Source organism: Camellia sinensis, chromosome 11, assembly GCF_055761805.1.
Source record: "Camellia sinensis isolate YWXY chromosome 11, ASM5576180v1, whole genome shotgun sequence".
NCBI classification, from domain to species: Eukaryota; Viridiplantae; Streptophyta; class Magnoliopsida; order Ericales; family Theaceae; genus Camellia; species Camellia sinensis.
In genome coordinates this window covers 7,789,237-7,859,904 of record NC_138971.1, presented here as the reverse complement: position 1 = coordinate 7,859,904, position 70,668 = coordinate 7,789,237, and the positions used below count along the sequence as shown (strand labels likewise).

Here is a 70,668-nt window from a genome sequence, read left to right as displayed (position 1 = left end):
CATGCTTATTTATTTGAAAGGTGGTTCGCTACTCGCAAGTAGGTTTAAAACATTTGATGATTTATTCCAATTTAAACAACCCAACCTTCACCCACAGGCATTCAGGCAGTTATATCACATAAGCGTATTGCCTCATGGTAAGCATGCTATCATGGCATTCACTCACACGCATGCAAGGATGCTAAAGCATAAAACTCACCGAGTACTCCAAGGCAAAACATAAACTACATTAGAAATCATGCATGACCCTAAATATGCAGAAATGCCTAATGAAACACATGCAAAAATGCAACTATAGCAGGCTCGGCTATTCTAAACATGGCATATGAAATGCTACAACTAACATGTATTCAATTTGGAATTGAAAGTACGATGCAGTTAGTATGATGCGCCGAGCCCGGTGCATGCAAAACAGATGAATGATGCAAACATGCTGTCATACTGTATGCTAATTGAAATATGCACTAATCTAACCATCATAAGCGGATAAATAAAAGGGAGAAAGACGTGGGGTTGGAAGACATGCAACACACACACGCACGCTTATTACAGTTGTGCCCTCGCGCAGAGGGTCCAAATAAATATACAGTCCCGAATAAAAGAATATTACAGTCCAAATAATATAGTCCAAATATTATACAAATTCCTAATTAATTAACAAATTAACTAAGAAAATAAATAAAATTGGCATGCAAGCCAGGGACTGCCTCGCTTCTGACGGATGATGCATGTCTGGGCTGCCTTGCGCGGAAATCCACTGGGATGCCCCAATTAGCCTCTGTTTACACCTTTTCTTGAAATGCGCGCCAAACTCCAAAAAGTTGCTGATTCTTCATTTTGCTGCAACAGAGAGCAGGAAAGGGGCATGGCAATGTATTTTCACAGATATATGCATGCCTCGATCCTCGTGCCATCAATTACGCATATCGATGCACGATGGCCGAGGAGTCGAATTGCACAACTCAATATAGAATGAATGCACGTGTAAACACAACAAGACCTAACTCCATCATGGATGATCCGGAGTGTCGGTGACTGGGGAATTGAGATACATTCCGTCACTCGGAGTACGAAACACACCTCGTTTCCCGTGCCTGGGCTAACTCCTATCCCGGACACGATGCAAACAGTATACAAACATGCTAGAAATGCAATGCAAAATGAGGCTCAAAAGAGGCTATAACATGAGGTATACAAAATATTCATCAAACAGCCAAAGACCCTTAATAAAACATGTTAAGAAGGTCAAAATAAGACTATTTCTAGGCCTGTAAAAAGACCAAAAACAGAAGCATGATAGGCTGCCAAAGCATGCAAAAATGGGGACCAAAGAGAGGATATAACATGAAGTGGCACATGGAGGTCCTAAACACTGATGATCCCTTCTTCAATGTTGAAGAGGGGCTCAAAATAATCATATTTTTAGTTCTGTAAAATGCCCAAAAATGGAAGCACACTAGGCTAATAAATCATGCAAGAAAATTGACATACAAGGGGATATTGAAGCAAGTGCAATATGGGGGCCTCAAACAGGGTTGAGCCCTTAATGAAACAAGAAAATGAGCTCAAAAAAATGACCTTTTCAGTTTTGGTCGGAGCTCAAATCAGTAAGCATGTTGGCTAAGAAATTGGTGCAAAAATGAGCTAGAAAAGAGGGAAAGTCTACTTACCCTTGGAGACCAACACTTTTGTTGCTTCTTGGACCAAATTTGATGACTCTAAGCTGCTGGAATTCCTCCCCTTGCTGTTGGAATGGAGTGGTGGTGGTAGAGCTTGGAGATGATGAAGAAAATGGAGCCAAAACTTGAAGGAAATGGGGTGATATGTATGTATATGCTCCAACCAATTCTTCTAACCCTTTTTCTTGAGTTGGGAGGCCAGCAATATATGCAAGAGAGGGAGAGAAGACTCTAGGCCAAAGTGGAGGGAATTGAGGCTCTTGTTCCCCCACAAAATATCCCCCGGATATAGATATTTTCTGGGGGAAACAGCTGTACAGCTGTAAAGTGTGCACTGCAAGGAATATGGCTGGCCACCTTTTGGGGCTGCAGGTGGCCGGCCGGCCACCTTTTGGGGCTGCAGGTGGCCGGCCAGCCACCCCCCCTAGCCGGCCGGCTAGGGGTCAAAAAGTTCAAGAATAATTAGTGGCCGGCCACCATAAAAAGGTGGTCTCCCAGGTCTCCTCATCACAATCCTGTGGTTCGAATTTGGAAACTCTAAAACAAGAGAGAGAACAAGCCATTTCTAGGAAGGGTTCAAAAGGGTCAAATGGAAATAATGGCCGGCCATGAACTTTTAGGATCCTCCCATGTGTGTGCATTACAAATATGTGGTTTGGGGTTGAAGAAAGTGGCCCCAAGGTGTTCAACATTGGCTCGGAAGTGCGAAAAACGGGTGTCGGAGGGCGAAAATGGAATATAACTGGTTGCCAAGATAAATGCTGGCCTCCCACCCTCCAGTGACCTTCCCGATGATGAAACAGAGGCACCTGCCAAAAATGAACGAAAACCGATGCAAAACGAATGCTCGGGGGCCAAAACACGCAGTTCGGGGTCCCGAAAATTACCTGTTAAGCACCGAAAGTGGCGTTCGGCCACGAAGTGGGTTTCTCAGACCCCAGTGTCCCTCAAAAGGGAGCAAATAAGAAGTATGCCAAATACCAGAGCGAATGGAGATGGTTGAGCGGTCCCGAACCGAGGCACACGGCCTGACGGCTCCGAAAATCGGGAACCGGGCTCCGAAATGGACAAAATGGCCTATAGCCACAAAATGTAGCCCACGACCACTGAGAGATGGTCTACAGGACCTCTCCCTCCCCTCAGGAAAAGAAACAGAGAAAACCGAGCCTGGTTCGCAAACCGAAGCAAAGCACAAAAGAGGGTTCGGAAGTCCGGAGGCAGGGCTCACGGCCGCGATTCTGAAACTTCTAAACGAGAACATTATGCAACATCACCAAGCGCTCAACTGGTGACGTCTAAGTCTTAGGGTCGGTCAAAAATGGGGTGTCTACAGTTGCCCCTCTTTGACAGAACTCGGAAGTCACAAGTGACGGGAGTGAATGTCAAAGCCCAGAGACGACCCATTTTTGACAAGGCCGAAGACTTAGACAAACATACAAGATAGACAGAGATATACCCGCAGGCGTGCCCGCAGGCAAAAGGGGGCAAAATGCAAAATGGTATGCAAGAAGATTTTGAAGATTGGACTTATACGCTACGCGAAGCCGGTTTTGAAAGTTGGACTTATACGCTACGCGAAGCCGGCTATCACTCATGATCATGCAAAAAAGCTATAATGAAGCAAGTATTCGCAAATAGATGTAATAGTTTTTAAGTATGAATGCAAAGCAACAACTACATTTCATGCAGTTAAGAATGCGGAGAATTGCTCAATTCTCGTCGCGTCTCACACGGAGAAGATACGATACCTGCGCGATTCGTCTGGTCGCACCAGCCTCAAATGAACCGTACATACAATATCGTGCCTGATGGTGCTGGGGATCTCTCGCTTCTTCTTGGTTGAACCACAGGTACTACTTTTCTCCCTGACTATGGTCGCAGCTTTCCCAATTCTCCAACAAGGTGACAGACTAGGTTGGTTCAGTATCCAGAATTGAGGTGCATACACGCTATCTCAACCTATGGGGCTTCCATACAGATTTCAAGCCGAGGACACGCCTCTGGGTATTTAAACCAGACTTTAGTCTCGGAAATCCCGAACCTTTGCGTTCTAGGCATCAGCCATTCGAACTCTAGTTTCCACCGTCTCAGTTGGTCTCCTAGGAACTCACCGCGAACACAGGCAGGTGGCTATACCAGACCACCGGAAGTCGTTCGGGCACGACAAACACCAAAGGAGTTGCACCTTTAGAGGATTTAAGGTCTCCTAGACCAGGGAGTGCACAAGACAGTGCGAAGAAATGCAAGTGCTATGCGCAGAATGGCGCGAATGATGATGCAGGATTTAAGGTCTCCTTAGACCGGAGGATTTAAGGTCTCCTGGACCAGGGAGTGCACAAGACAGTGCTAAACAGATGCACAAAATAGTGCGATGCTAAAGGTGTACAAAATAGTACGAGCAAGGTGAATGCACAAAACAGTGCGATACAGATAAGGTGCGCAAGATAGCGCGATACAATGCACTAACAAGTACAGGTGAGATGCGCAAGATAGCGCGAATGGAATGCATGCAAAATGCAAGTAAAGTGCACAAAACAGTGCAATGCGCAAGAAAGCGCGAGTGATTTTGAAATGCACTAAACAGTGCGAGTGATTCGAAATGCACAAGAAAGTGCGATTGAGGTGCGCAAAATAGCGCGAAATGTAAACTGCACAAAACAGTGCGATGCCCAAAATGGCGCGAGTGATTTTGAAATGCACTAAACAGTGCGATACGCTAAACAGCGCGATTGATTTGAAATGCACAAGACAGTGCGAGTGATTTGAAATGCACAAAAGAGTGCGATACGCTAAACAGCGCGATTGAAATGCACTAAACAGTGCGATACGCTAAACAGCGCGATTGATTTGAAATGCACTAAACAGTGCGATACGCTAAACAGCGCGATTGATTTGAAATGCACAAGACAGTGCGAGTGATTTGAAATGCACAAGAAAGTGCGATACGCTAAACAGCGCGATTGAATGTATGCTCTATGCAAATGAGGTGCATTTTCTATGCAAGAAACATGAGCATATTCTATGCAATATTGAAAGCAAATTCTATGCAGAATCGAAAGCAAGCATATTCTATGCATGAATCATAACGATGCGCGGCACGCATGCCACAGAAATGTATATGAAAGTGCACATTCTATGTAGTAGAGGAGCATCAAATATGTACTCTGGTGCCTCTGATTTACCTCTTAGAGGACTTTGCAACACACTCAGCTCAAAAAGGGCACACCCTGTTCATATTGGTGAGAGATAACATCTACTGCTGCTGCTTTAATTGCCGTTCTGACTTGAGGCATGCTTAAGCTTGGAGTAGAGGCACACTCATTCTTCAGGGCACTGGCAAGGCCTGAAGAGGTACATATGGAATGCAATCTCAGAATTTTCTGAAGGTGAAACACACTCAGATGCTCAAAATTTTCCCTATTTTCTTTTGCTTCGTAGTCCGGAACTTATATAGCTTCAGATAGGTCCTTGTTTTACCGTTCACATTTATCGGGGGTGGACCTGCAGTTTTATGAAAGAACAAACCCTGTTTTGCACAAATGTAGAGAATGGCACAGCACTCTGAGCGCAAAACGATTTTATTTTGGAATTGATAAATGAGTTCTTGACCGGGTATCGAGCCTACGACTGAACACAGCAAGACTACTCAACAAGGAAATAAAAGGTACACAACCTAGACACATCGAGTAACACTCGAAACGACTCAAAACAAGAACAAAAAGACACGACACTCAGACGTGCACAGGGAGCCTGTTTCACCGGGTAGTGTTTCCCACCCTTTCTCATTTGTGGTTCTCACATCGCTCGGCCCTCAAGCTCTGTTTTTCTGAAAAAGCCCTCTTCTCACTTTTCCTCTCGTCGCACATCTCTCTATTCTTCAATCTCTCATTTTTCATCCCTCCCCTGGGTGGTTGATGGATAAACAGCAAACTGTGGGCTCGTGCCCCTAGCATTCTGCTAGATTCTCTTTCTTCCGCTCACAGCTAGTGAATTCCTCCCACGGAAAGGTTGCGCTACAACTGGGTGTGTAGCAAATCTGCAGCTAACATCAGTTGATGATGCTTTGCTGGGGAGTTTGGACGTGATAAGATCTGTCCAGATGATGGAGTGGAATATCTTGCCCCATTCTAGTTCGTGCTTCGCACTTGGCTTGATACCTCGTTGCTTGGAGGGTGAGAGAGTTTTCAGTCATTTTGCTGTTAACTTCGGTTGTGCCCTATTCTGGCAAGTAGAGTGCCCTTCTTGGCAAGTATGTTGACAAAGGGAAAAAGACAGAACACCTGACTCAACTGCGCCCCTAGTTCATCATTTTGACCATTTTTTGTTTTAGTTTTCTCCTAAAAATTTTGACCAAAATGAGAGTTAGATTAACGCGCTTGTTCGATTTTCAGATTTAAAATCATGCAAGTTAGGCTGTGAGCACTGAAAATTTTCCTCTTTTGGGTCCAAGAAATGGTCCAGTTTTGAAGATGGAATACTTTTCGAAAAGGTTAGTCAAACTCAGTAAAAATTCTCAAAAACTATTTTTGCAAACGACCACTGCTCAACGAGCACGGAACTTACTCTAGAGATGCACAACCTCGGATCCATAGCAATGGAAAATTGCCCCTTGTCTGAAAGACATTCCATGGCAACGGAAAGTTGCCCCTTGTTTGAAATGACACTGCGGCGTTCTGAATGGCAACGGAAAGTTGCCCCTTGTTTGAACGGCGCCACGGCGCGTTGAACGACGACGGGAAGCTGCCCCTTGTCTGAATGACACCGCGGTACATTGGATGGCAACGGAAAGTTGCCCCTTGTTTGGATGGCACTGCAGCGTTTTGCGGGCAGTCCTCAGAGCGACGAACGTAACCAGACTCTCAGATACAGAGAAGACAAAGATGACAAAAACCATCGCATGGACATAATCGAATTTGAAGTGTTTTACGGCTGGACTTCAGAATGAAGTTGCCTACGTATCCCAAAGATGGGAATCAAGCCTCACGTAGTTCGGGGTTAAGGTACACTCGGGTATTAACCTCTCATTTTTAGGCTCTAACTTTTGCCAAGGCGCCCGTTGCGGGTTTTCGACCTTGCGAGCTTTGTTCTTCTTTTCTTTTCCTTTTCAATTCTTTTTCTTCTCTTTTTTTTTTGTTCTTTTCTTTGCATCTTTTCTTTTTTGTTCTCTTTTTCTTTTTGCATTTTTTGCTTCTTTTTTTTTATTTTCCTCTTGCTCTAACTTTTGCCTGGGTCGCCCTTCCGGGTTTTCGGCCCAGCGAGCCTCTCAAGGGTAAAAGTGTAGCTTTGTCCATGTCAAATGGTTTTGAGATCCTGAAGTCATCTGAATCCAGGAGAATGGCTACTGTCTTGCTTTGTAAGCTTCTTCTGATGAGATCTGATCTTCTTGACCTGACTTTGGTGCCTCTTGTTCGAGGGCTGCTTCAAATCTAGCCACACAGGCCTGACATCGTAGTTGACCGTCGAACCTTCTGAATTCAAGTTCAAGGTTTGGAAGTGAAGGGGTTGAGTCTCGAGGCTGAGAGCGATCCTAGGCTGCACAATCTCAAGAGCAATTCCACACAGGTTTTCACAGGACCGCGCAAAACATTTCGTTTTTTGAAAATTTTTAAGAAAGCGACAAATCGCTCGCGCTGAAGATAGTGTGAAACCAGTCTGGATCAAGCCAGGGTCCTTCTCAGTACTCACGCTAGCAAGCATGATTTCATTCATAAAGGGGCTTAGCACGCCTCTCTTTCTCTCAAATGATCAAAGTTTTGCAAAACCCGAGGAGTTCCTTCCTCTTCGTTTTCACCGCAGTGTTCAAAAGGTTTTGAAAAACTTAGGTCAATGCAATGATTTTGGGGTGCAGAAGAGTAGGCAAAAAGTACTGCCGTTTCATTCAAACTTTCTGGCACAATTGGCACATGGTCGAGGCAAACACAAGAGCATGAAAAACCACTGCTGTTTCATTCAAATCTGTTGGCATAGCTGGCTCCTTGACAGAAACAGACTCAAAACAAAACGAAAAGACAAACATAAAACAAAATGGTGACGCCCGAGGTAACACCCCCCTGGAATCACCCGACTCCTATACGACAGGACTGACTCGATACAACAAGACAAACCCGAAACAAAAGAGACTGACTCAAAACAAAAGACAAACTCAAAACAAAACAACAAGACTGACCCAATACCCAAGTCAGAAAGCACAAAAGCTAGCATTCGCAAATGCTCAAAACAGTGCATGCCATCCACCATATCTGGAGTAAACTTGAGCGCTGCCCGTAGGTGGTTTATCCCTCCAATCACATCACATTATCCCCCAAGTTCACTGATCAAGTGTCGATAGACTTTGCAGGACCCGGTGCGGGGATGACCCCATTGTCAAATAGATCCTGTACTTCATGGCGAAGACGGAAGCAGGCGTTGGTAGTATGGCCAGTTTGTTGATGGTACGCGCAGTATTGGGTAGTATCATGTGTAGCCGGAAGAGGGTTCGGGAGAGGCCGAGGCTCAAGGGGTTTGAGATGGCCTTGTCCAACAAGGATTTGGAGAGCTTTGGACAAAGGCATATAGAGGGCGTGGAAGACCCTCCGACCTCGGGGTTGGTACTTCAAGGCTTGTGGATTTTTACTGGGCGCACCAGCAAAGGGATTGGCAGGCACTGCCCTGGTTTGCCGATCTCTTCCGAGTGGAGGATTAGAGATAGCAGGATCGTCTCTGGTATGACAGTCCTTCTCCCGATGTTCCCTTTGATTCAGACTGCCCCCAACTTGAGCAGCGAAAGTGTCATCCACAGCTTTTGCAACAACTGCGAGCACTTGCTCTTTGTTCAGTCCCTCGGCTTTCAAAGCCTCAACAGCCAACAGAAGATGTTCATTGGGATCCATGTCCGCCCCTATCTTGTTCATTCCACTCGCCTCCACTCCGCCAAGGGATTGGCTTTCCTCAAATGCAGCCCGTCCCAACATCGGGGAGTCTTCTGACATGAAGTTCCCGGTATGTGGTGTGGTCGATGATGGAGCCAATGTCCCGGAGGCCAGATCTGTCACGATTTTTTGAAGATCTTTAATCATTCCCATCAACTCAGAAGTAGTGGGTTCACGGGTTTGAGATGGTTGAGGTTCGGGTGCACCCATCATGCATAAGTCCATGCTTTCTGGGATAAACACCTCAGGCTTGGGTAGATGGGCCGGGGTGATGTATATGCTGGGGTCAAAGGTGGATGGCAGTATGTGGATGTGATTGAGGTAGGCAGGAGATGTTTGGTCATTGGGGTCTGAAAGTGGAGCTATCGTCCGGTTGTCGATGAGATTTTGGACCTCATGACGAAGGCGGTAGCAACGGTCGGTGCCATGACCGCGCTGCTGATGGTACATACAGTATTTGGAGGGGTTATGTCTGGCTGGGAGTGGGTCAGGAAGAGGTTGAGGATCGAGGGGCTTGAGATGCCCTCTTTCCATCAAGGCTTTTAGTGTGCTAGTCAGGCTCATATAGAGGGGGGTGAAAGTTCTGCCCTGAGCTCGGGCTGGGCCAACTGTTTGTAGGCTTGGTTTGGCAAAAGGGTCGGCTGTGGCGACTCTATTGATTTTCGGTGGGTTTGGGAATAGCGCTACTACCAGCGTTGGTACTCCCTGAAATCACCTTCCTTGTCAGTTCCCTTGTCCTGTGAATGATCCCGCTGTTGAACGCATTCTCGACTTGAACCCCCAGTTCATGCAAACTTTTGAAAGTGAATAGTGGAGCGACTATCAACTTTTGCAACATATCATGCTCGAGGTTTCGTACTATCATCTGCACTTGATCCTTCTCAGAAGCGCGACGATCTGTCATTTGTGCTGCCTTTGCTCTCCACCTTGCAACAAATTCCACAAAAGGCTCTGTTGGGTTCTGGCGAGTTGCTTCAAGCTCTTGCATGGTCATTTCAACTTGGGTATTGTAGGAATACTGATCGACAAAGGCCTCGGCCAGTTCTTCCCAGTTTTGTTTCACCGTATCCTCCAATTTGACATACCAAGTGGCTGCTACACCCGACAGGGTTCTTCCATATAGAGAGAGTTTCTGTGACTTAGTCAGACCCATCGGCTTCAGGACATCTAAGAAAAGTCGGATATGTACCATTGGATCTCCAGACCCGTCGAAACGGTCGATATATGGCATTTTGAATCTGTCTGGGAGCCGGATGGCAGCCTCGGTGCGCCCATCCTCAATACCAGGAATGGAGTTAAGGCCCTGTGCCTTTTTGAATTGCTTCTCAAGGTTTGCAATTTTCACTGTAGTCAGATTGAACTCATCAACATGAAAGGGTTGAGTTCTCTCATTAGGCTGCATCAGGGGTCTAAGCACCTGAGCTTGAGTCAACCTTTCTCGAGGATTCGGATACTGCAAGTCCTCAACTGGCAGAATTGGGTCAAAGTTCGGCTGGGGTCCCACAGCTGGATGTGAGGCAGATGCCCCAGATGGGCGCTGCGTTTCAATACTGGTCTCAGCCTGCATGGCAGTCCCCTGATTTAGCGCTGCTGTCACGGCCGCAAATTCTTCCGAACCTTGTGCCATCACGGTCTGCTGAGTCTGAACAGAGGTGATATGACTGGCGACTGACGGATTAGATGAACCGATGAGCCCTGACCGGCTTTTCTTTACCTTGCCTCAGCGAAAGAACACTGGCTGTCCTTGAATTGAATTTCTGACCTAACAAAGTCTATCAGCACTAGTCCAATGTACTCGGGGGATATCGGAGCCTTCTGAAGCTATGGTTCCCAGACTACCTAGCAAAAGAGAAAATAGACAGCATCTCAGCCTGATTTCCTAGAACAGATTTGAGCATAGTCGAATGAGTGTGCCCTTTACTAAATTCTGCCCCAAAATTCGGCCTCAAAATCTGAGTCTGATACCCACAGGTAAAGCTGACTCCCAAATACTGATAGTAATGCCCGCAGGCCTGATGTCCAGACTTGCAAACTGATACATGCATTCCTGTAGAGACGCACTCTAAAAGCACATAGCAGACAAGTGAGAGCCAAAACACCCCTATGTTGGGGTAGGGTTTCCCTGTCCTATTTTGTCAGGAGCTAGGGTTTCACTACGCACACAGCGGTTTCAAACAACCTATAAACGGGTAAGCAACCTGTCCTAGTTTGGAATGGTCACTATGGATCCGAATATGCACTAGGTCGAATGGTCAAAAGGGTGCCCCGGTAAAACCGGGGTTTGTGTTCCCATACTGGCAGAGCCCACAACCGGTCAGCCTTATGGTCATGCCTTGACAAGACAAGCCTCCGGCAAACCGTTCAGGAATAGCAGATGGCAAACACGGTGTCCTAGGCGCACCAATGCAAATGCAATGCAAAGAAACACACAAGTGTAGTCAAAAACAGATATCACGAGTTCGAGTCAAGTTCTCTAACTCCCCAGCAGAGTCGCCAGAAACTGTAGACGTCCCCGAACGCTCCGGGAGGAACGAGCTCCCGTTCTGTTCATTTGGGGTCATTACAGCTCAGGACTCTCAAATTTGTCACGGTTCTAAGTCTGAACCAAAGAGTCCAAATCCGGCAAATCGTTTTGAGAAACAGATTTTTGAAAAGAAGTGCCAAACATGGACTGCTTTGCCAGATACAGAGTCGCCACCTAAATATTTTTTTAATGGGAAATTTAGGAAACCCTGACTCGGTGCCAAAGGCCACGTGTCCGTCATCACCAAAGTTGCCTCGGCTCGGGAACTTGGGTACGATTGGGGAAGGTCACTTCGTGAGCACCCCCGCTCGCCCGATCAAAGATCGGCCTCTACTAACCATGATATCTATTTTTGAAAACATTGTATGTTCTTATTCCGGTTATTAGCCTTGGTTACTATGTGATGCGCACAGCATATAAGTATAGACTGGGTCGCCCGAAATTGGAACAAAACATTTCATGCTTATTTATTTGAAAGGTGGTTCGCTACTCGCAAGTAGGTTTAAAACATTTGATGATTTATTCCAATTTAAACAACCCAACCTTCACCCACAGGCATTCAGGCAGTTATATCACATAAGCGTATTGCCTCATGGTAAGCATGCTATCATGGCATTCACTCACACGCATGCAAGGATGCTAAAGCATAAAACTCACCGAGTACTCCAAGGCAAAACATAAACTACATTAGAAATCATGCATGACCCTAAATATGCAGAAATGCCTAATGCAACACATGCAAAAATGCAACTATAGCAGGCTCGGCTATTCTAAACATGGCATATGAAATGCTACAACTAACATGTATTCAATTTGGAATTGAAAGTACGATGCAGTTAGTATGATGCGCCGAGCCCGGTGCATGCAAAACAGATGAATGATGCAAACATGCTGTCATACTGTATGCTAATTGAAATATGCACTAATCTAACCATCATAAGCGAATAAATAAAAGGGAGAAAGACGTGGGGTTGGAAGACATGCAACACACACACGCACACTTATTACAGTTGTGCCCTCGCGCAGAGGGTCCAAATAAATATACAATCCCGAATAAAAGAATATTACAGTCTAAATAATACAGTCCAAATATTATACAAATTCCTAATTAATTAAAAAATTAACTAAGAAAATAAATAAAACTGGCATGCAAGCCAGGGACTGCCTCGCTTCTGACGGATGATGCATGTCTGGGCTGCCTCGCGCGAAAATCCACTGGGATGCCCCAATTAGCCTCTGTTTACACCTTTTCTTGAAATGCGCGCCAAACTCCAAAAAGTTACTGATTCTTCATTTTGCTGCAACAGAGAGTAGGAAAGGGGCATGGCAATGTATTTTCACAGATATATGCATGCCTCGATCCTCGTGCCACCAATCACGCATATCGATGCACGATGGCCGAGGAGTCGAATTGCACAACTCAATATAGAATGAATGCACGTGTAAACACAACAAGACCTAAATCCATCATGGATGATCCGGAGTGTCGGTGACTGGGGAATTGAGATACGTTCCGTCACTCGGAGTACGAAACGCACCTCGTTTCCCGTGCCCGGGCTAACTTCTATCCCGGACATGATGCAATATGCATGATATGCATGAATGCAACTAAGATACAACCTAGCATGCACTATGCTGTGAAAATGAGATGCCTCGAAATGCGTGCACACGGGCACGCAAACCGAGAAAATAACGTATGCAATGCAAATGACATGAAAATATGATATGGGCTTACACTAACATGAGAGAGCCTCAGCCACACTCACATAAGAGGCCGATGGATGAAAATGAAGCGTCTCGAAATGCGTGCACACGGGCACGCAAACCGAGGCAATGGCATACGCAATGCAAATGACATGAAAATATGATATGGGCTTACACTAACATGAGAGAGCCTCAGCCACCCTCACATAAGAGGCCGATGGATGAAAATGAAGTGCCTCGAAATGCGTGCACACGGGCACGCAAACCGAGGCAATGGCATACGCAATGCAAATGACATGAAAATATGATATGGGCTTACACTAACATGAGAGAGCCTCAGCCACCCTCACATAAGAGGCCGATGGATGAAAATAAAGTGCCTCGAAATGCGTGCACACGGGCACGCAAACCAAGGCAATGGCATATGCAATGCGATGGCATGGAAATGATATGCAAGCATGCTAATGGGATTTAAGCACTGAAATGTGGGAGAAAACAGCCCCGAAATGAGGCGAAAACACACCCGATGCGTGGAATCTCTCTCGAAATGCAAATTAGGCGCATAGAAATGAACTACAGCTATACAAAGCATGCATAATTGGCACATGGAATGAAAATACAGAAGAAAGGAAGCCTCAAAATAAGCATTTTACTAGTACAAATCATGGCCAAACAGCAAGCAAAGATAGGGCAACAATGGCATGCAAAAATGGCCCTAAACATGAGATTATGAAGCAACTCACAGCTGCTGACTCCAAATGGGTTAGGGCCCTTCAACAACATTGAAGAGGGGCCCAAAATAAGCCACTTTACAGAACTGTAAAAACCCTAAAAACAAACATAGATATGGCTAAGCTCTTATGCAAGAAAAAGGGCCAAAAGGTGGCCAAAGAGGCAAGTGGTATATGCACAGCCCAAACTGAAAAATTCCCTTCTACAACATTGAAGAGGGACAAAAAATAAGCATATTTAAAGAACTATAAAAACCCCAAAACAGTATACAAACATGCTAGAAATGCAATGCAAAATGAGGCTCAAAAGAGGCTATAACATGAGGTATACAAAATATTCATCAAACATCCAAAGACCCTTAATAAAACATGTTAATAAGGTCAAAATAAGACTATTTCTAGGCCTGTAAAAAGACCAAAAACAGAAGCATGATAGGCTGCCAAATCATGCAAAAATGGGGACCAAAGAGAGGATATAACATAAAGTGGCACATGGAGGTCCTAAACACTGATGATCCCTTCTTCAATGTTTAAGAGGGGCTCAAAATAATCCTATTTTTAGTTCTGTAAAACGCCCAAAAATGGAAGCACACTTGGCTAATAAATCATGCAAGAAAATTGACATACAAGGGGATATTGAAGCAAGTGCAATATGGGGGCCTCAAACAGGGTTGAGCCCTTAATGAAACAAGAAAATGAGCTCAAAAAAATGACCTTTTCAGTTTTGGTCGGAGCTCAAATCAGTAAGCATGTTGGCTAAGAAATTGGTGCAAAAATGAGCTAGAAAAGAGGGAAAGTCTACTTACCCTTGGAGACCAACACTTTTGTTGCTTCTTGGACCAAATTTGATGACTCTAAGCTGCTGGAATTTCTCCCCTTGCTGTTGGAATGGAGTGGTGGTGGTAGAGCTTGCAGATGATGAAGAAAATGAAGCCAAAACTTGAAGGAAATGGGGTGATATGTATGTATATGCTCCAACCAATTCTTCTAACCCTTTTTCTTGAGTTGGGAGGCCAGCAATATATGCAAGAGAGGGAGAGAAGACTCTAGGCCAAAGTGGAGGGAATTGAGGCTCTTGTTTCCCCACAAAATATCCCCCGAATATAGATATTTTCTGGGGAAAACAGCTGTACAGCTGTAAAGTGTGCACTGCAAGGAATATGGCCAGCCACCTTTTGGGGCTGCAGGTGGCCGGCCGGCCACCCCCCCTAGCCGGCCGGCTAGGGGTCAAAAAGGTCAAGAATAATTAGTGGCCGGCCACCATAAAAAGGTGGCCTCCCAGGTCTCCTCATCACAATCCTGTGGTTCGAATTTGGAAACTCTAAAACAGGAGAGAGAACAAGCCATTTCTAGGAAGGGTTCAAAAGGGTCAAATGGAAATAGTGGCCGGCCATGAACTTTTAGGGTCCTCCCATGTGTGTGCATTACAAATATGTGGTTTGGGGTTGAAAAAAGTAGCCCCAAGGTGTTCAACATTGGCTCGGAAGTGCGAAAAACGGGTGTCGAAGGGCGAAAATGGAATATAACTGGTTGCCAAGATAAATGCTGGCCTCCCACCCTCCAGTGACCTTCCTGGTGATGAAACAGAGGCACCTGCCAAAAATGAACGAAAATCGATGCAGAACGAATGCTCGGGGGCCAAAACACGCAGTTCGGGGTCCCGAAAATTGCCTGTTAAGCACCGAAAGTGGCGTTAGGCCACGAAGTGTGTTTCTCAGACCCTAGTGTCCCTCAAAAGGGAGCAAATAAGAAGTATGCCAAATACCAGAGCGAATGGAGATGGTTGAGCGGTCCCGAACCGAGGCACACGGCCTGACGGCTTCGAAAACCGGGAACCGGGCTCCGAAATGGGCAAAATGGCCTATAGCCACAAAATGTAGCCCACGGCCACTGAGAGATGGTCTACAGGACCTCTCCCTCCCCTCAGGAAAAGAAACAGAGAAAATCGAGCCTGGTTCGCAAACCGAGGCAAAGCACAAAAGAGGGTTCGGAAGTCTGGAGGCAGGGCTCACGGCCGCGATTCTGAAACTTCTGAACGAGCACATTATGCAACATCACCAAGCGCTCAACTGGTGACGTCTAAGTCTTAGGGTCGGTCAAAAATGGGGTGTCTACAGGACCGAGCTGCCTGATCAGGGGATGGTTGAAGCCAGACAAGCTGAGTGACCGGCGCCCGGAAAGGCGTGGTCAACCGAGGAGACTGTTTGACCGGCAGGAAGGCCGACCAAAGGAGGTGCCTGGGCTAGGCTCTGCCGGGATGCCGCCTAGCCCGGTCCTCCATGTGTTTATCCAGTTAGGCGCTCGGGTATGAAGCATAGCATGGCCGTGGTAGAGCAGCTCAGCTGCCGAGCTCCAGCTGTGAAGTCAGGCAGTTGAGATTAGGTGATGAATGGCAAGGTTTATGCTGACAGATGGGATAGCAGAGCCACGTGTCAGGAGATGACTGGGAGTGGATATGGGGCTCAGAAGGTATATAAGCATGTCTGCGCCCCCCATACGGACACACGAACATCTCTGTAAGGAATTCTTACACTCAAACACTCTCTCCCTTCTCTCTATCCATCCTAAGGTGTGAGCTAACTTGACCGTCGGAGGGTTTTTCCGGCCACACACCGCCGGGTAGCTCATCGTTACTTGCTCGCAGGTGATCGGACATCGACGGAGCTCGGAAGAAAGGAGTACGGACTTGCCGGAATGTTTGCTTCCCGTACAGATCCATTTTTCAAACCAATTCTTATAAAATAAAATTTCAATAATTAAAGTAAACTGAAATAGACCCACTGACAAACATAACACCTTGTTGTTGTGCCTTTTAATTAAGGCACCCCATTGGGAAGGTTGAACATAACTATCCAAATCAAAGCTGAAAAAAACAGATTTGGGGTGTTGCCAGTACAACAGACATTGTTGTACGATTTTATGAGTTTATTTTGAGGTTTGTTTTTGATAATTTAAATTATTTATTTTTTAAAATATATTGAGTAAAATATATTTATAAAAAATTAAATTAATCGGATATCATTAATTCTCTTATCCACTTACATTTATATCTTCAAAAATAAATGATATTATGATTTAAAATATTAAAATAAATACAAATATAAGTGGATGAAAGGGTTAACGATATCTGATTAACTTAATATTTTATAAGTATATTTTACTCAATATATTTTAAAATATCAACAATTTAAATTATTAAAATAAATCCCAAAATAAATCCATAAAATCGCACAGATGTACTGGCCCTGTTTGGTACAGCTTAATTTCAGCTTATTTCAGCTTTCAGCTTAATTTAAGCTATTTTGATGTGTTTGGTTTAGCTTATAGCTTATAACTTATAGCTTTGTGGAAGTCAGAAAATAGCTTATTCTTTAAGTGGGGCAGGAGATGCTTTAAGAATAAGCTGAAAATCAGCTTAAGCTGAAAGTTATAAGCTATAAGCTATAAGCTGTTTAGGCATAAGCTATAAGCAATTTCCCACAACTCTACCAAACAGGGCCACTGTTATGTTAGGTGCACGAGAGGCAACCTCACTCGGAAAAAGACACCTTAACTAACACATGCCACTACTCTCTGGTAGGGTTGGTGTAACAGTTGTTATACCACTTTACTAACCAACACACATAACTATTAAAAGGGTAAATTACACTGACCCCCTTGAAGTTTATACTTATTATAGTTCTTCTTTCACTTTTTAAAAATTACATCTCTTCCTTGAGATTTAAAGTTTCATTACAGATTCTTCCCTTCAGTAATTTAATTTTTTTAAATACCAATTTTGCCCTTATTGGGTAAATTACATTGACACCCCTCACGTTTTAGAAATTACAATCTCCTCCCTAAGATTTAAAATAACATTACTAATTGCCCTCCCGATTAGTATTAGTTGGAAAAAAAATTTATTGAAAAAAAAATTATTTAAAAAAAAAATTAATTGAAAAAAAATTTTGTTAGTAAAGTTTTTAAATTTCTATTTGAAAACCAACGTAAGCTCATTTTTTAAATTTACGTTTTTTTCTCAAATTTACAAACTGAGACAACCTTTTATAAACCAAAAAAATTATCAAACAATTTTTTATGACAGTTTTTTTAAATTTTTGTAAATATAAATTGAAAACTAAAAACGAAATGGTTACCAAACAGACTTGATGGTAAAAATGTCGTAAACAAATAATTAAATAAGTTACCAACGTAAGAAATGACTTATCAAAAGATTTTTAGGCTACGTATGGTTTGATTTTTAAAAAACAAAATTTAAAAATTAAAAATTAATTTGATTAAGAAATAAGAAATAAAAAATAATTATCAAACCATACATAGCCCAAGAATATTAAATTCTTAGGCTATATACCACCAAACACATAATATTTTTTACTTTTTTATTTTTTATTTCTTAACCAAATTAATTTTTTATTTTTAAAAAAAAATTCTAAAAATCAAATCATGCATAGCCTAAGAATCTTTTGATAAGTCATTTCTTACGTTGATAACTTATTTAATTATTTGTTAATTTTACAACATTTTTACCATCAAGCCTGTTTGGTAATGTAGACACCTCATTTTTTACCGACCTTAAGACTCAGACGTCACCGATTGAGCGCTCGGTGATAATGCATATTGTGCTCGTTCTGAGATTTCAGAGTCTTGACCGCGAGCCTTGCCTCCGGACTTTGAGGCTCTTTCGTGCTTTGTCTCGGTTTGCGAATCAGGTCATGTTTTCTCTGTTTTCTCTTCCCGAAGGGAGGGAGAGGTCTCGTAGACCATCTCTCAGTGGCCATAGGCTACGTTTTGTGGTCGTAGGCCATTTTTCTCGTTTGGAGACCAGTTTCTAGTTTTCGGAGCCGTCGGCCGTGTGTCTCGGTTCGAGACCGCTTAACTACCTCCGTTTGCTCCAGTTTCTGGTACACACCTTGTTTCCTCTCTTTTGAGGGACACTGTGGCCTGAGAGGTCACCTTCGTGGTCGCGCGCCACTTCTGGTACCTAACAGCCTATTTTCGGGGCCCCAGGTCGCGTATTTTGGCCTCCGAACTCTCGTTTTACATCGGTTAGGGTTCATTTTTGATATGGACCCTATTTTCATTGTTTGGAAGGTGGTACTATAGTGGGAGACCAGCAATTCTTTTGGAAATCATTTTCTCTCTCCTCCAGCCGATTTTCTTGACAGAAAGCTTGTTTTCCTCACTTTGGGGCCATAATTTCTAGTTTCCCATACCACCATTGTGTTGTACTCACCTGGGAGGCCACCAATATGGGTAGGCCGACCAGCTTTTCTTCCTGACCCTTTTGAACCTTGCTAGAAAGCTGATTTTTCTCACTCCTAGGCCACAATTTCTGGTCTCCCACCACGCAGCTGTATTCTACTCATCTGGGAGGCCACCTTTTTGGTATGGCCGACCAGCTTTGCACCTTGACCCTTTTGAACCCTGGTCGGCCGACCACTTGAACTGGTCAGCCAACCATCTCCTTTTTGGCCCTCCTGAGTGCAACATAGCTGTGCCAGCTGTGAAGCACTTGACCTTTCCTCCGAGATTTTGAGCCTTTTGTTTGTCTTCTGAAGGAAGATTTGATCCTTTTGCTTAGCTTCAAGGAGAAGTTTGACCTTTTTAGTTAAGCTTCTTTGAGAAGCTTTGACCCTTTCTTGAGGCTTCTCCAAGAAGCCTTGGCTCTCTTCCTCTATAAAACAAACCTTTCATCTCCATTTGCAAGGGTTAGAAACATTTGGCTGAGATAGATACACCCCACCCTCCATAGCTCTCTTCTTCAATCTCCAAACCCTAATATTCTTGGCCATTTACACTACACTTCATAGCCTACCACCTCCACCATACATTCAATCACCCCGGAGTTGTTTTTCAGAGGTTGAAGGCTCACCTTCTTGGTCTAGAACTTGCTGCATTGCTGTACTACAACGGTAAGTCATCATTTCTCCCATTTTTGCATTATATTGCTTCATTCTTTAGCCTTATTTGCAAGCATTTTTGGGTTTTGTCTTAAACTAAAAAGTGTCTTATTTTGAGCTCCTCTTGAATTTTTATTAACGACACTTTTCTGTTTGAGGTCATCTACCTGCTTGTATGCCTCATCCCTCTTTGTAGGCTTATTTTGCTTCCTATCTTAGCCTTGCTTGCAAGCATTTTCGAGATTTGTCATAAACTAAAAAGAGTATTTTTTTGAGCCCCTCTTGAAGTTTGATTAAGGACTTTTTTCTGTTGGGGGTCATCTACCCCCTTGTATGCTTGTTTGCCTCTTGTTTTGAGCCTTGCATTTAGGCCTTTGTTTCATGCTTTGTTTGGCCTCCTAGCCACTGAAATCCAGTGGATTTTCAGTGGCTAGCACACTGTTTTGAGAGCCAAAATCAAAGGGGGGTGACCCCCTCTCTCCTTGTCTTGATTGTTGGCCCTTTTGGCCTTTCAAAGGGGCCCCTACTTGTATGTTGTGAAGTCACATTTCAGGTCCTACTTGGTGAGTTTTAAGGTCTACCTTATCTCTGTCCGGAGCCCTTTTGGCCATATTTTGTGTCCCTCATACATGTGTAGAGCAATCCTCCTCAAAGCCTTTCAAAGGGACCTTTCATTGCATGCTTCATTGACCCATTTCAGGCCCTTTTCAGTGAGTTTTAGGGTTATCATAACCTCTTTCTAGAGGTAGTTTTTCCACTTTGTATGTCCATCATGTATGTGTAGAGTAATCCACCTCATGGCCTTCCAAAGGAACACTTCATTTTTGCATGCATTGACTGAGTTTTAGTGGTTATTTGGACATATTTTGACATGGCATACTTCTGTTTTTGGCTAGTTCGCTGAGCCCTCATGTGCTTCACATACTTGTAGTGTAAATTATGGTTCACTAGCTTATTTCGTATGCTTTGTTAACCCTTGATTTTAGCTCTTTTTGGCCTTGCCACTGATTTTGTGCATATTTTGGACTGCCCTAGCTCTGTTTTTGGGTCTCATGGTCGAATGGTGTTTGTTTTGCATGCTTGTGGTTCAATACACTTGCTTAGCTTTGAGTTTCGGGGTCCATTACATGCATATACTGAGGTATTTCCTTGTTTTGGGGCCATTATACATCATATTTCAGAGCTTGTTTGAACGCCATATTGTCATGTTTTATATTCTTTAAATGTGTTTGAGAGTCGGGCTTGTATGTCTCATTTACCGACCATTGAATGAGCTCCATTTCATTGCATTCTGAGCCATCATTTTAGGCCATTTCCCCACTGTTTCAGACCTGCCTAGGGTCTGTTTGGGGTTGGTTTTGCCATTAGTGCATTGTTTTGGGTACTTCTAGAGTAACGCACTTCACTAGTTTCGGTACCCGGGCCCCCTAGCTTGCATTGTGCGCCATGTTTGCATGTTTCGGGACCATTTTGTATCATGTTTCAGAGCTGGAATTTGTGTGTTTGTATACCATATTGCATCATTTTCCATGCTTTGGTAGAGTGGCATTTGATGCCTTAGGATCGATCCCTTGCATTGTGCATGTTTGTATGTGTTTCGGTTGTCTCATTTCCATCATATGGCCACTGATGTGAGTGTGGCTGAGGTCCACTCATGTTGGTGTCAGTCCATCGTGCATTGTGTATGCCATTTCAGTCTATAGCATTGCGTATGCTAGGTTGCATGTTAGAGCATTGTCTATGTCATGTTACATCACGTGCATTGTGTATGCCATTTTTAGTCCATAGCATTGCGTATACTAGGTTACATGTTAGTCGCATTGTGTATGCCATCTCATTTGCATTATGTTTGGGATAGGAGTTAGCCCAAGCACAGGAAACGAGGGACGTTTCGTACTCAAAGTGACGAAACGTGTCTCAATTCCCGGTCGCCGACACTCCGAATTAACCATGATGGAGTCTAGGCCTTGTTGTGTTTATACGTGCATTCATTTCACATCGAGTCGTGCAATTTGACTCCTCGGCCATCGTGCATCAAGATGCGTGATTGGTGGCACGAGGATCGAGGTGTGCATACATATGTGAAAATACTTTGCCATGCCCCTTTCTTGCTCTCTGTTACAGCAAATCAGAAATCAGCAACTTCCTAAAGCCTTGCACAGCATTCTGGGATCAATTGCAAACAGAGGTGAATCGAGGCATCGCAATGGATTTCCACGCAAGGCAACTCGAGCATGCATCTTTCATCATTCGGAACAGAGCTGAGGCGGTCTATGAATTTGCATACTAGTTTATTGCTTTCCTAGTTAATTTGTTAATTAATTAGGGTTTTATAATATTTAATTATTCATTCGGACTGTAATTATTTATTTGGACTGTATTATTCATTCGGACCCTCCGAGCGAGGGCAGTGTTGTAATAAGTGTGTGTTGTGTGATGTATGTCTTCCAACCCCCACTTCTTTCTCCCTTTTATTTACCAGCTTATGATGGTTAGATTAGGGCATGTTTCAATTAGCATACTTATGCTCGCATGTTTGTATCCATTCATCTGTATTGCATGCACCAGGCTCGGCACATCATACTAACTGCATTGTATTTCAATTCCGAGTTGAATACATGTTATCTGTTGCATTTCATATGCCATTTTAGAAAATCCGAGTTTATCTTAAGTTGCATTTTTTGCATGTATTGCATTAGGCATTTTTAGCATAGTTAGGACTCATGCATGTTTTCTAATTAGTTTCTTTCTTTGGCTCGGAGTACTCAGTAAGTGTTTATACTTTAGCATCCTTACATGCGTGTGAGTGACTGCCATGATAGCATGTTTGCCATGAGGCTAACTGCTTATGTGATATAATTACCTGAATGCCTGTGGGTGAAGGTTGGATTATCTGAATTGGAATAATGCATTGACTGTGAGTTTTAAGCCCATTAGCTAGTGGCAAAACCATCTTTTCTAAGCCCACCCGAGGATGGCAAAATCTGCATTTTTAGCCTACTTGCGAGTAGTAAACCGCTTTAAAAAACAAACATGAAATGTTTTGTTCCAATTCAAGCGATCCAGTCTATACTTGTATGCTGTGCGCATCACATAGTAAATCTAGGCTAATAACCGAAATAAGAACGCATAATGTTTTCAAAACTAGATATCATGGTTAGTAGGGGCCGATCTTTGATCGAGCGAGTGGGGGTGCTCACAAAGTGACCTTCCCCAATCGTACCCAAGTTCCCGAGCCGAGACAACTTTGGTGATGACGGACATGTAGCCTTAGGCACGAGTCAGGGTTTCCTAAATTCTCCAAAAATAAAATATTTAGGTGATGACTCTTTATCTGGCAAAGCAGTCCATGTTTGACACTTCTTTCAAAAAAATCTGTTTTAAAAAACGATTTGCCGGATTTGGACTCTTTGATGATTTATCAATCTTACATTGCACATTGTGAGATCAGATTAAGAACCGTGACAATTTGGGTCCGAATTGTAGTGAGCCCATATGAACAAAACGGGGTTCCCCCCCGGGACATTCGGGGACGTCTACAAGTAACCATTTCGTTTTCAGTTTTCAATTTATATTTACAAAAATTTTAAAAACTGTCATAAAAAACTTGTTTGATAATTTTTTTGGTTTATAAATGGTTGTCTCAGTTTGTAAATTTGAGGAAAAAACATAAATTCAAAAAATGAGTTTATGTTGGTTTTTAAATAGAAATTTAAAAACTTTACTAACAATTTTTTTTTTTTTCAATTAATTTGTTTTTTCAATTAATTTTTTTTCAATTAATTTTTTTTTCATTGAATTTTTTTTCTAACTAATACTAACCGAGAGGGCAATTGATAATGCTACTTTAAACCTTAGGGAGGGGATTGTAATTTCTAAAACGTGAGGGGTGTCAATGTAATTTACTCAATGAGGGCAAAATTGGTATTTAAAAAAATTAAATTGCTGAAGGAGGAATCTGTAATGAAACTTTAAACCTCATGGATGAGATGTAATTTCCAAAATGTGAGGGGGGAACTGTAATAAATATAAACCTCAGGGGGTGTCAGTGTAATTTACCCTAACTAAAATATGGAATGAATTATGTGCCTTGTTTGGCAAACACTACAATTTAGCTTTTTAAGTTAAAATTTATAAAAAGATAAAATAGATTAAAATAATTAATAAGACAAAATATTATATTAAATTTATAATCATCTCATTTTTTTTTCTCACAAATATCACATTTAACTATAAAAAAATTCAATAATCTTTCTAAAAATAAAAATTTTAACATATTAAAATAATTTACTAAAATAGCCAACTTTCCAAATAGGCCATAGAAACAAATTGTAATAATTAGCTGAGAAATAATTTCAATTCAACATATAGAAAATAATTTCAACGGATAAAAAAAAATTAAGAGGTAAAATTAGAAATAGAATATTCTCAACAACTTCTCACCAAATAATAAAAAAAATAGAATAATTAGGACTTAATACCTTATACTCTTTAGATTGAATTTATGACTAATTAACCCACTTATATATTTATATTCCCATATTTGATGAAAGTGAAAAAATAGATTAATCATTTTTTTAAGGAAATCCCACCATCCAAACATAAGGTGTGTTTGTTTGGACGAACTGGATAAGGGGAGATTATAATCTATCGGACTGTTAGTCCCGAAATACATTATTCTCGAACTATTTGGTTAGATTGGATTTGTATCTTATGTTTGGTTAGACGAACTAGATAAGGATAAATATTCAAAAGACTATTTTACCCTTGTAATTTATAATTTTTATTTAATACATAATTTTAAATTTGTAATCTATAATTTATAATTTAACAACACTAAGAAAATTTAATTTATAAGGCCATAATTTTTAATTTATTATTTTCAATTAAATTAAATTTATAATTTATATTTTTTATTTAATATGTAATTTTAAATTAACGACAATAAAAAATTATTTTATTTAATATATAAATTAAATTTTCAACAACACTAAAAAAATTTAATTTATAAGGCCATAATTTATAATTTATTTTTTAAAAATAAATTTAATTTATAATTTATATTTTTTATTTAATATATAATTTTAAATTAACAATACTAAAAAAATAATTTTATTTAATATGTAAATTTAATTTTTTTTAAAAATTTAATTTATAAGGCCATAATTTTTAATTTATTATTTTTAATTAAATTAAATTTATAATTTATAATTTAAATTTTTTATTTAATATATAATTTTAAATTAACAACACTACAAAAATAATTCATAAATGTTCAAAAAACTATTTAACCTTTTTCTAATAGTTTGCTAAGTAATAACATGTGATAAAATGGACATTTCAAAGCCTAATCCCATGGGATACTAATTCCATGGAAATTCCCATCCTCCCATAGGATAGGATAGTCCCACAAATATGGGACTAAGACTCCATTTGTTTTCAGAAGTACAATGGAGGGAATTGATAGTGAGGGGATTAATAGTGAGGGAATTGATAGTGAGGGGATTAAGTAAAATTGTGTTTGTTTTGATGATAGTTGTTATTGTAGGAATTGTTAAATTATTTTTATATAAAATAATAAAACAAATAAAAAAAATACAAAAATATTAAACATTAATGTTTTTAAAAAAATGCCCAACATGTATAAAAAATTTAAAAAATAAAAATAAAATAAAAATTTCTAGAAAAAATAAAATAAATAAAATAATGATTTTTACTTAACAAAAAATATAAAATATAAAAAATTAAACATTAATGTTTCAAAAAAAATACCCAACATGTAAAAAATAAAATAAAAAATAAATAAAAATAAAAAATTTATAGTCAGCTGGACTATTTTTCTAATACCAAGTCCTAAAAGCCCATCCGAATCCCCTTAGGGAGACCCATCCTAATCCAGAACGCACTATCAATCCCTTCCTCATTTCTCAAAACAAACACAATATTAATAAGTCTCATCTTACCACCAATCTCAATCTCTCTCCAAACAAACGAAACCTAATAATCCAAAACAAAAAAATTAAAACAAACAATAAACTATTAGTTAAATCGAACTAATAGTCCAATCAAAGACGCTAATCATTCACAACAAACACACCCATAGCGTAAATGCTGGTTGGGTATATATTAGGACTCCACGTTGACACTAGCTCAACTCTATCAGCCATAGAAATTGAAGGAAGCATTGAGGAGCAGATTAGGGTTTCCGATCAAGCCCTAATCTTCTCTCTTCAATACATTTTCCAGCTTCGATCCAATCACAATTCTGATTATTAGAAACTTAGCTAGGGTTAGGGTTAGGGTTTCCTTACTCTGAAAAATGACTTCAATTTGCATAAACGAGGCCCTGAGAGACGACGAGCTCAGAGCAATACTGGCGAGGCTTGAGAGCGACAAAGACAAGGAAGTGTTCGGACTCGTCTGCAAGCGGTGGCTCCACTTGCAGAGCACCGAGCGGCGTAAGCTCGCCGCCCGCGCCGGACCCCTCATGCTCCGCAAGATGGCCGCTCGCTTCACTCGCCTCCATGAGCTCGATCTCTCTCAGTCTATCTCCAGGTCCTTCTACCCTGGCGTCACCGACTCTGACCTCTCTGTCATTGCTAATTCCTTCACTTGCCTTCGAGTCCTCAGCCTTCAGAATTGCAAAAGTAACTACTACCCATTTCCCTCAAGTTTCAATTTTTAATTTTTTTTGATGGGTTTCTGTTATTTTCTCTATTTTCTGATGAATTTTTACCAAATTACATATATTCCTTCAGGAATTGCAAAAGTAACTACACATTTCGCTCAAGTTTCAATTTTTTTATGGGTTTCTTTTATTTTCACTGTTTTCTGATGAATTTTTAGCAAAATTGCATATATATGTCTGTATTTGTGTATATTAATTCCTTATGCGATGATGATGTACTTGGCAAATTTATATACTAGTTCTTCATTATGCAATTATTCTGCTTTACTTTCTTGGTCAGCTGTGAGAACTCTTGTCAATAATTACTGATAGCTTGTGAAATTTGGGTGTTGGCATGATGTATTGTATTGATAATTTGATACTCTTTGTGTGGTTTTGTTAAGTTTTCAGTTTTGAATTGCTTGTAATTGAAAAAGACTTCAGTGTCTTCTGTCTGATAAATAGCTATAATTGACTTCTATGAGGTCAGGTTTCACTGTAAAGATTCCTAAGTTAGTGGCACTACGTTCTTCTTGGTCAATGGTTGGAAGCAGTATATTTCCTTGGAATTACTTTTCTTACTAATTTGTCCTTAAAATTTACTACAATTAGAAGGTGTTAATTCCGGGCATTTATTTATGAGATGTACTGTAGTTGATCAAAAATAACACGGCATGCTATGTTAGGAAATGCGAAGATTGCTTAAAGGGTGTTTTTTTCTTATTAATTAATTTGTTATACACAGGCTATTAGATGCTAAATCAGGAACAAGTTGTTTGATTCCTTACAGATACATGTAGATGTGCTTCTGGGTTGTTCAAGAGTTAGTTTAAATGAAAATGAAATCCATTTCTTAACTCAAAATTCTATTACTGTATGTACTGAAGGTTGAGAATTTTGCACATCTGTAAAGACTCTAATAATAGGAGCAATTGGTATTGGCTGGTGTTTGAAGAACTTCGGTATCTTCTTTGGTTGAGAAATGTTGTGGATCACAGGGAGAGAGATTCATGTTGACTTAGCATATCTCCTTTCTCTTTAGAAAATAAATAAATAAAAAAGAAAATTTGAAGAGAAAAGGAAAATGTTGGAAGTGAGTCATATTTTATCATATTTTATTAAAACAACGTAAGGGGCTACATGAATTTGGGGTTGCTGTGGTTAATAGAGCTTCTTCATCTAGCTGTTTTAGGCTTATAGTATTTGGGTCATGGTCTCTGGTTTGTAAATATTTAGTCGAAAGAAAATGATCTGAAATTTGGAGAAAGTAGGGTTCCCTTACAAACCATTCGAGCTAAAGTTGATTATTGTTTTTATAAGAGTTCCATTGTTGGACTGCCCTTTTGGGGTTATGGAGAACAAATGTGGAATACTGATAAATAAAATAATAATAAAGAAATGTGTTGCATGGGAACTCTTTTGTTTTGAGCATTATGTTTGTGTTATGTGACTCAATAGGTCTTTTTGTCCTTTGCATACCTGACCTCATTCCCAACTAAACTCCCTTATATGATAATGAAACAAAACTTCTACACTGTTGCTTATTTGGGTTGGTATACTATTCTTGTTCTGTAGGTATTTCAGATAATGGAATATCAGCAATTGGACGTGGTCTTTCTTCTCTACAGGACTTAGATGTATCTTACTGTAGAAAGCTAACAGACAAGGGGTTGTCCGCTGTTGCTGAGGGCTGTCGTGACCTGAGAAGCCTGCATCTTACTGGTTGCAGATTTGTTACAGATGCTGTGTTGCAAGCTCTTTCCAAGAACTGTCATAATCTAGAGGAGTTATGTTTGCAAGGATGCACCAACGTAACTGACTCTGGGCTCACTGTTCTTGTTGATGGTTGTCAAAATATGAAGCTTTTAGATATCAATAAATGCAGTAATGTTGGAGATGTTGGGATATCTAGTGTATCCAAAGCTTGTTCATTTTCTCTGAAGACGCTGAAGTTGTTAGATTGCTATAAGATTGGAGATGAGTCCATATTATCATTAGCCAAATTCTGTAAAAATCTAGAAACTCTTATAATTGGTGGTTGCCGAGACGTATCTGATGAGTCCATAAAGTCATTAGCTTCTGCATGTAGTCAGAGTCTCAAGAACCTTAGGATGGATTGGTGCCTAAATGTTTCTGATTCTTCATTGAATTGCATCCTCTCTCAGTGCAGAAATTTAGAAGCTCTTGACGTAGGGTGCTGTGAGGAGGTGACAGATTCTGCTTTTCAGGGATTAGGAAATGATGGATTGAAGTTGGTTTTGAAGGTTTTGAAGGTCAGTAACTGTCCAAAGATCACGGTGGCTGGGGTAGGCATGCTTTTGGAGTTATGTAACTCTCTAGAATACCTTGATGTGAGGTCATGCCCACATGTCACAAAGGCAGGTTGCGATGAGGCTGGATTGCAGTTTCCTAAGTGTTGTAAAGTAAATTTTACTGGGAGTTTAGGGGAGCCAGATGTTTTACTGTGAGGCTAAGTTTGGATGGTCTGACAATGCCAGAATTTTCTTCTGATAAAATGCCGCTTGTGTGGACATTTGCCTTTGGAAACTTAATGGATCAGTACAAGGCTGGGTGAGCTATTGCTACTCAAATCTTCTGCTCCTGCCCTTGTCCATGTTATGTATTGGCTTAAGAATTCTGTAACATTTGGCCTGTTTAATATTTATCACACAAAAAAGATTTGTTTATTTGTCTGTACGTTGTTGCTTGCTAGTTTTCTGTTCTTTGGAAATTGGGGTATGTTATTTTAATTTGATTGCAGATGTGGATTTGGATTGGGCATAATAATATGAACCTGTGTATTGGTAAATGCTTGGCTTGCTTACTTTACTTTGAGTATCTCAAATAGGATTCGAGCTCTTGGCAGCTTGGTTTGTTTTACAGCTCTACGGTGTCACTGCTAGCATGCTCCTAATTTTGCAAAGTGCTAGGGTTTTGGAGTTGGTAAACTTTTTTTCCAAGTTGGTTGGAACTCAACGGTTCCAAAATTTTCCCACTTACGTAGAAGTGGCTACTGTAGTTCTAATTTATGAGTTTGGGTATTATGTGGAAAGAGGGGGAAGCGGGACGGCGAAGAAGCTGTTCAAGGGTGGGAGGCGAGAAATGGGTGAATTACTAATTTGACCTTGAAAAATGGTCATGTGAGGCAAACTTTGACAATTATCCGTTCAAACTTCTAGTGCCTATCACTGATTGGACCAAATTGACACTAATTTTTACACAAGGCAATTTAGGTAGTGTAATTTTCTCTCGTCCATTTGGTACTTTTGATTTCATTGCCGTATGATAGTTTCAATTTAGAGTGCCAAAAGTCAAGCCTAATGGTTAATCAGCCAACTGCATGCACAGATGCTGAAAGACTTTGTTTTGCACCCTTGAGTGAAATGAAATTGCTAAGCTTTAAAACACACCATAAATTGGTCGTAAGCAGCGGGTTGCATGATGGCAGTCACAGCGCAAAATGGTCGATGCTTTGTTGATTACAAATTTTATGGTTCTCCCAAATGAATGAATGAAGCAGCAGCTTAGCAGTTTGGCATACACCGTTCCAGGAAAAGAGGCTATAGCTTACTAGGTATTATTCATTCGGTATTATGGAGATGATTCTATATCATAGCAAAGTACCATTGAATCATAATGATATCCATAATGTCAAATAGCTCAATGATATCATTTATCAATACATTCCTTTGCTTTGAAGCAAAGTAAGCCGAAGTAGCAAAATTTGTACAGAGTACTTGACTACAGAAGTGTATCATTGGGCTTGAGAGATTGCCTGCTGAAGATATTTCAATGTTTTTCGACAATTCAAGAATCCCATAAACCAGAAATCAAAATTATCCACAGTAACTATTTCTATGTACTTCCGTGATGGTCTCTTCACATTTTAGCTTTCATCGGCTCTCAATATCTTTCCTACCGGGATCAACACCTTGTAACGAATTCTAACAAACTCGCCAGTTGGAGAAGACAATCTGATGGATCTGTCGCTGCAAAAGGCAACTTTGTCAGTGGAGATGAAGAGGAGGCCTCCTATTGGACCAGCTGTTGTTGATAAATAGCATTGGGAAACCTTTAGCAGCTTCTCTCCTTCTCTAATGCTGAAGTGGTGCTTGAAAATGTTCTCCACACCGCCTACTCGAATAATTTTAGCTCCCAAACTCAGTTTCCCCTTCACAGTTTCAGTGATCTTGGGCCCTAATCTCACTGCAATTTTCATAAAATAATATAAGACTCGCACAGAGATGTATCATGATCATCCTATTCCTATGTTGGTTTGGTTGACATTAATATTGATACCAAAAAATTTTCTAGAAAAGAAGTAATTACATTACCATGCTCTCTGATGCCATTTGCAAGATTGTCTTGCTTTCCTCCAAGTTTGTTCTTCCAATCTACTTTTTCTGCACGTTAATCACAATCTATTTGTTAAATACTGTCTCTATTTTAATAATTTAAAACTAGTAATGCTAGTAAGTAAAATAGCTCTTTATTGTGAAGAGTAATGGAGAGACTTACTCTGTTTTAATTTTAGAGATCCAATTGAAGAAGAGGAAATTTGGTATCGGCTAGCAGTAGCAGTAGCAGTAGAAGGATCTTGTAAAATTCTTTTTGGCGTCCTCTCACCCAGATATGCCACATGTGAGCCGACCGGAGTTCCAAAAACATGTGTCAGCTTCTGTGTCTTCATATTTGATGAATTGCTATTGCTCCAATGTGATTCCGTTTTTGCTTTCTATTCCCAGAATGCTGTGTGATTGTCAGATGTTTAGAGTGATGATTCTAACCATGGATTCAGGAAATGTATTTATAGGAAGCGAAAGGTATTGGTGGATCTTAAAGTTCTTAGTGGAATGAGTCATGTCTGCCTCATCCACATGAATAAAAAGCACACGTCTTAAAAAGACTTTCTATAAAGATAGATTGCTGATGGGAAGGTGATGATGTGTCTGGTTTCTTTCATAAAAAGAGATTTGCAGACAGGTCCAAGTCTTCTTTTGTGATAAATTCACAAAATGAAATGATAGTGTTAGAAGTAATAAAAGCATGACCAAAGACATATTATGTGAGGCTAAGCATTAGACAATTTTTTTTTTTTAAAAAAAAAAATTAGAAGAAAGAAACTTCATAAATTCCACTAAAACCTGCGAAGCAAGCATTCAATCTTTTTCATTTCTAAAGTAACTTTCGAACCTTTAAAAATTTTTTAAAAATAAATAAATAAAAAACAGAAATCATACACTTTTGTGCAATGGGTCAATGAAAGTAAAATAATAGAACCAGTTGGGTCAGCATTTCAATAATTCAATCCTACAAAGCAGGACCATGTTGCCTGCTTAGCTCTGCTGACTGTATATGAAGGTGTGAATTAAGCTTTTTGAGCTGGAATTTTAGCTTTGTGACGCTGTTCCTCTTTAAAAATAGAGATTTTTATTGATAAATCCCATTTATAAGTGTTCTAACCTAAGAAGTTTATGAATGAATTTTTTAACCCACTTAGTCCCATGTATTAATAATTTTATTCTATAAAGTCATTTTTCTTGATTTACACTATTTTTTTAGACTCTTATGCCTTTATATTTAATATTGATATTTAATGTTAGGGAATGAGAGAGAAGGAAAATGATCAAGGCATAAAAAATTTCATACACAAATTAAATAACATTGATGTTATTATTTTATATTATTATATAATATGAATATATTTTTAATTAACAACACATTAAAAATAATGTGAACATTCTTTCTCATCTGATGTGAATATATTTTTAATTGATAACACATTAAAAATAATGTGAACATTCTCTCTCATCTGATGTGAATATATTTTTAATTGATAACACATTAAAAAAAATGTGAACATATTCTCTCTTATCTGATGTGAACCTTAGCATCACTTTTATCACAATGTCCTCTAATGTGAACATTCACATTCACATTCTCTAATGTAAACATTTACGTCATCCCATATAGTCATGTTTATATTCAAATGAAAGGTGAGGCTTGTGATTGTGTAATTTGATACACTGCTAATGTGAACCTTAACATCACATTTATCACACGTCATCTGATATGAACATTTACGTTCACATCATCTGATGTGAACATTCACATTCACGTCATCTAAATCATTCACGTCATCATGTACAGTCAATATTTGGATGCATGGAAACAATCAAAACATAATGACAATCAATAAAGATCATGTTTAATTTTTTGTGTATAATATATATCAACATTAAATAATGATGTGTAGTTAATGCATTTTTTTAGAGTAAAGATATGGAGAATATGAATGATCATGAGAACTACCAAAACATAATAATAATCAATATTAAATATCAACATTAATGGGACATGAGAGATTGAGAGTATTTTGGTCTTCGTTGAGACCTAATAGAATAGTCAAAAAAATATATGAAAAATGCTTCCTACCCCCACTGGGGGTCGACCCCCAGTGAGGTGTCACCTCGGGATTGGTCCAAAAAAAAAATTATTATTATTATTATTATTTTTTTTTAAGTTTTCAGCCAGTGGGGGCGCGCCACGTCACTGGGGGCGCGACCCCCACTGGGGGTATGCAGCGGGACTGAAAATATATATATATAGATATATATGTATATATATATATATATGGATTAGTTGGAATAAAATTTTAGGAAGGGGAATTATTAAAAGAAGCTCCCTTCAAAATATTATCAACCTTGTTAAGTAAACCAAACAGCGTTGATATCTTTATGATTGGAGGACAATAATATGTCATCTTGATGATTGCTTTCTATCCCCATTTTCCTACAAGAATCTAGTTCTCAAATTAGAATTACGAAATCTCATTCATCATTCTTAAAAACAAAAAATTGATACTTTAGATTGAAACCACAGAATTCAAGTTCTCAGTAAATTTCCATGGTGAGGGAAAACAGATTAAGTTAATTGAAAAGGACTCAGTAGTCTTGAAATCAATCGAGTGTTGCTTAATTTGGGAGGAAAGGTGACAGCTGACAACATCACAATCTGATAGGATCAAACCACCTAAACGCCTTATCTGGATTTGATTACAATCCTCAATTTCGGCATTCCTTTTTATCTTATCCTCATATTAAAGAAAGATGATTCAATGCTTTTCAATGGTCCGTCTCAACATGTTTCCATGTCCAAATCTAAAGCCGACCTTACACTCTACTACGTCTTGATAAGATATGTCTTTTATGTCATTGTTAGTGGGAAAGGGAATCTACACATCATAGCCCCATCAGCACACTTTTCGAACATGTGGAATGACTTTTTAGCTTTTGAACTTTCAAGGTTAGCAAGTGTTGCTGATTTTGTTCGAAATTTGTTTCCTAGTTCACTCGATTCAGTTAAAATAAAATTAAATGATAGTAAAATGAAAAGAAAACAATGTAATGTGTTGAATGCTATGGGTACATATGAGTGAGCACAATTTTATCACTCATGTTGTTGCGTATGAGAATAATAATAAATGTTCCAAGTTCATGGGGTTTCAGATTCTAGAAAGTTTTGCATGAATAGAAGGATGGTTTTAGCAATCTTTTGTTGTCATTGTCAAGAACTGGAAAGGTTCAGTGACCAAATCAGATGGCAATGGCAAACCCCTTGTCACTACTCTTGTAAAGTACCGATCGAAATTGCTCTGAGAGGAAGATCAGTGAAATCACAGTGCAAAACCATTGACCCGTTGTTGATTATCATGCATTTTGTAGTTCACTCAAATCATAAATTGCACCAAGCAACGTATTGGTTTTGTTTCCCCGCTCTTGGGAAGCAAAATTGCAGGAAACTAGGCAAACTACCATCAAGTCATAAAATGATATATAGCAAGCAGTGTCAGCGACCCTTTTACTGAGAAATTATTTCCATTGAAGCAAAGCCCAAGTAACAAATTTGTACAAAATTGTGATTATACAGCTTTGTTCTCCTAATGCATACACATCTAACGAAGCAACAGGGCCGGGGGAGTGGAATACATTTGTTTAGTCACTTGTGATCGAGTTGTAAGTATTGAAAGCCTGAGTGCCCGTTGAAGATATTTGAAAGTTCCGCAATAATTTATGAATCCCATGAATCAAAAATCAAAATTGTCCACAGTACCTATTTCTATGTACTTCTGTTGTGGTTTCTTTGTGTTTCGGCTTTCATTGGCTCTCTTTATCTTTACAAGTTGGATCAAAACCTGCATCTAATACACATTAGTTAGCTCATATATTTATTTAAGATGTTAGTAAGAATGGATATGAATTCAGACATTGATTTATATTGACTCACTCGAAGAAGACAATTTGATGGATCTCTCATTGAAAAGGCAACCTTGTCGGTTGAGATAAAAAGGAGGCCTGCTATAGGACCGGTTGTTGTTGACAAATAGCATTGCAAAGCCTTTAACAACTTCTCTCCTTCTCTAATGTTAAAATTCTGCTTGAAGATCTTCTCCATCCCCCCAACTTTAAGAATTTTCATGCCCAATCTCAATTTCCCCTTCACTGTTTCCAAGATATTGGACTCTAATCTCACTGCAATTTTGTAAAAAATAAATTAAATCAAGATAGAAGTCCAATTTTTATGTGTTCTTGGACATGATCAATTATTATCAGACTCAATTGAATTGAGAAATAGTTACTGTGATCTTGAATGCCATTGGCAAGATGGTCTGCTTTTTCTGCATCCATGAAAATCATTTATCAAGACTGGTCTTAATCTCAATCATCTAAAACTAGTAAGTAGCATAGACCTCTCTAATCCTGAGAGGAATGGAAAGACTTACTCTTTTTGAATTGGAGAGATCCATTTGGAAGGGGAATGTGGTATCGGCTATCAGGATTGCATAAAAGTCTTTTGGTGACTTCTGAACTGAATAATGTACTGAGCTCACTGGAATTCCAATAACATGTTCCATCAGGAGGTTCTTCATATATGCTAGCTTGATGAATCGCTTGAATTTAAAGCTGTCTGTTTCTCCCTCAGATTGTGCTCTTCCACTGTCAGAGGTGTATGAAGCCAAGGAGATGTGTAGAATGATGCGTGAAACCATGTATCTTGCAATATAGCGATCCCGGTTGTCCCTTTACTGTTCTGTTGTATTCCGGACTCGGTTTCGTGAAGTTGGTAGTTGTATCTATCTTGTTGTCGTCCTTTAATTCCGCTTGATAGAGTTTTAGGATGTATTGGGCAGAGTTGCTACAGGTTGGTTAGGCTTCGGTTTCAATTCTTTGTTGCCCAGTTTTTAGGAGGTCCGCTTGAGCGGGTCTTGTTGTGCTCGAGCGGAGATTGCGCACTCCCAGTTTCTCGTGTCCTTGCAAAACTTCTGCAGGTGTGATTTTTACGCTCGAGCAGGTTTCTTCACGCTCGAGCGGTGGCGTTCGAGCGGGTACTCTGGCGCTCGAGCGGGTAGTACTTTTTTGGTGTAAGTTCTGGGAGGGGGGAATCTACGCTCGAGCGGACTGGTTTTTGCGCTCGAGCGGATGTACTTTATTCTTGTGTCTTGGCGCTCGAGCGTACCTAGTTTTTGTTCTTGACGCTCGAGCGTTGTGTTCTCCGCTCGAGCGGGAATGTCGTATATCAGTTGGCAGCTGGGCATTTTAAAATCACTTTTTACATTCTCTCTCTCTCTCTCTCTTACTTTCTAAAAAGACATTTTGAGAGTTCCTCTCTCTAGAAACTCCCTTCTCTCTAGGGTTTGATCTAGTTAGAGTGTTTCCTTTTCCTTCGGCCTTTGTAAAAGTTGGGTTGATCGTCGAGGGCTACACTTTGATCCGAGAATATTGAGTTTTGGAGCACGTTGAGTTTCTTCACCTTCTTTCCTTGAGCTCCGAATTTGAGGTAGGGATTCCTACTCACTCTTATGGTCTTTGACATAGATTTTTGGTTGTTTTGATAAAGTGTTGAAGTTGGGTAAATTTTGGGGCTTAGGGTTTCAAAATGTTAAAAGAGGATTTGTTATTTTGAGTCTAAAATGTGTATTGTGGGTTCAAAATAATGATATCGTTGTTGGTTGATGATATTTAGACCATTGGGTCAATATTGGGAAATCGGGTGGAAAACCCTAATTTTGGAAAAATTGTGACTTTATGGAATTGAGTTGGAAATAATGAAATTGGTTCATTATATGGTTGAATAGTGGAGTTAGATTTATTAATCGCTCACTTTTGAAAACATTGATATTTTATCTGTTGGAGCTTTTATTATCTGTTTAGAAATAATTGCTTGGGCTACCGGTGGAGGGTAGTTTTGATTGTTGTAGACAATGCATGATGATTAGGCAAACTAGAACTAATCAATTGGATATGTCATAGAGTATGACGGTTGATAGAATACATTAACGTTATGTATTGATTGATTGTGTATATGACCTTTGTGTATATACGTTGTGTGTGTGTGGGAGGAGATAGGGGATGTACTCCACGGTTTAGGGGAAGATAGGGGATGAATCTCTAAACCCGATGTTGTTTGGGAGGAGATAGGGGATGGACTCCACTGATACAGCTCATATGCTTGTCAGACAATGTGTTGATATAGCTCATATGCTTATCTTTGGAAGTGTTGATATAGCTCATATTCTAATCTTTGGAAGTGTTGATATAGCTCATATGCTTATCTTTGGAAGTGTTGATACAGCTCATATGCTTATCTTTGGAAGTGCTGATATAGCTAATATGCATATCTGTTGAAATGTGGATACAGCTTGTATGCTTATCTATTAAGATGTTGCTACAATGAGTATGTTTATCTATTGTAAAAATGGGAAATGTTTAATATGAGTCACTGTCTCATATAAGTGGTTGGCCAGGTTCTGAGCCGTTGATGTAAATTGTGAAACTGAAGTGAAACATGAACATAGTGGTCATGAAATGGAAATGGGTTATGAATTGATTTATGGAAATTGAACATTTATCAATTGCTAATGTCTTAGTTAATGCTCATACTGTGCTTAGCATATTTCTAGTGGGCGTTGACTCACCCTATATGGGACATTATTTTCAGGTACAGGTAGTATGCCACCTCCAAGGACATAGCTTGGATGATGATGAGAGTTGAAGACTCTTTTTGTTTATTTTGTTAGTGTTACATGTATATCAAGCTAAGGGCTTATTTTGTATAGAGTTAGTACTCTTCTTTTGTGTAACCAGGTGTTGACTTGGAAAGCTGTAAGTCCATAGGGTATTTGCTTTTGTTGTTAACATGTAATACTATTGCAAGAACTACTCTGATGAATATAAATGGTTGGTTTCTTTCATATCAATGCATGTCTAGTGATGGGTTTTAATGTTATTATTTTGAGGGCGTTACATGCAATGTATTTATACATAGAAAAGTTAGATGGTGTTTGATGGATCTCAACTTTTAGTTGCATGAGTCACCTGTGCCGCATCAACATTAATAAAGGCACAGTTATGAACTCTTTAGAGAATTTTTTAAACAAAGATTGTTGGATAGATGATGTGTCTGGTAACTTTTAGCTTGTAGAAAGGTTGAAGTCATCCTAGTAAAGGTTATGCGGTGTGTATTTTTTGGAAAATTTTAAGTTTAGGTCATCCAACAAATTAAGAATATGGTTAGCTTGAAATTCCATGGAGTGAAAATTTATTCATCTTCCTTTTCTTAAGTTAGTTTTTAGTCTTCATTATTCGATTTCATCTGTAGTCATTTCAGTGGCTGGAGTTGACAAATACAGCCTTTTGCAGTTAGTTTAAATAATGCAGTTAGTTGGTGCTTTGCGTGTGGTGACTGTGTATGTGACCGTGTGGTGACTGTGTATGTGACCATGTGGTGAGTCAGTTAAGCCTTTTTAAAGCCACCTTTGATAAGAAAGAGAAACAGCCATATCCCAGTCTCACACCAAATATGTTAAGAGAAAGAAAGAAAAGGATAAAAATTATATGGTGATCTCATGATGACTAATAAATAAATAATATTTGATCTGATGGAGCATGTCAAGTTAATAAGCCATGTCATTGCTTCAAAGCCTTTGGTTTTTTTTTTTTTTTTTTGAACATTTAGCTATTATTTTTACTTTTCAGGGTATGGGAAATTGAAATTGAAATCATAAAATTTTTAAGAATTGCAGGATTCGGGTATGTGGTTTATTTTAATAACATTGAATTAGAATTATGTGGATTTAAATACACACACACACACGTATATAATGAGAAAACAGAGCTGAGCAATAGATTACACTGACAGCATTTTGGTGATAGTTTCATTCAAGTCTTAAATCATGGAAAGGAACTGAGCAATATAAAACAAACAGTAATGGAAGTCTTCTAACAAAAATCAATATTTAAACTGAGAGTCAGAGAACTATAACTTGTAGAAAAATTATAGTCAAGACGACGAAATACCCACTACACAAAATGCTCTTCTTTTTTTTCATTTTTTTTCTTCTTCTCAGGATTGTGATCATCAATTTGAACATTCTTTTTTATTATAATACCTTGAGGTTGAGGTGCAAGGGAGAAAACTGTAGGTCACGGAGATTTAAGGATGATTAAAGTACTCTTTTTTTGACCAAGTGAATCGGTGACTGAATCTAAAGCCAGACTTGTATGCTACTACATTTGTAGGTACGTGTTGATGTATGATAAGATTATCCAATTCCATGCTCAAATTTATAGCCAGTTGGGAAAGAGAATCTCAACATCAGTGCCCCATCTGCGCATCACAATTTTCCACATGTTGAATTTGAACTGGTGTGTGTGAGTGATTTAAAGCTTTTGATGTGGCATTTTAGCTTTTTTACACCACACCACCTCTTTTAATGCATAAAACAGAAGAAAGCGAAACAAACAGTCCATGTCTCAGTCTCACACCAAATGTGTTGTAAAGAAATATAGAAAGGATAAAAATTGTTTTCCATTGAACCAAAAGCCTAAGTACCAATTTTTTTACAATGTTGTGATTTTACAACTTTGTTCTCCTAATTCATATACACATCTAACGAAAAAGGGGGTGGTGGTGGGGGTGGAATACATCTGTTTAGTCACTTCTGATCGAGTTGTAAGTATTGAGCCTGAGAAAGTGCCTGTTGAAAATGTTTGAAAGTTCCACGATAATTTAGGAATCCCATGAACCAGAAATCAAAATTGTCCACGGTAACCATTTCTATGTACTTCTGTGATGGTCTCTTCATGTTTTGGCTTTCATTGGCTCTCTTTATCTTTACTAATGGGATCATGACCTGCAAGCAATACACATTACTTAGCTACTTTGATATCTAATTAACACACGAAATTCTGTAAATATTGATGCGTGTTGACTCACCTTGTAATGAATTCTAATAAACTCGCCAGTTGGAGAAGACAATTTGATGGATCTGTCGCTGAAGAAGGCAACCTTGTCAGTGGAGATGAAGAGGAGGCCTGCTATAGGACCAGCTGTTGTTGATAAATAGCATTGGGAAGCTTTTAGCAACTTCTCTCCTTCTCTAATGCTGAAATTGTGCTTGAAAATCTTCTCCACACCGCCTGCTCTAATAATTTTAGCCCCCAAACTCAGTTTCCCCTTCACAGTTTCAGTGATCTTGGGTCCCAATTTCACTGCAATTTTCACAAAATCAAATAAGACTCACATTCGCATAGAAGCGTATTGGTTGACAACTTGACACTAATACAGCTGTTTCAGAGTTTATTTCAAAATGTTTATTTTTCTGCCATCTTCTTGGCAGCTAAAGAATTGAGAGCTTAATATGATATATACCAGTAAATGCTAAATATCTATTTATTTATATTTTATTATTTGGTAATGGAGGTTTCCATACCTTTGAAGACGCTACATACTTTTTCTTGAAAATAAATAATATATTCTTGAATTTAGTTATTCTGAGACTCAGTTGAGGCAAATAAATAGTTACCGTGCTCTCGGATGCCACTTGCAAGATTGTCTTCTTTTCTTCCAATTTTCTTCATCCTATCTACTTTATATGCACTAGCACTAGCAGCAGAAGGGTCCTGTAAAATTCTTTTTGGTGCCCTCTCATCTAGATATGCTACCGGTGAGCTGATCAGGGTTTCAATAACATGTGCCAGACGCTGTTTCTTCATATTTGATGAATTGCTATTGCTCCAATGTGATTCTTCTTTGCTTTCTATTCCCAGAATGTTCTGAGATTATCGGATGCTTAGAGTGATTGTTCTAGCCATGGATTCAGAAAATGTATTTATAGGGGGAAGGAAGGTAAGTTGGTGAATCTTAAACTTCAGTTGGATGAGTCATTCATTCCTCACCCACATGAATAAAAAGCACACAATTCTATAAAGAAAGATTGGTGTTGGGAAGGTGATGGTGTGTCTGGTTTCTTTTAGAAAAGACAATTGCAGAAAGGTTCAAGTCTTCTTTTTTTAAGGTTTCACAAAACTATCAAGCTATTCAAGTATTCTATCTTTTACTTCTGAAGAAACTTTGGAACCTTTTACAAAAAAGGAAAAACGGAAAAAAAAAAAAAGAAAAGAAAAAGAGAAGAAAAAAATCATACTGTTTGTGCAATTGGTTAATGCAAGTAAAATAATAAAATCAGTTGGGTCAGCATTTCAATCATTCAATCTTGCATTGTCTACTTAGGTCTTGCTGACTGTGTGTGAGGGTGTGAATGCTTTTTGAGCAGGCAATTTAGCTTTGTGACAACACCATTCCTTTTTCTTAGACTGTTACGTGCAGAGCAAAGCAAAGGCTAAAGACTCCAAATTTGTTAAGTAAACCAAACTGCATTACGAAAGATATAAATTATGCAGTGGTATGTCATCTCAATGATTTGGTGGACAATAACATATCATCTGTGAGAGATTACATCATAACCGCTTAACTAACAACACTATAGAAAGTCTCCTGTTAAACCTTCAATTGGATCTCCCTTATTCATATATGCTTAATAATGGTGGGTAGTGCCTTAATCTGCCGAGCAGAAAAACAAAAAAAAAATAAAAATGAATAAAGTGCAATCCAGGACATTTTTGGAAAAGAATTTAGTTGTCAAATTAAAATTCCAAAGCATTTATTCATCATTCAGAGTATAAAATTTCATACTTGAGATTGAAACCACAGAATTCAATTTCTTTGTACAATTCCATTGTGAGGCTGAGGGAAAACAAAAGTAATTGAAATGAAATTTGTACTCTTGAAATCAATAAAGTGTTGCTTAATTTGGGAGGAAAAGTGACAGTTCAGAAAGTCAGAATCTGATAGGATCAAACCACTCAAATGCTTTATATCTGGATTGCAACCCTAAATTTCGGTATTCCTTTTCTTCTTATCCTGAGGTGGAAGTGATTGGATTGTAGGCCAGGGCAGGGCATGTAAATAATTTTATAGTGTTATGGATATAACAACCTTCACAATCCAAAATTGTGAACTATCATGATTTTCACAAATAATAACATAACGCAAAAAATAAATAACATACCCGGATCAATTATGCTAAACGTTCGAGTGACCCAAAATTGATTGAACATAAACTAATAATAATATTAGTGGAAAAAAGTTTCTCTCTCTTAACAATCTTTAGAATACATTATATTCAGAATAATTGATGGGTATCTAAATATACTTTTATAGGTAGAGAGAGGACAAGTTTCCTAATATAATTATAACTTCACTTGCCCATCAAAGTAGAAGATTTGGAAACTATTCCATCTATTGACCAATCAGATAATAACTTGTGATTCATGATATAGAACTATTATCTTTTTAAATCGATAATTCATATTGCAATATCATGTGGGTTACCATAATAACTAAATAATTAAATTGAGTCTTACAGAGCATATCAAAGAAAGATGCTTCAACACTTTTCAATGGTCCATCTCAACATATTTCCAAGAACAAATCTAAAGCCGACCTTGCAAACTACATGTTAATACTATATATATATATATATTATATTCATGCTTACTTTTATTGTTAGTGAGAAAGAGAATCTACACATGATATCCCCGTCGGCATGGATTTCCCACATGTTGAACAACATTTCAGCTCTTGAACTTTCATGGTTAATGAGTGTTGTTGATTTGGTTCAAAATTTGTTTCCTAGTTCACTCGATTCAATCAACATAAATTGAAAGATAGTCAAAATGAAAAGAAAACATGGTTCTAGGTGAAGATAGCTAGCAATGACACGTAATATGTCAAAATACAAAGAACCACAATCAAGGTTTAAGGATTTAGATGACACCGTATAGTGTCGTGTATCTTGGACAATATAGTTCAATGTAAAAATTATAGTAACACTTCATCAAGATTAAGATTTTGTCGATTTGAGCGCACTTCAAATATTGAGTAAGAATAAGAGGGATACTTGGAAGCATTCAATTAGTAATGTTTTGTTGGAAAGAACTGGAACGTTTTTGTAACCAAATGGGCTGGGCTGGACAATGGTAAAACTTCTCACAAACTCTTTGAGAGGAAGATCACTGAATAATAGGAGGGAAGATGAGTGACGAGGGGCAGAAATTGAAAGAGAGCTTCTGTCAATTTTAGTAGAACAATGTGAATGAAGAAAAAAAAAAAAAGGAATTTTTTTTTATCACATCCCCTTCCATATTTTTTCCATCCACAAATTCCTCCTCAAGTCCAAGATCCAAACAAAACCTAAGAAAATTCCTGCTCATGATAATTTAGGAATCCTGTAACCAGCCTCAAGATTATCCGCCGTAACTAAATATCACAGTGCAAAAGCACTGACCCTTTGTTGATTATGAATTTTGTACTTCTCAAATTATTGTTTACGGCAATTTACTGATTTCCTTTTCCACCTTGCATTCTTTACATATAATGCAAACGATTCTGAATTTATATATAGAAAACAACATCAATGACCCATTTACTGATAAGAATTATGTTTTTTTTGTTCCATTGAAGAAAAGCCTAAGTAACAAAGTTGTTACAATATTTATACAAGTTTGTTCTCCTAATTCATACACATCTAGTGAAGTGGGGGGGCCATGGGGCGGAACACATCTGTTTAATCATTTCTGATCAAGTTGTAAGTATTGAGCCTGAGAAAGTGCTTGCTGAAGATATTTCAAAGTTTTGTGATAATTCAAGAATCCCATGAACCAGAAATCAAAGTTGTCCATAGTAACTATTTCAATGTACTTCTTTGATGGTCTCTTCACGTTTTGGCTTTCATTGGCTCTCAATATCTTTTCTACAGGGATCAACACCTTGTAACGAATTCTAGCAAACTCGCCAGTTGGAGAAGACAATTTGATGGATCTGTCACTGCAGAAGGCAACCTTGTCGGTGGAGATGAAGAGGAGGCCTCCTATTGGACCAGCTGTTGTTGATAAATAGCATTGGGAAACCTTTAGCAGCTTCTCTCCTTCTTTAATGCTAAAGTGGTGCTTGAAAATCTTCTCCACACCGCCTGCTCTAATAATTTTAGCCCCCAAACTCAGTTTCCTCTTCACAGTTTCAGTGATCTTGGGCCCTAATCTCACTGCAATTTTTACAAAATAATATAAGACTCGCATAGAGGCATATCATGATCATCCTACTCCTATTATGTTGGTTTGGTTGAGAGGAAGAAAACAAATTTGTTTCAATGTTTGTTTCCTTTGGGTTTTCAAATCTTTTCAGTTTGTTTTTCTGCCATCCTGTTGGCAGAAAAAACAAATTGAGATGTTAATATGATACCAAATAATTTTGCTAGAAAATAAATAATTATATTACCGTGCTCTCGGATGACATTTGCAAGGTTATCTGCCTTTCCTCCAAGTTTGTTCATCCAATTTACTTCATCTGCACATTAATCACAATCAATTTGTTAAACAATGCCTCTATTTTAATCATTTAAAACTAGTAAGTAAAAAAATAGCTCTTGAGCTCTGTATTGGCAAGAGTAATAGAGAGACTTACTCTGTTTTAATTTCAGAGATCCAATCGAAGAAGAGGAAATTTGGTATCCTCTAGCATTAGCATTAGCACTAGAAGGGTCTTGTAAAATTCTTTTTGGTGTCCTCTCACCCAGATAGGCTACATGTGCCAGCCGCTGTGTTTTCATAGTCGATGAATTGCTATTGCTCCGATGTGATTCTGTTTCTGCTTTCTATTCCAAGAATGTTGTGGGATTGTCAGATGGTTAGAGTGAGGGTTCAAACCACAGATTCAGCAAATGTATTTATAGGAAGAGAAAAGGAAAGTTGGTGGCTCTTAAAAATCTTAGTGGAATGAGTCATGTGTGCCTCATCCACATGAATAAAAGCACACAACTCTTAAAAAACATTCTAGAAAGAAGGATTGCTGATGTGAAGGTGATCATGTGTGTGGTTTCATTTAGAAAAGAGATTTGCAGAATCCAAGTCTTCTTTTGTGATAAATTCCTGACCGAAGACATTATTTGAGGCTAAGCATTAGATAATTTTTTTTTAAAAAAAATTAGGAGAAAGTAACTTTTGAAATTTCATTAAAACCTGCGAAGCAAGCATTCGATCTTTTTTCATTTCTAAAGTCACTTTTGAACCATTAAACAATTTAATAATAAAACAGAAACCATACACTTTGTGCAATTGGTCAATGAAGGTAAAATAATAGAATCAGTTGGGTCAGCATTTCAATCATTCAATGTTCCAAAGCAGGACCATATTGCCTGCTTAGGTCTTGCTGACTGTGTGTGAAGGTGTGAATTAGGCTTTTTGAGCTGGCAATTTAGCTTTGTGGGGCCATTCCTTCTTAAAAATATTCATAACACACCAACCTTGTTAGGTAAACCAAACAACATTAATATCTTGACCATTGGAGGACAATAATATGTCATCTTGATTATTGCTGTCTATTTCCCATTTTCCTGCTAGAATCTAGTTTTCAAATTAGAATTCCGAAACATCATTCAGCATTCTCAAAAACAAAATGTTGATGCTCTAGATTGAAACCACAGAATTCAAGTTCTCTAAATCAATCTAGTGTTACTTAATTTGGGAGGAAAGGCGACTGCTGACAACTTCACAATCTGACAGGATCAAACCACCCAAATGCCTTATCTGAATTTGAGTACAATCCTCAATTTTGGCATTCCTTATTTATCTTATCCTCAGATTAAAGAAAGATGCTTTAACGCTTTTCAATGGTCCATCTCAACATGTTTCCATGTCCAAATCTAAAGCTGGAATTGAACAAAGATTTTAACTAAACAACCAAACAATATATCAGATAACTGTGTAAAGGTTCTAATAGTAAACACAGGAAAATAAAAGAGAGAAAGAAGAAGTAACTGAATTGAGAACAACTGCCCCAAAAGCAGAACCGTAATATCTTGAATAGAACACGATGATTACAATTTTGGAAAAGTATATTACCTTATGTTAGATTTGCATAAAAGAAAGAAAAGAATGAGAAGAAGAAAAGAGAGAGAATTGAGAATTGCTGCTGTGTTTATTTTTTCACTCCCAAACATATTAGGGTTACGCATAGGGCCCTCTATTTACACACCACCTTTCATCTCAAGGCACACTATTAATTAATTTATTTTTTATTACAATTTTAACCTTAGGTAAAATGATCATAAAGGACAAAGGGCTATGATGCACACCATGTCTATAATTACCATAAAGGACAATAATGAATATAATACACATTAAGACTGTCAAATGTTACTTACGTATATTGTCTCTCAAGAATCCAAAAACCCTAAAACAAAAATAAAAAATATATGTATTATTGAAGATTTTGATTGGATTCATTGATGGATGTGTCTAGCAATACTAAACAATGGAAAAGGTTATTTTCTCTTCTTTTTTTTTTCGTTTTCGTGAACTTGAGAAGTGGTAAACCGTTTGTATTAGTTCGATTATCTAGAGTCGAATAATATATCCATGTTCGACTACCTACAACCGAACAAATTGTATATGTTCAGTTTCATAGTGTCGAACATACTCCAATTATTCGGTTTGTAAGTATCGAACAAACACCAATTGTTCGGTTAAAAATAGTCGAACAATTCTACTTAGTTCGACTCTGTACTGCCGAACACTTATAAAACCCTAAAATCTAAGCCAAATGAGAATGCTCACCTACTATATCTACAATGTGGAGTCGTTTCCAACTGTGACGACAACGAGCACCACCAGCGTCTTGAGGAGTCTTCACCAATGATTTTGTTCACCAATGGATTTGAATGGAGGGGGAGATGGATTGTGGATGGGGGTGGGGTGTGTGAGTGAGTAAGTGAGGGTAAAGATTGAAGATTGTGGGTGGGGTGTGTGAGTAAGGGTAAAGGTGGAAAGTTGTGGTGTGTATTGAGCAAATTGTTTATTTATCAATTTATTAAAGTAATAGTGGTGTGCCTTGAGATGAAAAATGGTGTGTCAATAGAGGCACCCTTACACATACTTATAATAAAAGACTAAATGAGCAAATGATATAACTACCCGTACACACTAATACTTAATACTCTCCCTCAAGTTGGTGCAAAGATATCTCTCATGCCCAACTTGCAGCAAATGGGATGGAAAATCTTACTACTAAGACCCTTAGTAAAGACATTAGCCAATTGATCTCCAGACTTCACAAAAGGCATATATATTAAACCCTTATTTCATTTTTCCTTGATAAAATGTCTGTCGATCTCAATATGCTTTGTCCTATCATGCTGAACAAGATTGTGAACAATATTAATGGTAGCTTAGTTGTCACAATACAATGTTAATGGTTCACTGCAAACAAACCCAATATCATTCAACAAGGACTGGAGCCACATCAGTTCACATGTACCATGTGCCATAGCTCTTTATTCTGTCTCTGCACTAGATCTGGACACCATTGTTTGTTTCTTACTACGCCATGTGACTAAATTCCCCCCCACAAATGCACAGTAACCAGTGGTAGATCGCTTGTCATCTATAGAACCAACCCAATCAACATCTGTGAATGCCTCCAACCTCAAGTGACTATGATTGGAAAATAAAATCCCTTTTCTAGGAACAAATTTAAGATACCTCAAAATACGATACACTACATCCAAATGAGGGGCACGAGGCTCATGCATAAATTGACTCACTATCCCAACCGCATAAGCAATATCTGGATGAGTGTGGGATAAATATATAAGTCTTCCCACAAGTCGTTGGTACCTTTCCTTCTCCATAAGATCACCAACACCACTACAAAGATGGTGATTAGCCTCAATTGGCGAATCAGCAGATTGACAGCCTAACATGCCAGTTTCCTTAAAAAGATCTAGAATATACTTCCGCTAAGAAATAAAGATGCCTTTGTCAGATCTGATAACTTCAATCCCAAGAAAGTACCTCAACGGACCAAGGTCTTTGATCTCAAATTCCTTGGCCAACAGCATCTTAAGATGTGTCATTTCTTCCTTATCATTACCTATCACAACTATGTCATCCACATATACTATAAGCACAGTTACCTTATTTGCATGGCGTTTGATGAACATATTGTGTGATCTACATTGCTTTGCTTATACCCGAATCTCAACACAGCCTTCTGGATTCTGTCAAACCAAGCTCGAGGAGACTATTTCAAACTATATAACGCCTTTTTCAACCTACAAACTTTCCTAATTGTAGACTGAGATAAGAATTCTAACGGTACATCCATATATACCTCCTCCTCCAAATCACCATGGCGAAATGCATTCTTCACATTTTACTGCTGTAAAGGCCATCCCAAATTTGCTGCACATGAGAGAATAGCTCGAATGGAATTCATCTTTGCTACAAGAGCAAAGGTTTCTTGGTAATCAATTCCATATGTCTGAGTAAACCCTTTAGCCACAAATCGTGCTTTGTACCGTTCAGTTATTCCATTTGCTTTCTGCTTGATGGTGAACACCCACTTACACCCTGCAGGCTTTTTTCCACTAGGAAGAGGAAACAGCTCCAAAGTGTTATTATTGCTTAGAGCTTACATCTCTTCTATCATAGCTACTTTCCATTTAGGATCATTCATAGCTTTCTTCCAACCCTGGGGAATACATGCAGAAGACAAAGACGAAACAAAAGCACAATATGTAGAAGATAGTGAATCATATGACAAATTTAGACATGGAGTGTTGAGTACAAGCCCTAACCCCCTTTCTAAGAGCAATAAGAAGACTCGAATCATCGATAGTAGGACTATCAAATACTGGTAGAGAAATAGACTGAGGTGCATTACCTAGAATTGGCGTGAGAGATGATGATGGGTCTGGTGGCACAAGGAAGCTTTCTCTTTTGGACGCCGAGAATAAGTCTTAAGGTCAACCCTGTCCAAACGACCACCAATGTCAGGCTCCACATCAAAAGAACTACTAGGCTCCCCCTCACCACAAATAACAGTCCGTTGACTAGGAATCAACAAAAATTAGAAAAACACTCGAACACACATCAAAAAATAAAAATAAAAATCTAGGGAGAAAACCCATCAAATTTCGACCATGAAGGATTATTTATTTATTTATTTATTTATGTGTATAGGGAAGAACGAATGAAACAAGGAACAAGAGAAGAATCTTCAAGGAGGAAGATGAAGCTCTGATACCATGTTAGATTTGCATAAAAGAAAGACTAAAGGAACAAATGACATAACTACCCTTACACACTAATACTTAACACCTTACAACTACTCTTGCTCCTAAAATTGAAGTTGTTATCACAACTACAATTCATAACTACTTAGAAATACTACTCATAATGATAGAATATGCTCGATCTTGGTGTTTGTTGATGTCCTTATTTGTATCTGCCATAGCCAATTTATAGGCTCATGTACATGTTTCCTTCAATAACTGCTTCGGTAGTTTCTTCTTCCATGACATCAATGTACTGGTTTCGCTTCCCAATCTTGGGAAACAAATTTGTAGGAAACTAGGCAAATTACCATCAAGTCGTTAAATGATATATAGCAAACAACGTCAACAACCCATTTACTAAGAAATTGTTTTCCATTGAAGCAAAAGCCTTAAGTTACAATTTGTACAAAATTGTTGTTATACATCTTTGGTATCCTAATGCATACACATCTAACGAAGCCAGCGGGGTGGTCTGTTTAGTCACTTCTAATCGAGTTGTAAGTATTGTATTGAGCCTGAGAGAGTGCCTGTTGAAGACATTTGAAAGTTCCGTGATAATTCATGAATCCCAAGAACCAAAAATCAAAATTGTCCACAATATTTATTTCTATGTACTTCACGTGATGGTCTCTTTGTGTTGCGGCTTTCATTGGCTCCCTTTATATTTACAAGTGGGATCAAGACCTGCATGTAATACACATTAGTTAGCTCATATATTTATCTAATATGTTAGCAAGAGTGGATATGAATTCAGACATTGATTTATATTGACTCACTTTGTAATGGATTCTAACTGCCTGCCTATTCGGTGAAGACAATTTGATGGATCTCTCACTGTAAAAGGCAACTTTGTAGGTTGAGATAAAAAGGAGGCCTGCATAGGACCCAATGTTGTTGACAAACAACATTTACAAGCCTTTAGCAACTTTTCTCCTTCTGTAATGTTAAATTTCTGCTTGAAGATCCTCTCCATCCCCCCAACTTTAAGAATTTTTACGCCCAATCTCAATTTCCCCTTCACTGTTTCCGAGATATTGGAATCAAATCTCACTGAAATTTTGTAAAAAAACAAATTAAATCAAGATAGAAGTCCAATTTTTATACGTTTTTAGACTTGATTAATTTATTATTATCCGACTCAATTGAATTGAGAAGTAGTTACCGTGATCTTGAATGCCATTGGCAAGATGGTCTGCTTTTTCTCCAAGCTCGTTCATCTTATCAATCACTGTACCTACTTTATCTGCATCCATAAAACTAAATTATCAAAGACTGGTCTTAATTTCAATCATCTAAAAGTAGCAAGTAACATAGAACTCTCTAATCCTGAGAGAAATGGAGAGAGACTTACTCTTTTTGAATTTGAGAGATCCATTTGGAGGAGGGGGAATATGGTGTTGGCTATCGGGATTGCATAAAAGTCTTTTTGGTGACTTCTGAACTGAATATTTTACCGAGCTCACTGGAATTCCAATAATATGTTCCATTAGGAGGTTCTTCATATATACAAGCTTGATGAATTGCTTGAACTTCAAGCTGTCTATTTCTTCCTTGGATTGTTCTCTTCCACTGTCAGAGGTGTATGCAGCAAAGGAGATGTGTAGAATGATGTGTGAAACTGTGTATTTAGCAATGTATTTATACATGACCAAGTGAATCAGTGACGGAATCTAAAGCCAGACTTGTATGCTACTACGTTCGTAGGTACGTGCTGATGTGTTATAAGATTATCCAATTCCATGCTCAATTTTATAGTCAGTTGGAAAGATAATCTCAACATCATTGCCCCATCAGCGCATCACAATTTTTCACATGTTGAATTTGAACTAGTGTGTGTGTGAGTGATTTAAAAATTTTGACGTGGCATTTTAGCTTCTTGACACCACACCACCTCTTTTTAATGCTTAGAACAAAAGAATAGGAAACAAACAGCCATGTTTCAGTCTCACACCAAATGTGTTAAAAAGAAATAAAGAGATGGATAAAAATTGTTTTCCGTTGAACCAAAAGCCTAAGTAACAAGTTTTTTACAATGTTGTGATTGTACAACTTTGTTCTCCTAATTCATACACACATCTAATGAACCAGGAGGGGCGGAGGCGGAATACATCTGTTTAATCACTTCTGATCGAGTTATAAGTATTGAGCCTGAGAGAGTGCCTGTTGAAGATATTTGAAAGTTCCACGATAATTCAGGAATCCCATGAACCAGAAATCAAAATTGTCCACGGTAACTATTTGTATGTACTTCTGTGACGGTCTCTTCATATTTTGGCTTTTATTGGCTCTCTTTATTTTTACTAATGGGATCACGACCTGTATGCAATACACATTACTTAGCTACTTTGATATCTAATTAACAATATGGAAATGCTGTAAATATAGATGTGTGTTGACTCACCTTGTAACGAATTCTAATAAACTCGCCGGTTGGAGAAGACAATTTGATGGATCTGTCGCTGAAGAAGGCAACCTTGTCAGTGGAGATGAAGAGGAGGCCTGCTATAGGACCAGCTGTTGTTGATAAATAGCATTGGGAAGCTTTTAGCAACTTCTCTCCTTCTCTAATGCTGAAATTGTGCTTGAAAATCTTCTCCACGCCGCCTGCTCTAATAATTTTAGCCCCCAAACTCAGTTTCCCCTTCACAGTTTCAGTGATCTTGCGTCCCAATTTCACTGCAATTTTCACAAAATCAAATAAGACTCGCATTCGCATAGAGGTGTATTGGTTGACAACTTGACACTAATACAGCTGTTTCAGAGTTTATTTCAAAACTTCTTATTTTATTTTTGTGCCATCTTCATGGCAGCTAAAGAATTGAGAGCTTAATATGACATATACCAGTAAATGCTAAATATCTATTATTTATTTTTATTTTATTATTTGGTAATGGAGGTTTCCATAGCTTTGAAAACGCTATGTACTTTTTCTTGAAAATAAATAATATTCTTGAATTTAGTTATCCAAAGACTCAATTGAGGCAAGGAAATAGTTACCGTGCTCTCGGATGCTTGCAAGACTGTCTTCTTTTCTTTCAAGTTTCTCCATCCTATCTACTTTATATGCACTAGCACTAGCAGTAGAAGGGTCCTGTAAAATTCTTTTTGGTGCCCTCTCATCTGGATATGCTACCGGTGAGCTGACCAGGGTTCCAATAACATGTGCCAGCCGCTGTTTCTTCATATTTGATGAATTGCTATTGCTCCGATGTGATTCTGCTTTGCTTTCTATTCCCAGAATATTTTGAGATTGTTGGATGCTTAGAGTGATGGTTCTAGCCATGGATTCAGAAAATGTATTTATAAGGGGGAGAAAGGTAAGTTGGTGGATCTTAAACTTTAGTTGGATGAGTCAGGCATGCCTCATCCACACACACAATTCCATAACGAAAGATTGGTGTTGGGAAGGTGATGGTGTGACTGGTTTCTTTTAGAAAGAACAATTGCAGAGAGGTTCAAGTCTTCTGTTTTTAAGGTTTCACAAGACTATCAAGTTATTCAAGCATTCAATCTTTTTTCATTTTTGAAGTAACTTTGGAACCTTTTACAAAAGAGGAAAAAAACAAGAAATAAAAAGAAAAAGAAATCATACTGTTTGCAAAATTGGTTAATGCAAGTAAAATAGTAGAATCAGTTGGGTCAGCATTTCAATCATTCAACCTTGCATTTTCTGCTTGCTACTGTGTGTGAGGGTGTGAATTAAGCTTTTTGAGCTGGCAATTTGGCTTTGTGACGACACCATTCCTTTTTCTTAGACTGTTAGTGGTGAACAAAGCAAAGGCTATAGGCTCCAGACTTGTTAAGTAAACCAAACAGCATTACGAAAGATATAAATTATGCAGTGGTATGTCATCTTAATGATTTGATGGACAATAACATGTCATCTGTGAGAGATTACAAAAAATACTATAACCGCTTAGCTAACAACACTATCGAAAGTCTCTGATTAAACCCTTCAATTAGTTCTCCCTTCTTCATATATGCTTAATAATGGTGGGTGGTGCCTTGATCTGCTAAGCAAAAATAAAAAAACAAAAAACAGAAATAAGTGCAATCCAGGCCATTTTGGATAAGAATTTAGTTGTCAAATTATAATTCCAAGCAATTATTCATCATTCAAAGTAAATTTCATACTTTGAGATTGAAACCCCAGAATTCAAGTTTTTTGTACAATCGCATTGTGAGACTGAGGGAAAACAAAGGTAATTGAAATGAAATTAGTACTCTTGAAATCAATCATGTGTTACTTAATTTGGGAGGTAAAGTGACAGTTCAGAAAATCAGAATCTGATAGGATCAAACCACTCAAATGCATTATATCTGGATTGGAATCCTCAATTTTGGCATTCCTTTTTATCTTAGCCTGAGGTGGAATGGATTGGATTGTAGGCCGTCCTTGCACACTACTACGTCTTAATACTATATATATTATATATATTCATGCTTATATTGTTAGTGGGAAAGAGAATCTACACATCATATCCCTATCAGCATGAATTTCCCACAAGTTGAACAACTTTTCAGCTCTTGAACTTTCTAGGTTAACGAGTGTTGATTTGGTTCAAAATTTGTTTTCTAGTTCACTCGATTCAACTAACATAAATTGAAACATAGTCAAAATGGAAAGAAAACATGGTTCTAGGTGAAGATAGCTAGCAAAACATGTAATATGTTAAAAGAGAAGAACCACATTTAAGGTTTAAGGATTTAGATGACTCCTTATAGTGTTGTGTATCTTGGACAATATAGTTCAATGTAAAAATTATAGTAACACTTTATCAATATTAAGATTTTGTTGAATTGAGTGCACTTCAAATATTGAGTAAGAATAAGAGGGATACTAGAGGGATTCTATTAGCAATGTTCTGTTGGAAAGAACTGGAAAGTTTTTGTAACCAAATGGACTGGAAAATGGCGAAACTTCTCACAAACTCTTTGAAAGTATCAATCAGAATTGCTCTGAGAGGAAGATCACTGAATAATAGGAGAGAAGATGAGCGATGAGGGACTGAAATTGAAAGAGAGTTTCCGTCAATTTTAGTAGAATAATGTGAATGAAAAAAAAAGGGGAAATTTTTTTAAATTTTTATCACATTCTCTTCCATTTTTCCCCCTCCAGAAATTCCTCCTCAAATCCAAAATCCAAACAAAACCTAAGAAAATTGCTGGTCATGATAATTCAGGAATCCTGTAACCAGCAGTCAAGATTATCTGCAATAACTAAATGTCACAACGCAAAACCACTGATCCTTTGTTGATTATGAATTTTGTACTTCTCAAATTATTTTTAATGGCAATTTACCAGTTTCCTTTTCCACCTTGCATTCTTTATATATAATGCAAACGATTCTGAAATGATATATAGCAGACACAATCAATGATCCATTTACTGATGATAGAATTTTTTTCCATTGAAGAAAAGCCTAAGTAACAAAGTTGTTACAATATTTATACAAGTTTGTTCTCCTAATTCATACACATCTAATGAAGTAGGGGGGCTGGGGGGTGGAATACATCTATTTAATCACTTCTGATCAAGTTGGAAGTATTGAGCCTGTGAAAGTGCTGCTGAAGATATTTCAAAGTTTTGTGATAATTCAAGAATCCCATGAACCAGAAATCAAAATTGTCCACGGTAAGTATTTCTATGTACTTCTTTGATGGTCTCTTCACATTTTGGCTTTCATTGGCTCTCAATATCTTTCCTACTGGGATCAACACCTTGTAACGAATTCTAACAAACTCGCCGGTTGGAGAAGACAATTTCATGGATCTGTCACTGCAGAAGGCAACCTTGTCGTTGGAGATGAAGAGGAGGCCTGCTATTGGACCAGCTGTTGTTGATAAATAGCATTGGGGAGCCTTTAGCAGCTTCTCTCCTTCTCTAATGCTGAAGTGGTGCTTGAAAATCTTATCCACACCGCCTGCTCTAATAATTTTAGCCCCCAAACTCAGTTTCCCCTTCACAATTTCAGTGATCTTGGGCCCTAATCTCACTGCAATTTTCACAAAATAATATAAGACTCACAAAGAGGCGTATCATGATCATCCTGTTGCTATGTTTGTTTGGTTGACACTAATATTAATACAGCCATGAAGAAGAAAAGAATTTTGTTTCAATGTTTTTCAAATCTTTTCAGTTAGTTTTTCTGCCATCTTGTTGGCAGAAAAACAAATTGAGATGTTAAAATGATATCAAATAATTTTGCTAGAAAAGAACTAATTATATTACCTTGCTCTCGGATGCCGTTTGCAAGATTGTCTTGCTTTCCTCCAAGTTTGTTCATTCTATCTACTTTATCTGCACATTAGTAGCAATCAATTTGTTAAACACTGCCTCTATTTTAAGCATTTAAAACTAGTAATACTAGTAAGTAGAAATAGCTCTTTATTGACTAGAGTAATGGAATGACGTACTCTGTTTTAACTTCAGAGATCCAATCGTAGAAGAGGAAATTTGGTATTGGCTAGCACTAGCACTAGCACTATCAGGGTCATGTAAAATTCTTTTTGGTGTCATCTCACCCAGATATGCCACATGTGAGCTGACCGGAGTTCCAAAAACATGTGCCAGCTGTTGTGTCTTCATATTCGATGAATTGCTATTGCTCCAATGAATGTTGTGTGATTGTCAGATCCTTAGAGTGATGATATTTCTAACCATGGATTCAGCAAATGTATTTATAGGGGGGAGAAAGGTAAGTAAGTTGGTGCATCCTAAAGTTTAGTTGGAGGATGAGTCATGTATGCCTCAGCCACATGAATAAAAAGCACACAATTCAGGGCTTTCTATAAAGAAAGATTGATGTTGGGTAGGTGATGTGTCTGGTTTCTTTTACAAAAAGATTTGCAGAAACGTCCAAGTCTTTTTTTTTTAAGATTTCATAGATGCAGTTGAAGAATGGTGGATCTTAAATATATATATATTTTTGATATGAAGAGCAAATGATCATGCTATTCAAAGAACATAAATACTGGAATGACAGTATTAACAAGTAACAGAAGCGTGACCAAAGTTATTTTACTAGAGGCTGAAAATTAGATAACTTTATTTCAAAATTTAAGAGAAAGTGGTATAAATTTGTTGCTTAAAATTCGAGATGGTTTTTACAGTTAAGGGTTTCTTAAAAATTCCCTTAAAACTGACAAAGCAACGATTCCAATCTTTTTTCATTTCTGAACTAACTCTTAAACCTTTTGTTTTTTGGAAAAGAAAAATTTTACAAAGAATTGGGAAATCATACTCTTTGTGAAATTGGTCAATAAAACTAAAATAATCTAATTAGTTGGATCAGCATTTCAATCATTCTATCCCAGAAAGCAAGAAACATTGGCTGCTTAGGTCTTGCTGACTGTGTGTGAAAATGTCAATTAAGCTTTTTGATCTGGTATTTTAGTGCTACAACAAAAAGCAAAGACTAAACACACCAAACTTGTTAAGTAAACCAAACAGAATTATAAAGGATATAAATTATGCAATCATATCATCTTGATGATTAACCTGTCATCTGCGAGAGATTACATAAAAATACCAAAACCACATAATTAAAAGCACTATAGAAAGTCTCCGGTTAAACTCTTCACTTAAATCTCCCTTCTTCATATAGGCTTAATAATATTAATCAATCTAACTGTTGACTAACAGATGTGGCATATTATATTGCAACTATAAATTGCAAGAGTTTCTGAATAATCTGTATATTCAACTTGTGTATTTACAAAAGAGTTCATCAGATTATGTAGCCCTAAATTTATGACTGAAACAGGAAATACGAAAAAGGAAATTAATACAACAATCTTGCCTAATACGTGCCTAATTCCTAATATACACAATGCCATATATACACACAACCATATATACACAATATATTCTCATACCCCCGCTCAAACTCAAGGTGTTTCAGTAGAAAACACTGAGAATTTGCTAAGAAGAAATTGAAACCGAGCGGTAGTGTGAGTCTTGGTAAAGAAGTCCATAAGTTGCAAAGTCGAGGTGACAAAAGGAAGCGAGATAGAGCCAGGCTGCAGATGTTGTCTGACAAAGTAACAATCAATCATAATGTGTTTTGTCTGTTCATGGAAGACAGTATTGTGGGCAATCTGAATAGCACTGCGGTTGTCACAATAGAGAGAGGTCGGAGAAGACTAAGGGACGCCCAAGGCAGAGAGAAGACAATGAAGCCAGACAACTTCAGCAGTAGTATGAGCCATAGCACGATACTCAACTTCGGTAGTAGAGCGAGCAACAACAGTCTGTTTCTTGCTTTTCCAAGAGATCAAGGAATTGCCAAGAAACATACAGAAACTAGACGTGGACTTGCGATCAATAACATCACTAGCCCAATCAGAATCAGCATAGGCCAGCAAATCCAGAGAGGAAGTAGAGGACAACAGTAAACCTTGAAATATAGTACCTCAGAGATAGCAAAGAATCCGAACCAAGGCAGCCCAATGTGTGGAGCGAGGAGCAGAGACAAACTGGCTAACCATATGAACAACATAGGCGAGATCATGACGAGTAACCTTCAGATAGACCGAGTAACCTTCAGATAGACTAAGCAACCCAGATGTTTGAGCTTTACATTAAGCGCAATTGGGGTATCAGAAATCTTAGGCCATGTTTGTTTGGGTGGACATGAGCTTGGGATTGGACTAATAGTCCAATAAAATTATTAACCCGATGTTTGGTTAAACAATTGAAGTACGGATTAATTATTTTAAACTTGACTATTAGTTAAGATAGGATACATAATCCAACGGATTCGTAGTCTTAGGACTATTAGTCATGGGAATGCTAATCCAGTCCGCCCAAACAAACATGGCCTTAGTGTCAATAAGACCGGAACGATGAATAACCTTATTGGCAAACTTGGCCTGAGAGAGAAAATAGCCCTTGGGAGAATAAGCTACCTCAATACCAAGAAAATACCACAATGGGCCCAGATCCTTCATTTCAAAGATACAGAAAAGAGGTTGTTTGACCTCAGATATAGCAGAAGAGTCAGAACCAGTGATGATCATATCATCCACATATAGTAATAATGCAACAAATCTAGTAGAGGTGCGGAGAAGAAATAAAGCCGAGTCCTAGGCACAAGGATGAAACCCAAGCTCAGTAACAGCAGTCTGAAAATGATCATACCAAGCACAAGGAGACTGCTTTAGACCATACAGAACATGCCGAAGGCAACACACCTGTCCAGAGGAATGGTGAAGGCCAGGGGAAGGACGCATGTAAACCTCCTCAGTGAGATGGTCATTAAGAAAAGCATTCTTAACATCCATCTCATAAAGAGGCCAAGAACGAGCAACAATGACAGAGATCAAAGTACGGACGGTAGTCATCTTGGCAACAAGAGCAAAGGTCTCTTCATAATCAATACCATTCTCCTATAAGAAACCTTTGGCAACCAGACGAGTTTTGTAGCACGCAAGAGAACCATCAGGATGAGTCTTGACTTTGTAGACCCATTTGCAACCAACCAGATTCTTACCAACAGGCAAAGGAACCAACTATCAAGTACTAGTTTTTTGTAAAGCAGACAACCCATCCTCTATAGCTTGAACCCAATGAGGATCCTGACAGGCCTCCTTGTAAGACTGGGGTTTTGAAAAAGAGTGAATAGTAGACAAAAAAGTATGATAGGAAGCAGAAAAACATGTATTAGACCAACCCAACCTATTTGGAGGACAATGCTCATGAGGAGGATAGCGGTGTACAGCAGGATCAGAGTCGTCAGAAACAGAAGGAGCAGCAACAGGAGTAGAGACAACTGGTGGGAGGGAGCCTTGCGACAAGAATAGACCAATAACGGAGGGGAAGAAGCAGCCAAAGGAGAAGAAAGAACCATAGGTGACGTAGATGGAGAAGTAAGAATGGCCTCAGGAGGAACAGTGGCAATATACTCATCAGATGGGACCTCAGAAGGAAATGGATCAATGTGAACCAAATCCTCTTTGGAAACGGGAGCAGCAAGAGGGGAAAGTTAAAAGTAAGATAGACGTTTGAGAAAGGCAACATGACGGGAGACATAGAGGCGACGAGAGACAGGGTCGTAACAGCGGCAGCCTTTTCTGAGTAAGACTGTAGCTCAAAAAGACACACAAGACAGACTAGGCACTGAGTTTGGTCCGATCTTTATGGGGAAGGAGGACAAAACAAGCAGATCTAAAGACACGCAAGAGGGAATAATTAGGAGGTTGGGAATACAGAGCCTTATAAGGGGATTGACCGAAGAATAGGGGAGTCGGCATACGAGTCAGGAGGAAAGCAACGATAAGAACTGCCTCACCCCAAAATGGTGTCGGAACAGAGATAGAGAGAAGGAGAGATCGTGCTGTCTTAAGGAGATGACGGTGTTTACGCTTAGCACGATCATTTTGGATAGGGGTATCAGTACAAGAGGTTTGGTGAATGGTGCCCAATTTGGCCAAATACTCACAGAATTCAGTTTTAAGTATTCCCCACCCAAGTCAGATCGAAGTATTTTAATTGTGGCCCCAAACTGTGTAGTGATCATGGACTGAAAGGTACGATATATCAAGTAAAAGTCAGATTTATGAGCCATAAGATAAACCCAGGTATAGCGGGTACAACCATCAACAAAAGACACATAGTACGTAGAATCCACTTTAGTGAGAAGGTCCCCAGACATCAGTATAGACAAGAGAAAAAGGGGAAGAAGAAATAAAAGTACTGTTATTAAAAGGTAAAACTGTCATTTTAGCAAGTTTACATCCTTGACACTCATTAATTTGACTAGGAGAAACTTTACTTAACAATCTTACCTGAGCTAAAGACTGCAAGTGATCAACAGACAAATGACCTAAGCGAGAATGCCATAAATAAAACTGACTCGACTGAGAATCTAACTGAAAAAATGAAAGTGCAACGGGAGAGGTAGACAGAGGAAGATGTAGGCTTTCCACCACATAGAGATCTCCAACTCTACGGCCAGTCCCAATTTACTTCTTGGATACCCAATCCTACATACAACATACAGAAGAAGAAAAGATAATGTGATAACCCTGTCTTGTGTTAAGTTAATTAATCATGATTATATGATTAATTTGAATTTGGGTGTTAATTGCATGATTATATGTGATTTTGGCCTTATATCTGTTCACCATAGGAAGATTTGTTCAACTTACTGTTATAAACTAAAAATTGGAGGCTTTATCGGCCACAAAAATCGAAATTGACTATGCCATTGTGATTAGCATAATTTTTAGAGCCTACGGTGAAATTTAATTGAAAACTGATTCGGAACGAGTTAATTAGTTTAAATTGAATTAATTAAGCACCATTGATTAGTTCTAATTAAGTGTGATTAGGGAAAGCTTATATAAATGAGCTAAGTATGCTTAAGCTTATATTTTTTAGCGCAAATCAGATTCTACACTCTAAAGAGAGAGGGTGAACTAAATTTAGAGAGAGAAAGGAGCCATACTTAAAGATTTTGCAAGAGAACTCAAATTTTGGAAGGCTAGGCTCTAGAACTAGCTAAAATTGTGAAGATTAAAGCTCCTAAGTGAGTAGTTGAGCATAAATTTATCAGTTTGAATTTGTAATTTTGTGAATTGAAAGTTAGATAGTAATCAAGAACAAGAGTTAAGTTGAATTTGAAGTCATTATAAACATGCATGTAAAGATTGCTATGGATTTGTGTATTTGAGCATGAAACATATGATCCGTGTTGAATTTTGATTAAGATTCATGCTTTTGATCATCTTTTGCATCACTTAAGTTGAGAATGGAAGTTATATTCCACATGCAAGCACAATTCATGGAGGTATAGGTTTTGGTTGCATGAATTTGAAGTATTGGAAATAAGTTTGGTATAAATTAAGTATGCATGTAATTAATTCATGGGAATTGAGCTTCATAATGTTGTAAATTTAGTATTTGTATCATGTTAGAAGATGTACAAGTGAATTATGGGTCATGACATGCAAGTTATACCAATTAGAAGGCAAATTTGAAGCTCAAACAGCTTGTTGGAAATCCCAAAATTCGTCCTCTCCATTTGAGTAAAGGAGTTGCCGCTCGAACGGAGAATGCAAGCAACCAAAAGTTTTATAGATAGAGATGTCCGCTCGAGCGAGAAGAGTTACGCTTGATCAACCATTCACATGTTTTGACTTCTGGCTCGAGCGACCAGGGCCACGCTCGAGCATAAAAATGAAGTAACCAGTACTTTTGCATATCAAAGGGGTCCGCTCGAGCGACCGAAGCTGTGCTTGAGCGAAGAGCCTTGTTTCAGAAATTTTGAAAAAGTGTTTCATGATTTATTTTCCGTTCTCTTTTATTTCTAAGCACTCTTAGGCATGCATTGAGCATTGTAAATGGACTAAGAAGATAAGAAAGAGGCCTAAGAGGAATAAATATATTAAAGAACGTATTGAATCGCTCGTGACCCAATGTGTTATGAAATGTGTAGGGTCAAGCGCAAGGACAAATCATCCGACAGATCACTATGAGTAATATCTTAATAAAGATATGTTCAAGTACATTCCTTTCCGCAACGTTATTTCTATATGAGTCTTATGGATATGTATTTTGAATTATGGATGAATAGTCTAAATGTCAGTCTTTTGCATAAGACTAATTATGATCATGGGTATGACACACACATGAATACGAATATGGAAATGAATGATGGGCCAAAGGCCGTTTGACAAGAATGATTGGGCGAAAGGCCGCTTGACATGAATGATTGGACCAAAGGCCGCTTGACATGAAGGCCGTTTGACGTGAATGATTGGGCCAAAAGCCGTTTGACATGAATGATTGGGCTGAAGGCCGTTTGACACGAACGAATAAGGCCCGAGGCCATTTGATGTATTAGATGGAAACTCGAATGGGCCTATGGCCGTTTGATATGTTTGCTACAAATTTCATTCATGTAACTCCTTTATTTTGATATTATTCACTAGGCTATCGCTCGCTCTCATTTATATGTGTGTAAGTAAGCAAAGAGATGTTCAATCCCAGCCTCAGTGAAAGACATGAGAGAAGTCAAGTTTTTGTAGAGTCAGCCCGAACGTCTCACGCATGAGACTTGTTTTGTTTCTTTTGTTTTCTCTTTGTTACCTTGGTGAATATGTTGGATCACCATGTATATAAGCTTTTTGTTTGGATGACTGTATGTTTGAAAGTTCTTGGACATATAAGATGTTAATTTTTTTTATATGTGTGAGTTATTATGGAATGTTTGTTTTACCATATAAGCATAACTCATCGGACAAAATTTTTGAGTTTGTTTCCGTTCGGTTCCATTATTGTTATAAAATATGTCTGATTTTGTTTGAGGTCGTAGGTAATCCCTTGATTATTGGCCGGTTATGACCTTATCCTTAGGGGCGGGATCGGGTCTTGACAGAGTGGTATCAGAGCACGAGTAATAACTCACACACTTGCCCAAATGAGCAATAAGCGTCTACAAAAGATCTAGGATGCATTCATGTGATAGGTATGAACTTGAAGACATCAAACATATGCTTAAATGCTTTGAAATGAATGACTATGTGCTGTATATTTTGTGAATTACTTGCATTGTAAATTATTTGATTACGTGTACTCCTTTGTATATGCGTAGTTGTAAACATTTTGTATAATAAATAATGCAAGTTTAATCAGATAATGGTGAGAACAAGAGGTGATGAAATAGAGGAGTCCCCTACTGCCAGAATGGATAGGATGGAAAGGTTGATATAGGATACGGCAGAAACATTGAGACAACAACAACAGTGGCAACAACAATGGCAGCAGCCACACCCTCCACCTCTACCTCCAACACCACCTGTACCAGACCTACAGAATGATAACCAAACAATAGCTTTCACCAAAGAGTTTAAGAAAATGAAGCTGCCACAGTATCATGGGAGATTGGATCCATTAAAGGCTGAAGCATGGGTCCCCGACATAGAGAAACTGTTTGAGGTATTTCCTTGTCTAGAAACCCAGAAAGTGTTGCTAGCCACCTTTACTCTTGAAGATGAGGCAAGAAGATGGTGGATTTAATGCGTGAAAGCAATAAAGATATTGGTTGGGCGCGATTTTTGGAGATTTTCTATGACAAATACTTTCCACAATGTGTCTGTGACAGGAAAGTGTCAGAGTTCATGGGACTTAAGTAAGATAACATGAGCATAGCTGAGTATGAGGCCAAGTTTACTGAATTGGCTAGATTTGCACCACATATGGTCGATACCGACTACAAGAAAGCAAGACATTTTGAAAGAGGGCTTGGGGATGATATCTTAGAGAAGGTGAACGTACTCAAGCTGGAAACCTATATCGAAGTGTTAGACTGGGCCATAATATCAGAAGCTAATATAGCTAGACAGGCCAAATCATCAATCGACTAGAAAAGTAGTAAAAGACAGCGCTTCTTTTCAAAGAAGAGATTTTCAAAGAAACAGAATACAGGCTCCTCAAGTATCTTGAATTCTTCAGAGACATATCTCCAATGTGCAACTAATGTGGTAAAAGGCATCGTGGGGTTTGTTACCGTATATCAGGGGTTTGTTTTAAGTGTGGTAAGACAGGGCACATAGCCAAGGATTGTAATCAAAACAGTGGGAAGATAACTGCTAGCTCAACTACATCGATTCCAAAACCGGGAAACACTACAAGGCCTACTACAACCGGAGATACCATGAGGCAAGGGAGAGTCTTTGTGCTTGTTCTGGGAGATATGCGGAACACAAAAGCCGTTGTCTCAGGCACTATCTCTAGATGCAATCAGGATGCTTTTGTGTTAATTGATTCGGGATCAACACACTCCTTTGTAACTTATGCACTTGCATCTAGATTGAGTAGACCTCTAGAATCATTACCATATTTGTTATGTGTATCTGCTCCATCTGGGGAATCTGTGTTGTGCACATCTGTATGTCGATTCTATGATATGTGTATTGAGAATGCTACTTTGTATATAGATCTGTTACCCTTGGACTTTAGACATTTTGATGTAATCCTGGGCATGGACTGACTATCTAAATACTGTGCCATTATTGATTGTGTAACGAAACAAGTTGTATTTAGACCACCAGAACAGGAAAAAATTGTGTTTGTGGGTAACGAGGTAGTACCTCCACCTTATTTGATATCTATAATGAAGGCATGCAAATTAATCAGGAAAGGGTGCCAGGGTTATTTATGCTATGTATTGTCCGAACAATTTGTGAATGTTGAATTGAACAGTATCCCTGTTGTTAGCGAGTTTCCAAATGTGTTCCTAGATAAATTGCCAGGAGAATTGGTTGACAGGGAGATAGAGTTTACTATTGATATTGTGCCAAGCACTCAGCCTATTTCAAAAACCCCTTACAGAATGGCTACTGCTGAAATGAAAGAATTAAAGGAACAGTTGCAAGACCTACTGGACAAAGGGTTTATTCGACCAAGCACTTCGCCGTGGGCTGCACCGGTGTTGTTTGTGAAAAAGAAAGATGGAACTTTGCGCCTATATATTGACTATTGTGAATTGAACAAGGTGACAATAAAGAATAAATATCCCTTACCTCGTATTGATGACTTGTTTGACCAGTTCAAGGGATCATAAGTGTTTTCCAAGATTGATTTGAGATCTGGGTACCACCGGTTGAAGGTAAAAGCAGAGGATGTTGAGAAAACGACGTTTCAAACAAGGTATGGCCATTACGAATTTCTTGTTACACCATTTGGGGTGACTAATGCTCCTGCAACATTTATGGACCTAATGAACCAATTTTTTAAGACTTACCTTGACGATTTTGTTGTGGTTTTTATTGATGATATCTTGATATATTCAAAGAGTAGACTTGAACATGAATACCACTTGAGAACTGTCTTGCAAACACTTAGAGAAAATAAATTATTTGCCAAACTAAAGAAATGTGAATTTTGGTTGGATGAAGTTATTTTCTCAGAGCATGTTATCAACAATGAGGGGATTTCAGTAGACCCATAGAAGATACAGCTAAGAAGACAGATGGAGACAGAGTCTGACTAGCTGTTTTAAGGCGGGTTTCCTCGGAGAGAAACTCACAAACAATAGCATCCACAGAGGGGAGAGGAGACTGATGGAGGATGCCACCACGGATAGCTTCATACTGATGGGAGAGAGCTGTTAAGAATTGTACTAAACAACCTTGCTCCCAAAACTCAACATAAGCATCTAGTGCCTTGAGGCTAGATGGTTCCATAAGAGCCAATTGATCCCAGACACCTGTCATGTCAATACAAAAATCCTGAATAGATTGATCCCGTTGACGAGCAATCTGAATAGCTATTTCCAACTCATACTGTTTGGCGAAGTTGGATTTCTGATACATACCTAATAAATAATCCTACACCTCCTTAGCAGTACTGTATTTGGAAAACATCATTCCAATACGGTCATCCACAGAATTATGAAACCAAGTCAGAACTTGTAATAACCCGACCCTCCTATATGCTTCAGTCTCTTATTACATGAGTAATTATATGCTTAATGTGAAATTCCAAGTAAAATTAAGCTTAGTTGTGTGAATTATATGACCGTGGATTTATATCTATCAATTGTGCAAAAAATCTGTTACAATTGTGACGTTTGGATTAAGAATTGGAAGCCTTAGAAGTGCGACAATCCGAAATTGACTTTATAATTGTGATGAGCATGATTTTTAGATTATAATATGAATTTTTGTAAAAATTTGATTCGTAATGATTAAATTGATTAATTTGTGGTCAACCCTTAAATAACCCCTTAACCCTTAACTTGATAATTTTCCATCACAAAGAAATATCTCCTGAGAAAGAAAGAGTGCCAGAGAGGAAGAAAAAGGGAAGAGACTTCAACAAGGAAGAGATTGAAGAAATTGAGAAGAGTTGTAGAGATTTGGGCTCAAGGTAAATAACCCACCTAGAATAGCCTCTCCCATTGACTTGAGTAAGAACTTCTTTTACATTCATGCAAGCTAGGGTTTGTAATTGAGGTCAAGTGTATGATAATTGGTTAATTGGAAAGATGTTTTTATCATTTGGTTGTTTTGAATTAATTTGAGCTATATGGAGGAAAATTACATCTTATTCTTTGGTTTTACATGTTTGAATTCATCTATGTATTTGGATGGTTATATATATATATATATATATTTGAAAACCAAATATGGCTAGAAACCTAAGAAAATTGAGTTGTGAATATGAATTTGGAGGGGGTTATGATCTAGATAAGCTTGTGATTCATGTTTATTGTGATGTTATATCATAATATTGCATTGATTTCCCTATTTTTTACTTTATTATATGGTTGCCTTGTTGGATTTTTGCCTTGGTTTGACCCTAATATGATTTGCACTATTTATGACTCATGGCCTAAGGCCGAGGGAGGTGGTGTACATGTTGATGTTCTACCTACCCTCTAATGCTCCAAACAGTTGTTGATATGTTGGGCCCAAGGCCGTTCTGTATGATATTGAGCTTGAGGCTGTTCTGTTTAATATTGGGCCCAAGGCCGTTTTGGAAATGAATGCAAAACAAAGACAAGCATGTGACATATGTACTTACATACGACGTGATTTTTATTTATTTATACGACTTGCCTACATGCTATTATTCACTGAGCCCCGCTCACTCTATGTTATATATGTCTATGTAGGTAATCAGCTCGGAGGTCAGTCTTAGTCCATTCCTAGCAGCTCTTTTGTTGACCCCGCCGTGTCCAATCAGTTAAATGGAGTTTATGTATTTTTGTAGAGTTCCTTTCATAGCTCATAACGTTGGGTCACTAGCACTTTTGTCAAATGTATAACTTTTTCCCTTAAATGTTTTAGTTATACCTCCAGTTATGGGGTTGGGCTTGTATATGTATGTATGTATATAGTTGTCACCTACACATATGCTACGTTATGTGTTGGATTATATGATGAATGTTTGTGATCCTGGCATTTAAACACTGGCTCAATGGATGCCATTTTAGATTAATAATTGCTTCCGTTTAAGCCCCGTACCATATAAGGTATTCATGTTGTATGCTTATTTAGTTGTGACACTCATTATCGAGTCGGTCATGCCCAAACTTTTAGGGGCAAGTTTGGGGTGTGACAAGTGGTATCAGAGCACGAGTTGTTATCTCACACACGAATCCATTGAGCTTCAGGGTGTCTAGAAAAGACTTAAGTTCCATGCATAGTACTTTTGATGCATATTAAGTGAACGATAGCAACGTGATTTGTATATGTAACATCTACTGACCAGTCTTTTGAAATGGTTATTATTCATGTCTACTAGTATATCTCTTGTGTGTGTTGTAATTGATTGTTATATAGATCATAGTGAGGACAAGGATGGATGATCCAGAGGATTTTACCTCTGCACGGCTAGACAGAATGGAAAGAATGATTATGGAGATGGTAGAAACACTACGGCAACAACAACAATAACCACCACCGCCACCACCATCAGTACCTCTGCCTTTGGCACAAGATCATCATGCTGAGGATCGAACCATCACTCTTACGAAAGAATTCAAGAAGATGAAGCCACCAATATTTAAAGGGGGAATTGATCCGATGAAAGCAGAGGCATGGGTATTGGGTGTAGAGAAGTTATTCGAAGTGTTCCCATGCATTGAAGCTCAGAAGGTACAATTGGCCTCTTTCACTCTCGAAGACGAAGCACGAAGGTGGTGGATGCTCACAAGAATTGAACATCAAGAGTTGACTTGGGCCCGATTTCTAGAACTTTTTATGATAAGTACTTTCAGTGTATGTGAGATAAGAAGGTAATTGAATTTGAAACTCTGAGACAAGGGAACAAGACTGTTGCGGAGTATGAAGCCCAATTCACAGAACTAGCCCGGTTTGCACCTCATATGGTGGACACGGATTACAAGGAGGCGAGGAAATTCGAAGGGGGATTACGGAATGCTATCCGTAATCGAATCAATGTGTTGAAGTTACCTACATATGTTGATGTGTTAGAGAGGGCAGTCATGGCAGAGGGAAATATTGCTGCTTAGAATCGGATTTCCGAGTGGAGGGGGAAAAGGCAGAATACTCAAGTACAAAAGGGACCAACGACTCCACCAAATAATAAACTGAATTCGGGAACCTCTAGTACTTCCACCCCTACTCGAGACTCGACACCTACGTGTCCGGATTGTGGAAAGAGACATCGTGGGACTTGTTATCGGGTGATCGGGGCATGTTTTAATGGGTCATTTGGTAAAGGATTGTCCTCAAAGAGATCGGCAAAACGGGAATAGAACCACTACAAGTTCAGCAGGCTGAACACCAACTCCAAGCACAAAGCCAGCTGCAAAATCCACCAATGTTAAAGACACCGCTAGGCAAGGAAAAGTGTTCGCATTGGTTCCAAGCGACGTGCAAAATGCTGCAGCGGTGGTGTCAGGTACATTTACTATTCACGGTCATTCTGCTCATGTGTTGTTTGATTCAGGCTCTACCCACTCCTTTGTATCAAAAACATTTCTCCAAAATTTAAATAGACCTGTGGAACTACTACCTTATGTGTTGTGTGTGTCTTCACTTTTGGGGGATTCTATGGTCTGTACATCTATTTATTTTGCCTGTGAACTCTTAATGAGGGATGTCCGGGTATATGCCAACTTATTACCTCTTGACATAACTTGCTTTGATATCGTTTTGGGAATGGACTGGTTGAGCGAGTATCATGCTACTATTGATTATATGTCTAAGCAAATCATTTTTCACCCTCCGAGACAGCCAGAGTTTACCTTCAAGGGGCATGGAGTGATTTCTCCAGCTTACTTAATCTCCGCAATGAAATCATGCAAATTATTACAGAAAGGATGTCAGGGGTATTTATGTAGTGTCTTGAAGGGGCAATCAACGAATGGGTGTATTGATATGATCCCAATTGTCCGCGAATTTCCAAATGTTTTCCCGGAAGAGCTACTAGGAGAGTTAGTGGATCGTGAAATCGAGTTTACAATTGAAGTGGTGCCAGGAACTCAACCCATTTCTAAAATTCCTTATAGGATGTCACTAGTTGAGATGAAAGAGTTGAAGGTTTAGTTGTAGGATTTACTTGACAAGGGGTTCATATGTCTGAGCATTTCTCATTGGGACGCACCGGTTCTTTTCGTGAAGAAGAAAGATGGAACCCTTCGGTTGTGTGTGGATTACAGGGAGCTTAATAAAGTAACAATCAAGAATAAGTACCCATTGCCTAGAATCGATGATTTGTTTGACCAGCTACAAGGGGCACAAGTCTTTTCGAAAATTAATTTACGATCCGGATATCACCCACTGAAGGTCAAAGCTGAGGATGTTCAGAAAACTGTCTTCCAAACTCGATATGGTCATTATAAGTTCTTGGTTATGCTCTTTGGAGTTACCAATGCACCGGCAGCATTTATGGATTTAATGAATCGTGTTTTTAAGCCTTATTTGGATGAATTTGTAGTAGTGTTCATCGACAATATCCTTATCTATTCGAAAGATGCAGAAGTTCATGAAAATCATCTCCGATTAATTCTTTAAATACTCCGAGACAAGAAACTGTAAGCTAAGTTGAAGAAATATGAGTTTTGGCTACATGAGGTGGGGTTCTTGGGACATGTGATAACGAAGGAGGGTGTTTCAGTTGATCCACACAAGATTAAAGCAATCGTGAATTGGCCAACCCCTACTAATGTGACCAAGGTGCGTAGTTTCTTGGGATTAGTCGGGTACTACCGGAGGTTTGTTAAAGATTTCTCCAAAATTACCATGCCACTTACCCAATTGACTCCGAAGGGTGTTTTGTTTGAATGGTCAAAACAACGGGAGTCTGCTTTTCAAGAATTGAAAACCAAGTTAACTACAGCACTGGTTCTTGCTTTACCATCTAGCATTGAAGGATTTGTGATCTACAGTGATGCCTCTTATAAAGGACTAGGTTGCATACTTATGCAAAATGGGAGGGTCATCACTTATGCTTCTCGTCAACTTAAACCCCATGAAAAGAACTACCCCACGCATGACCTTGAGCTAGCAGCAGTGGTCTTTGCTTTGAAAATATGGCGACACTATTTGTATGGCGCTACGTGTGAAATCTTCACCAATCATAAGAGCCTCAAGTATCTCTTTACCTAAAAGGAGTTGAATATGCGACAGGGATGGTGGTTGGAACTTATTAAGGACTATGATTTGTAAATTCATTACCATCCCGGTAAAGCCAATATTGTTGTAGATGCTCTTAGTCGAAAAGGTGTGGAAAACTTGGCAAGTTTGCTCATGAGACTGAAGGAATTATTTTGTGAATTGGAAAGGATGAATGTAGACATTGTAACGCATGAACGAGATGCTCTGGTAGCAGCAATATCAGCCCAACCGACATTAATCGAAGAAATTAATCAACGACAAATGGAAGATGAACTTTTAAGGAAGATCTGTGGTGAGATAGAAACAAAACCAAGATCCAGATTCGATCTTGCAAATTCGATGCTCACATTTCAAGGTAGATTATGTGTTCCCAATGTACCAGAAGTTAAAAAGAACTTGATGGAAGAAGCACATGCCTCGAGATTTTCAATACATCCTGGGAGTACCAAGATGTATCGAGATTTAAAGCAAAACTTTTGGTGGCCGAATATGAAGAAAGAAATTGTGGAATTTGTTTCGAGATGTTTGCAATGTCGGCAAGTAAAGGCAAAACACCAGAGACTGGCAGGGTTGCTTTAACCCCTTCCAATCCCAGAGTGGAAGTGGGAAATTTGACTATGGATTTCATTATGGGTTTACCACGAACACCTCGAGGTATGAACTCTATATGGCTTGTTGTGGACTGGTTAACTAAATCCGCTCATTTTTTACTTGTGAAAACTCATTACAATGTAGATAAACTTGCTATGATTTACGTGAATAAAATTGTAAGGCTCCATGGTGTTCTGGTCTCAATTGTATCAGATAGGGATCCGAAATTTGTGTCGAGATTTTGGCAAAGTTTGCAGAATGCTATGGGGGCAGAGTTAAAGTTTAGCATAGCTTTTCACCCTCAGATAGATGGGCAATCCGAGATAACAATACAAACCCTAGAAGATATGCTACG

The 70,668-nt window shown here is 38.6% G+C and overlaps 6 protein-coding genes, 2 long non-coding RNA genes and 1 pseudogene across 9 annotated transcripts; 2 read left to right on the top strand and 7 right to left on the bottom strand.

The window, feature by feature from the left end:
- Positions 1-25,520: 25,520 nt before the first annotated feature.
- Positions 25,521-28,922, top strand: LOC114307961 (uncharacterized). The gene is made up of 2 exons (XM_028253450.2): positions 25,521-26,093; positions 27,689-28,922. The coding sequence occupies exons 1-2, from the start codon at positions 25,766-25,768 to the stop codon at positions 28,579-28,581; spliced, it is 1,221 nt and encodes a 406-aa protein (XP_028109251.2). The 5' UTR covers positions 25,521-25,765; the 3' UTR covers positions 28,582-28,922.
- A 782-nt stretch (positions 28,923-29,704) lies between these two features.
- On the bottom strand, positions 29,705-30,989 carry LOC114307968 (GEM-like protein 4). The gene is made up of 3 exons (XM_028253456.2): positions 30,632-30,989; positions 30,448-30,516; positions 29,705-30,319 (listed from the first exon to the last, which is right to left on the bottom strand). The coding sequence occupies exons 1-3, from the start codon at positions 30,801-30,803 to the stop codon at positions 30,000-30,002; spliced, it is 561 nt and encodes a 186-aa protein (XP_028109257.2). The 5' UTR covers positions 30,804-30,989; the 3' UTR covers positions 29,705-29,999.
- A 3,428-nt stretch (positions 30,990-34,417) lies between these two features.
- LOC145803058 (uncharacterized) lies at positions 34,418-35,157 on the bottom strand. The gene is made up of 3 exons (XR_014345161.1): positions 34,896-35,157; positions 34,752-34,790; positions 34,418-34,644 (listed from the first exon to the last, which is right to left on the bottom strand). It is a non-coding gene; the product is annotated as an uncharacterized LOC145803058 (long non-coding RNA).
- Positions 35,158-38,961: 3,804 nt separating this feature from the next.
- On the bottom strand, positions 38,962-41,300 carry LOC114307979 (GEM-like protein 4). Its single transcript, XM_028253472.2, has 3 exons — positions 39,978-41,300; positions 39,389-39,663; positions 38,962-39,305 (listed from the first exon to the last, which is right to left on the bottom strand). The coding sequence occupies exons 1-3, from the start codon at positions 40,165-40,167 to the stop codon at positions 39,108-39,110; spliced, it is 663 nt and encodes a 220-aa protein (XP_028109273.2). The 5' UTR covers positions 40,168-41,300; the 3' UTR covers positions 38,962-39,107.
- Positions 41,301-42,942: 1,642 nt separating this feature from the next.
- On the bottom strand, positions 42,943-44,562 carry LOC114294453 (GEM-like protein 4). Its single transcript, XM_082893524.1, has 3 exons — positions 43,976-44,562; positions 43,790-43,858; positions 42,943-43,556 (listed from the first exon to the last, which is right to left on the bottom strand). The coding sequence occupies exons 1-3, from the start codon at positions 44,118-44,120 to the stop codon at positions 43,084-43,086; spliced, it is 687 nt and encodes a 228-aa protein (XP_082749650.1). The 5' UTR covers positions 44,121-44,562; the 3' UTR covers positions 42,943-43,083.
- Positions 44,563-48,934: 4,372 nt separating this feature from the next.
- LOC145801831 (GEM-like protein 4) lies at positions 48,935-49,906 on the bottom strand (annotated as a pseudogene). The gene is made up of 3 exons (XR_014343482.1): positions 49,789-49,906; positions 49,403-49,676; positions 48,935-49,310 (listed from the first exon to the last, which is right to left on the bottom strand). The product of XR_014343482.1 is annotated as a GEM-like protein 4 (transcript).
- A 121-nt stretch (positions 49,907-50,027) lies between these two features.
- Positions 50,028-51,589, top strand: LOC145801832 (uncharacterized). Its single transcript, XR_014343483.1, has 2 exons — positions 50,028-50,330; positions 50,715-51,589. It is a non-coding gene; the product is annotated as an uncharacterized LOC145801832 (long non-coding RNA).
- On the bottom strand, positions 50,605-52,173 carry LOC114307995 (GEM-like protein 7). Its single transcript, XM_082893523.1, has 3 exons — positions 51,624-52,173; positions 51,028-51,302; positions 50,605-50,942 (listed from the first exon to the last, which is right to left on the bottom strand). Exons 1-3 carry the CDS (start codon positions 51,907-51,909, stop codon positions 50,760-50,762), a joined length of 744 nt encoding a protein of 247 aa, XP_082749649.1. The 5' UTR covers positions 51,910-52,173; the 3' UTR covers positions 50,605-50,759.
- Positions 52,174-54,004: 1,831 nt separating this feature from the next.
- Positions 54,005-55,283, bottom strand: LOC114294451 (GEM-like protein 4). Its single transcript, XM_082893522.1, has 3 exons — positions 55,044-55,283; positions 54,859-54,927; positions 54,005-54,622 (listed from the first exon to the last, which is right to left on the bottom strand). Exons 1-3 carry the CDS (start codon positions 55,213-55,215, stop codon positions 54,147-54,149), a joined length of 717 nt encoding a protein of 238 aa, XP_082749648.1. The 5' UTR covers positions 55,216-55,283; the 3' UTR covers positions 54,005-54,146.
- Positions 55,284-70,668: the final 15,385 nt, after the last annotated feature.

Coding starts and splice junctions, on each gene's coding strand:
- LOC114307961 (XM_028253450.2), top strand. CDS start 25,766: ATGACTTCAATTTGCATAAACGAGGCCCTGAGAGACGACGAGCTCAGA. Junction 26,094..27,688: donor CAGCCTTCAGAATTGCAAAA/GTAACTACTACC, acceptor CTTGTTCTGTAG/GTATTTCAGATAATGGAATA.
- LOC114307979 (XM_028253472.2), bottom strand. CDS start 40,167: ATGAAGAAACAGCGTCTGGCACATGTTATTGAAACCCTGATCAGCTCA. Junction 39,664..39,977: donor AAGTGGCATCCGAGAGCACG/GTAACTATTTAT, acceptor TGAAAATTGCAG/TGAAATTGGGACCCAAGATC. Junction 39,306..39,388: donor TTATTAGAATTCATTACAAG/GTGAGTCAACAC, acceptor TATTGCTTGCAG/GTCATGATCCCATTAGTAAA.
- LOC114307995 (XM_082893523.1), bottom strand. CDS start 51,909: ATGGCTAGAACCATCACTCTAAGCATCCAACAATCTCAAAATATTCTG. Junction 51,303..51,623: donor TGCAAGCATCCGAGAGCACG/GTAACTATTTCC, acceptor TGAAAATTGCAG/TGAAATTGGGACGCAAGATC. Junction 50,943..51,027: donor TTATTAGAATTCGTTACAAG/GTGAGTCAACAC, acceptor TATTGCATACAG/GTCGTGATCCCATTAGTAAA.
- LOC114294453 (XM_082893524.1), bottom strand. CDS start 44,120: ATGAAAACACAGCGGCTGGCACATGTAGCCTATCTGGGTGAGAGGACA. Junction 43,859..43,975: donor ATCTCTGAAATTAAAACAGA/GTAAGTCTCTCT, acceptor ATTAATGTGCAG/ATGAAGTAAATTGGATGAAC. Junction 43,557..43,789: donor AAATGTCATCCGAGAGCACG/GTAATATAATTA, acceptor TAAAAATTGCAG/TGAGATTAGGGCCCAAGATC.
- LOC114294451 (XM_082893522.1), bottom strand. CDS start 55,215: ATGAAGACACAACAGCTGGCACATGTTTTTGGAACTCCGGTCAGCTCA. Junction 54,928..55,043: donor ATCTCTGAAGTTAAAACAGA/GTACGTCATTCC, acceptor ACTAATGTGCAG/ATAAAGTAGATAGAATGAAC. Junction 54,623..54,858: donor AAACGGCATCCGAGAGCAAG/GTAATATAATTA, acceptor TGAAAATTGCAG/TGAGATTAGGGCCCAAGATC.
- LOC114307968 (XM_028253456.2), bottom strand. CDS start 30,803: ATGAAGACACAGAAGCTGACACATGTTTTTGGAACTCCGGTCGGCTCA. Junction 30,517..30,631: donor ATCTCTAAAATTAAAACAGA/GTAAGTCTCTCC, acceptor ATTAACGTGCAG/AAAAAGTAGATTGGAAGAAC. Junction 30,320..30,447: donor AAATGGCATCAGAGAGCATG/GTAATGTAATTA, acceptor TGAAAATTGCAG/TGAGATTAGGGCCCAAGATC.